General features: G+C 32.4%; 2 protein-coding genes and 1 pseudogene across 3 annotated transcripts; 2 read left to right on the top strand and 1 right to left on the bottom strand.

Moving 5' to 3' along the window:
- The first annotated feature begins 34,330 nt into the window (after nt 1–34,330).
- LOC120118457 (MYB-like transcription factor EOBII) lies at nt 34,331–35,567 on the top strand. 2 transcript variants are annotated; one of them, XM_039138491.1, is made up of 3 exons: nt 34,331–34,550; nt 34,685–34,802; nt 34,915–35,567. In XM_039138491.1, exons 1-3 carry the CDS (start codon nt 34,397–34,399, stop codon nt 35,435–35,437), a joined length of 795 nt encoding a protein of 264 aa, XP_038994422.1. In that variant the 5' UTR covers nt 34,331–34,396; the 3' UTR covers nt 35,438–35,567. The 2 variants fall into 2 exon arrangements, with proteins under 2 accessions (XP_038994422.1, XP_038994416.1); XM_039138485.1 differs by having other exon boundaries at nt 34,685–34,814; nt 34,915–35,507.
- Nucleotides 35,568–37,934: 2,367 nt separating this feature from the next.
- On the top strand, nt 37,935–38,345 carry LOC120118470 (protein FAR1-RELATED SEQUENCE 5-like). Its single transcript, XM_039138501.1, has one exon. The coding sequence runs from the start codon at nt 37,935–37,937 to the stop codon at nt 38,343–38,345; it is 411 nt and encodes a 136-aa protein (XP_038994432.1).
- A 16,285-nt stretch (nt 38,346–54,630) lies between these two features.
- On the bottom strand, nt 54,631–55,987 carry LOC120118447 (annotated as a pseudogene).
- Between the last annotated feature and the right edge of the window lie 16,102 nt (nt 55,988–72,089).

Genomic DNA, 72,089 nt, shown 5'->3' with positions numbered 1-72,089 from the left:
AGTATAATGAGTGAAATAGAAAAGAGAGTAAAATTCAATTAGCAAACTTATAATTTACCCTACATTTAATATAAAATATGAGATGTATACACGAATTATTGTGGTCGGGAAAGGCCAAAAAGACCACACTCGTGGGACATTAGAAAAGGAAAAAAGTAATTTGGCTATGAAAGCAATACTAATAGTTGGGAAGTCAAAGTACAGCTTCGAACCCAGCACTTACATTAATTTTTAATTAAATTATTAATCAAAGATTAGGACGAACGAGAATGTTAATCCAAAATATTTTATTAATTTATCTTTAAATTTTAAAACTTGGATAATTTTTTGTTAATCATTGATATTTATTTTACTAATCAATTAATTTAAGTGGAATATTATAGATATATACTATAAAGAACTTTTCTAATCTAATTTATTTAATTTGTAACAATAAGATCTAAATTTAAAATTTTATTTAAAAAAACTAATACTCGGATAGAGTTTTAGTGATTTTTTTATGTCAATTTGTCTAAAATAAAGGAAACACTGTTAGGATTTTAGTACGTAGTGCCCAACAGCCCAAAAGTGCGATTTTAAGATCAAGATTAATGATTTCGCCTTCTTGACGGATATTTTTATCTGAATTAATTATTTAATACACTGATAATATGATACAAAAGGGTAAAAAGTGCACACTCATATAAAATTTAGTTTATATCATAAATTTGGTATATTATTCAAACTATTCTAAAATCTTTGTAAATTTTATTTCTCAAGCATAGATATAACAAGGGTTATTTTTTTATGATAATTCTATCTCATAGTTATAAAAACTAAAACATGATTTATATTTATAGAATATAATATTTAATCATCAATAAATCATATTTCATAAGAATTCTTAATTAAATAAATTTTAATCATCGAATAATCTTCGATCGATAGAATTGTATTAAAATTAACTTAATTGTTAATTAAAATTATATTCAATACATAATATTAAATTAAAATTATATGTACTATAACGAAATAAGGACCATCAACAACCCAAAGTCTAAATGTAAAAAAAACATGTTTAGATATTTCAAAGTTTATTTATAAATTTTTTTATTAAGCTGAAGTATAAATGTAAAAAAACATGTTTAGATATTTCAAAGTTTATTTATAAATTTTTTTATTTTTTATTTTTTTATTAAGCTGAAGTAATTACAAAGTAATATATGTTCTAAATACTATCAATCTTTTGACAGTGAATACCCAATCGTCCTATTGTAACCGTTGGTACTCGAACCATGATGAACGCTTGAAATTAGTTTTGGATTATAAATAACGTAATAAAGACCATCAACAACCCAAAGTCTAAATGCCAAAAAAAAATGGTTAGATATTTCAAACTTTTTTTATAATTTTTCTTTTAAAATTTTAGCTCCACCTTAATAGTAACTACTGATAGTAAAAAAACCGTACTTGATAAGTTTTAATATGATAGAGTTGAGTTTTTATTATAAAATTTAAATTTTGGATCGATTTTTTTATGTAATCAAGTCAAGATAAATTTTGATTTAGGAAAAATTAGTTCTAAGATAATTATGAAAATACATTTTATGTATTTATATTTTATTAGATATGTTTTGAAAATATATAAGCAACAAATAGCTTATAAGATATTTAAATTATGATATTAGATTAAAATTTATTTTATTTTCTATAATTAAATATGTAAAAATTAAAATTTATGTTAAATCAACTTGATTCTGAACTGTTTGTAATTAGATTTAAGTTAAATTTAGGACAAGTGAATTCTTTTTAAAACAATAAGAGTCAAAGTCAAATTTTCTCATTACAATGTCATATCGAGCTCGAGTTGACAAAAAAAAATAGAGATGTCTAAAGAAATGCATCATAATATAAGGCTAAAAAAATATGCTATCGGAAATGTTAATATTTTTTAACATTTCCGGTAGAGCGCTTCCTAAAATGTTATTTTTCTACTGAAAATATTAATATCAGACGCTACCTAAAATGTTATTTTTTCTACCGAAAATGTTAATATTGGAAATATTCATTTTAGGTTGTGAAATTAATATTTCTGGTAGAAAAAACAACATTTTAAGTAGCATTCTACTGAAAATGTTAAAAAATATTTACATTTCTGATAGCGTATTTCTTTAGTCTTATATTAGGCTGCAGTATAGTAAAACTAAAAAAAAAAGTAACTAAGAAATATGAAGCAATTCATTTTATCAAAAAAGGGTTAAAAAGTATTGAAAATGAAATGCAGAAAACATGTTTAGCATCAAAGTTAGGTCCAAAAATCCAAATGATTCCCCCACACAAAAGCACCATTGGGGCATTAGGGAGTGCAAAAGATAGGTATGGTCAAAATGAAAAAGAGAGATTTAAATTTGACTAATTTACTCATTGGTTTTAAGACCGGTGATGATTAGTGTTTTGTTTAAAATGTTGTAATTTCATTTAAAATCCAAGTTAATTGGCCTCTATCAATTACCTTTTACCAGCCTATGAAATCACAGGCTATAGGGTCAATGCCCTACTAAACACCCTTTATTTGCAAGTCAAATTGGTAGTTCATTTTGTTCATAGTTTGCCCTACTAATACAACCGTGGATAAATCACCAACCCAAATATATTAGTTTACGTATCTAATTTATATCTCTACTTGGTTTATATATATAATAAATGGGTTAGGATCAACATTTAGTTAAAAAAATAAATGATTGAGATTAATTCATTGTTTCTGTTTTCATTAAATATCTTCTAATTTCCTAATGTTAATCTAAACCATTTAGGTTCACTCATTTAATGTTACTAAATTTGGGTAAAATTAAAAGAGTTTTATATTGTGTAATATATCATGTAATATATTTAATCATGGGTAAAATGAAGGGTAAATTACACTTTTAATTACTTAATTATGGAGAGATTTAAGTTTGACTTCTTTTAATTTTGTTAATCAGACTACTTAATCATTCAAATGATGTCAATTAAGTCATCTGTCGTTAACATTTGACGAAGGTGTTAACTGATAATTGACAAAATTAGTATAGTTATACATTTGTTCCTTATAACTTACACATTCTATCAATTTGGTCCTAATTTAAATTTAATTCAAAAAAATGTGACTTATCTCAATTTTTTTTCTCAGACAATAAAACAAAGGATATACAATGTTATTTTAAAGAATAAATCAGAAAAAAGGAAAAATAAACAAAAGTTAAATAATGTAAAGCGAAAAAGTAAAAAAGGCAATTTAAAATTTGGCATAAAATCTATGTATCTATCATGCTTGTTGTAATTCACCATTAACGATCCATAATATATACTCTTATAATGGGAATCATTCTACTTTCAGTATGTTTCCATTTTTGGTTATAAGTGAAAAAGATTTGATAATATTATATATCGTATTAAGAGTAGAGTTAGAAAATTTAAATTATTATGATAATACACATATACATATACATATACATATACATATACATATACATATACATATACATATACATATACATATACATATACATATACATATACATATACATATACATATACATATACATATACATATACATATACATATACATATACATATACATATACATATACATATACATATACATATACATATACATATACATATACATACATATACATATACATATACATATACATATACATATACATATACATATACATATACATATACATATACATATACATATACATATACATATACATATACATATACATATACATATACATATACATATACATATACATATACATATACATATACATATACATATACATATACATATACATATACATATACATATACATATACATATACATATACATATACATATACATATACATATACATATACATATACATATACATATACATATACATATACATATACATATACATATACATATACATATACATAGACATATACATATACATATACATATACATATACATATACATATACATATACATATACATATACATATACATATACATATACATATACATATACAAACAGTACGTGACATAAATATCATTTTAAATAAAATTAATTTTATTTAAAGTATTTTTATATAAATTTATTTATAAAAAATCATTTTTTGAGATATCAATTAACACCTATACCACTAAGGAGGCTCGGTTCCTGTATGGAACGTAAAAAATAATTAAAATATGATATTATTTATTATAAGAAATTTTTTATGTGTTATTAACTATTGATTTATTTAGAATTATATATATATAAAATATTTTTTCGAAAAAAGTTGCTAGTTTTATTAGAAAGATTAAATATCCAAAATTTCAATGAATGTTTAAGGCATAAACATAAAATAACAACATAACAAGGAAAATTTCCTTTAACATTAATACAAACTACTCACTTATGATCATACAAGACTGTGCAAGAAAGAGGTTAAAATCTAACAAAAAAAACTCAAAAGAAAAATAAATACGAACATATTTGATCACTTCGACAACGAACCAGAAAAGTGAAAAAGCTACTGAAAGACTATCAACTAATCCTAAATCATAATCGAGCAAAGTGAAAAAAAAAAACTATTCACATATCTAAATTTAATATGAAGGTCCAAAGTAAGGAAAATCAGCATAATAACAAATAAATATGATCTTGATCAGTCGTAACGATATCAAATCTAACTATGAGAAGAAAAAAACTAAAAGAATGGTGAAACAACCGAAAACGTGTCATAAAGGTGGAGTAAAACGTGCCATAAATACAAAAAAATGTGCCCAAAATACATAATTATTGGAAAGAAAAAATTAAATATATGATATGAAAAAATAAAAATAAAAACTAAAATATTAATGGCGACAGCCAACGCAAAGATTGATGTTTCATCAATTAATAATAAACAAAGATAAACTGTTTTAAAATTTTTTAGAGAAAAATGACTAAGTTTTTTAGGCCATATAAATATGAAATATTTTAGATACAAGATAAAATAAATGAATATAATATGAATATATGTGCCGATAATAAAATTAATGCAAGATGAAAGTAGTTTTTCTTTGAAAAACTCCAAAGTAAAGTTGGCGCAGGATATTACTTTGAAAGGGGAGAGTGTTAACCACGTTAATATAATAATATTTAGTGGAGTAAAGTATCTTAGAGTTCCCTGTGTTAAAATATTTTTTATCGTTCAACTTTCAAAATTTTAAAAACAATCATTAGATTCATGAAATTATTATAAAATTGTCTGTTTTTATGATTATAAATTTTGATAAATTTAATGACCATGTTGTAAAAGATAAATTAATCTAATGATTATTTTGTAAGGTCATGATAATATTTTGTAACAATGTAATAATTAAATGATCACTTTGCAACTTTTGAAGGTTAAGTTATCAAAAATAATATTTGACATAGATTATTAATAGGGAAAACCACATTCCAGATTGCTCAATTATTAGATAGATTACAAACATGTAAACTTTTCTATGATCAACAGTTTAGTCATTCGATTAAAATATTGTTACAAACATGTCATTCTACTATTAAAATGAAAATGAAATGGTCTTGTATAATATAGGTTTAGTCTTTAAAAATTAGACATTCAATCGATTTATTTTTTGTCAGAATGGTCCTTAAGTTTTTTGGGGCTATGGCGGGGATCGATCCAACTTAATCTTGGAAAATGTTGGGTTTTAAAATAAAGTACAAATTAAGTAGTTTTGGAGTCGCCATCGACCTTTGGGTTAGGTAGGTCGAATACCTAAAAATACTTTTCAAAATAATTTTAAAAAAATAATTTTAAAAGATAAAATGATCTACATTTCAACCAGAAATTCATTTTGAAAAAGGGTTCAGGAGTCGATTACGCGTGGAGAAGTATTAGAACCCCCACAGCCCTAAATCGGTACCTAAGTGATTATACGTCATCTGAATGTTGAAATTGAAAAACTTGAATATACATTTAAATTGTGATCCTTTTTAGAAAAATTAAAAGGAATATTATTTTGTACGAACAATCCTCAAAAATACCTTCCTAGTTAGTTAAGGGGGTATTTTTTATGGATTCCTCGTATAAAATAATATTGCCCTAAAATTTTTTAAATACAACAAATAGATACAATAGATAAAAATAAAAAAAAGGATAAAAGAAAATCATTTAAAAAATAAAAGGTATTATTTGATTCGAGCAATTCTTAGAATCGCACTCCTTGTCAGCTAAGGGGCGTTTCCTTAAACTCCTCGTATAAAATAATATATGAAAGTATTCGATTAGCAATAAATTTATAAACATGTAAGTGAAGGATTAAAACAATAAATATGACAACTTTAGGGATTAAACTATAAAGCTAACAAGAAATCAAGAAAACCAATGCAAATGTTTCATATGTTAGGCACTTCAATCATAAATAAACCAATAGCATTATTCAGAATTAAAAATTTTAAACTTAAGGATTAAACTGTAAAACAATTGAAAGGCATGGCCATAAACGAGAATAACACTTAAAATATGTACTGGAAAAGTAATTTAACCACTACCAAATTTCAGGATTAAAATGGAAATCATTAAGATCTAAGGTTTGAATTAAATATTTACCTAAAATACGTATAACTAAGGACAATGATTAAAATGGAAACAAATTAAACTTAAGATACAAATTAAAATAAACGGAAAGTCATTACAGTGACTAAATCGAAAAGTTACAACACACGAGGGCTTCGAGACATATTTTACCATGCGCCCAAAACACATAACACCTCCCCCTAAACGACGTCATATGGGGGACAGTATAAATCCCTATAAACCGGCCTAAAATGGCCTCAATCCCCCATTTCTCATTTTTTTGCTTCTCTCTCTAAAAGAAAGAAAATATTCTCTCTCTCCTTTCTCTTCTTTCTTTCGCCGAGGTGAGGCCTGCAGCCTCCGTCCACCGTCCGTCGGAGCCCTTTGTCGCCGCACACGGCGACCAGTGACCTAAAAAGCTACCCAAAATGACCCTCGGCCTTCCTTTAACCCGAATCCAAACACCAATCAACCTAATACTAAATTGATCGTCCTAGATCTAAGAAAAACGAAGGGGTTACCTTCGGTTTCCGGTAATTTCTTCTTTCTCCAGTGGCGAGATGCGTGACTTCGAGTGGTAAGCTCTTTTTTTCTCTATCTATTTTTTTCCTATTTTCCTATTTAAAAAGATCCCCTATTTTTGTGGTTATTCTCTCCATCTTTTTGGTTTATTTTTAGATCATATATGAGGCTTGTGGCATGTTGGGGATGAGTGTGGTCTTGTCCACCGCCTCCCACTTACTCTGGACCGGCCATGCCATTATTTTCCCTCTTTTATGTTCTGATTTTTTTTGTATGAATCACTGATGGAATCTGACATCTACTACGGTTGAGAGACAATGGTGGTGGACACGTGTATCACACGTGCAAAGATCGAATGGAGGGTCTGATCGGAGCGATTTGGATCATTGGATCTCCAGATCTGATCTGTTGGTGAGCTTATTACAGCGGGGGTGTGTGATTAGGGTTTCAATAAACCATAATTATCTTTTTGTTGGGCTTCAATTTTTTGGGCTAGAACCGGGTCACTTGGGGCTTGTTAGTTTGGGTTGAATCAGTTAGATCAGTTTAATGATGTAATTGGGCCTGGTGTTGTAATTTGGACCCATGTTTGTTGGGCTAATTTTTGTAGCTGTAAATAATTATAATAATAAAATTATAATAATAATAATTTCGGGATGAAAATGAGTGTCTACAACTGCCCCTCTTTACCCATTATTGTGTTAACAAGAAAAGGGCAAAGATAAAAAGACAACACATTTTTTTCCAGATTCATCTTTATGCTTTGAAATATGATAAGGGATCTGCTCCACTGTTTCTCTAGGGTAGATCAGATCGAGAAACGTTGATTTAGTCAATAGCTCTTCAGGGAAAACTGAATCAGAATTGATTTGCTTTACTGCTCTTCAGGAAGACCAAATCTGAAAGAAGAAGAATTTTCTCCTCTACTCTTTATGGGAGATCAGACTCGAGAAACATTTTGATCAACTTCGTTGCTCATTAGGGAAGATTGAATAGAACTTGATTTTCTTTTCTTCTCTTCAGGAAGAGCAAATATGAAAGAAAAAGAATCTGCTCCGCTACTCTTTAGGGGAGATTATACTCGAGAAAAATCTTGATCCACTTCGCTGCTCTTCAGGGAAGATGGAATCAAACTTGATTTGCTTCGTTGCTCTTCAGGAAGACCAAATCTGAAAGAAGAAGAATCTACTCCGCTACTTTTTAGGGGAGATCATGTAACATCCCAAATACTAGGCTAATGACCAAAATGTAAGATTTTGAAACTTTGTGGTCAATTCTAAAAAAATTGGAAATTTATTTGTGTAGGATTGAATAGTAAAGATCAAATAATGAAAGAGCAACAAGGTGTTTTAGCAGATTATGAATATAAAATTCATATTGAGATATTTAATGATGTGGAGGTTAAAAAGGAATTTTTGGACACTTGGTTCATCTTTCTTCTTCTTCTCTTCCAGTGACTCAATTAGTAAGGTGAGTTGGTCTTAAGTTGATTTTTCTTTCAATTTTCAATTGGTTTTAATTCTTGGAGTGTTAGGAAAGATTGAGAAAGCTTAAAGATAAGTATAAACTAAAAGATTTACAAGTTTTGAGTGATTGAATAAAAATGGTTTTTGAATGAATTGATGAGAAATAGTTATTAAATTGATTTTTGAAGTCATATTTGTCTTGTCATAAACTGGAATAAGAAATCTAAAGTGTTAGAAATGGATTTGGGAGATGTTGATAATTGGTATGATTTTTAGTTTCAAGTTATTATTTGGGATTTTGGATATTTAAGTGTGTTAAAGTGATATAAGTTAGTCTTAATAAGTATATTGAAAGGAGTTAAAAGTGAGGGTTTTAGCTGAGTTTTGGTAAATTTTTTAAATGAAATAGGTAATTTCTAGGCAAAGGTATCGATATTAGATGATCAATATCGATACTTCAAAGCAAAAATGGGGGAAATATGGGTTTGGGTATCGATACTGGAAGAACAGTATTGATACCATAAGGTAAAATAGTTCAGTATCGATACCATAAGGTAAAATAGTATGAATCCTTTAAACAGTATCGATACCGAAGGAGTAGCATCGATACCAAGGGTATTGGTACTAATGGACAAGTATCAATACCATTTTTAGAAGCCAAATTCTAGAATGTCGAATGGGTATCGATACTGAAGTATAATATCGATACAATAGTAAGGAAGTATCGGTACTGGCCTGGGGTACCGATACTATGCAGAATGAAATTTGTGAATTAAGTGTTTCTTTTAGTTTAAGTTATTTATGATTGGTTAAAAGTGATTCAAATTTTGATATTCATATCGATCATATATTTGTGTAGATATCGAATAAAAGCAAGTTACAGATGAATCGATGATATAAGATTAACCAAGAGAGAGATAAGAGTTTTGCTTTGACTAAGTGAGGCTAAGGTGAGTGTATACTATTATATATATTATCTTATAGAAAGAAGACTTACGTTGATTCTATTTCCAATGTTTTGATTACATGATTACATGAATCTAAGCATATTTTTTATTCTGTTATTATGTGAACATGCATTGTTTATAAGTTAAGCTATATGAAATTGACCTATGTGATTATATGAAAATTTGATATAAGCTATATGATATTGAACTAATTGATTATATGAAAATGTAATATAAGTTATGTGACATGATATATGTGATTATTTGTATATGTGAAATGGTATAAATGATAAAGCCCAAAAGTATGTGATATGAGAGCTAAAGGTATAATTGGCATGCCAAGAGTCGAGGGTTCTATGCGATCCTTTGGGACAATTCTACGTGGTCGTTCAAGACATTTCTATGCGGTCCTTCGGGACATATCTATGTGGTCCTTTGGGACATATCTATGTGGTCCTTCGGGACATTTATATATGGCACTTTGGTGCAATTTATACGAGCTGTGGTGACAGCATTTATGCATAACCTCAATGCACTCACATACCTTAAGTTCTTAATGATGTAACATGGGCTATTAAAAAGAAATGATATAAATGAACAGTGCATGATGATGATATATATACACATGTATACTTTTGTTCTATGATGTGTTAGATGGTTTCTTATATATGAGTTCATGAAATGCTTAGTATATGATTAAATGTTTTAATGTTTTATTTATGCATTATATGTCCCACTAAGTCAAAGACTTAGCGTGTGAGTGTTTCACACATAGGTACAAAGAATTAAGAAGATCAAAGCTAGTCAAGTTAGAATAACATATCATTCCTAAGATCATATCAGAAACGAATTGAACCATATGCATTTTGTTATACTGAATTTGGTTAGCATGTAATTAAATGTTTGAATCGTATATGCTCTAATCAGTTTTGTAAAAATACTTTATTGTAATCATGTAAATTATTGAGTTTATATTTTCAAATTAAGTTTGAACTTTCTTTATATACTTTGATCAAAGGTTCCACCATTTTTATACAAATAAAAGTTTAATTTTTTAACTATCTTTTAAAAGTAAATGATTTGAAAAGTCAATGTGACACCTCGGATTTGTATTCGGGTTGTATATGGGTTGGGGTGTTACATTTAATGGTGTTAGAGCTATGGTTAGCCGATTCTAGGCTTAAACTGAAGTCAAGTGTGTTTTAAAAAGTATACATGCTAACAAAAAGTGAAAATTTCTGATCTGATAGTGTAAGGAGTGTGATGTCCTGCTAATAGAGTCGAATTGTTATATTTTATTAGATTTCTGACCACGAGGCCTCTTGAAGTGAAGCTGGAGATGAAGGTCATGAATGTAGTAGTAATTCACCTACCCTGGTCAAGCAAGGTGAATAACATGCACCTCAGGGAGTGCATGTGCAAGATCGGGGAGCTTTTTTCATGACGTCGGACGCTATTCTGACACGTTTCCAACCTCCTGCCCCCTCAACTTCTAGAATGAATATAGCGAAATAGTTTAAAAGATTTGGAGTTCTTGAATTCAAGGGTAAAGCTGAGGAAGGTCCTGTTGCTCTGGACCTTTGGTTAAATGATATCAAGATCATGTTGGAGGGTCTCCACTATTCTGAAGTGGAGAAGTTAGATGGAGTGGTCTCTTTACTACGAGGGCGAGCTAGGGTATGGTGGACTAATATAACCATGAGAATGTCAAGTGACATGGTATTTGTTCCTAGAAAAGTTCAAGAATAAGTATATCGGGGACCAGTTTATTAGTCAAATTCAATAAGTTGAGTAGATTTACTACTGAGTTAGTTCCGATTGAAAATGATGCATGCAACTGGTTTGTGGAAGGCTTGCATCCTAGACTGAAATATATGTTTATAGTTTTGAATCTGTCCTCGTTTCAAGAAGTGGTTAATCATGCTAAAGCTCTAGAGAGAGCTCAGAATGAGAGGTATAGAGAAAAAAAAAGCTTAGATGACTACGAAAACTAGTGCTTCATCGAGTTTAGCACATCAAAAAGAGGTAGAGGTTCTAGTTTTCAACCTCATACCAGATCTGAGTCAGCTGCATCCTCTGCCAGAGGATTAAATCCAATAAGAGCTAGATAGACTCAATCAGTATGGTATAGAGCGGGTAGATCTAATCAAATTCAATTGAGGTAGTGTCACCATTGTGGAAAGAATCATTCTGGGGTATGTCGAGTGGTATGCGAAGCCTGCTTTAGATGTGGGGACACCAGACATTTTACCCGGGAATATCCACTGATGACTGATGAGGTTATACAAACCGAGGGATCTGCTATGGTATCTCAGAGAGGTAGAGGCTAAGGTCGAGGAATGAATCAATCTGAGTCGTCCACTCAACATGAGACACGTTTAAATACGCTGGTTACAACTTAAAGACTAATGAAGAATGCGATGATCCGTAGATCATTACAGGTACTTTTCAATTATTTGGTAAATTAGTTTTGGTTTTGATAGATCTGGGATTAATCTATTCATATATTAGTAGTATATTAGTGAGATAATTGAAAATCCAATTAGAAGCAGTAAGTAACGAGGTAATAGTGACTAACCCATTAGAGCATAGTGCTCGGGTGAATAAGTTGTGTCAAGTTCGTTCGAGGTATGAGAAACTTATTCCGAAAAAACATATAAGGAGCTAAGAATGGTTAGTTGATAAGAAGTTAGGTTTAAATATAAATTTTGAGAATTGGATTAGAAGATCCGTTAAAAATTGTGCAAATTGAAGTAAAAGAATTATTTTAAATGGATTAGGTAAGTATTTGAATCAACTCCTTGATGAATCAAGCGGAGAAAATGCAAGTATAAGAAATGATAAAGAATAAGGTTCTCTGTAAGTAGTGTTGAGTATCAAGGTTCTAAAGATGTGATAAAAATTTGTAATGAGATATGAATATAAGTAATATGATGATGCTTATCATATCGATATGAGAAGAGTAATGGAGCATGAAGAAAAAGAGATAACATATGTTGCAAGGAGGTTTCGATTTGTGAAGGAATAAAGAGATAAGGAATTTAAGTAATTGAGTTTAAAGGATCAAGTATGACAAGAGTTATAATCAGGTGTAGATTATAATTTTGGTATGGAAGTAAGCAATTTTCAATTCTCACTGGAAACGAGAAAGAGTTGTTATGAACTTTGTATCAGGATTTCTTTGGAGACTAATTTTGGACGTTTATGAAAAAAATTGATTAAGTTAGCACCTTTTATTTTAATGAGGTGAATATTCTATGGATATGTACGTGTATTTATATGAAAAGATTGTTTGATTTTATGAAGTATTTGTCTAAATTATATCTGATGAAGATTTAAGGTTACCTCAAAGTTGTGGAAATCTTTGAACAAAGTCTCGAGAATTCAACTTAACTGTAGCATTTCTATCCATGCATTGACAGATAGTTAGTTTAAGTAGATTATTCAAGTTTTAAAAAGGTTATGTAAGGGTGAGTGTAATAGAGTTTAAAAGATTGGAAGAAAAATGTCAGGCTAAGTTAACCAAGTGTGATATGGATTTGTTTAAGGTTGGGTTTCTTGGCCATGTAGACGTAGTCAAAGATATAAGGATTTATATATATATTAAGGAAGATTGAGATATATTCGAATGATTATATTCCCTCTGCTCAAGTTGTTAAAGATAAGCATGCTCCTTTTGGACAATATAGTACCAAGAAAAAAATTAGTGAGATGATAAAAAGAATATTGCATTAACTTCAAGATTAGTATAAGTAGAATTTGGAAAAGATTATGTGCATCATAATTCAGATAAGTATTGAACAAGAGTAAAGGTTTGGTTTATGTTGCAAAGCAATTAGAGAATGATGAAAGAAATCAACTGACTCATGATCTTGAGTTGGCATTGATTGGGGTTACCTTGTTGATAGAACACTATTATTAACATGGTGAATGACATTATATCTATACGGATTTCTAAAGGACAAAAGTATGTGTAGAATTGAAGGAGTGAAAAGACATGAAATAGATTGAATTCCTTAGAGATTGAAGACAAGTTTATTAACTGCAACCACGAAAGGTTAAAGTAGTGACTGATATAGCAAAAATGAAAAACATTTCTATTTTAATAGTTCTAAATACGTAACTGTCTTTTAAGATAGATAATGTTTTGGATTGTATAGTTAAATTAAAGCCTTTGTTGCTAGATTGATTTAAGGATCTTAAGTGAAAGTTGAAAATTTCATATGGGTCAAGTATAGAATAGGTAGGAAAAGGGAGAGCTAAAGATTTAAAGTCTGATGAATGTTAATATGCCACGGAAAAAGTTATCATTGAGTTTGTTTTTTTAATGAGTGGTATGTCAGCAAGTTAAGAAAGGTATCAAGATAGCTTTAAGTGAAGTTTTGCATAAAAGAAATATTAGAAACTATTAAGTAGGTTCGAATTGAAAGATTGAGACTTGGTGTGGACAGATTAGATCAAAGAAGTTGAAGAAAGAGTGAAGCCTAGTTAAGATAATCTTATGATAGCTGATGATTAACAAAAGTTCTACACAGATTTGAAGAGAAAGAAAATTGAATTCCAAGTAGGTGATAAAGTGCTTCTAAAAGTCTCATTTCGGAAGAAGATTCTTTGTCTTGTATATAAAAAAATAACTTAGTCCTAGATTCATTGGACCTTATGAGATCTTAAAAAGAGGTGGACAAATAGTCTATTAGGGAGAGTTACCGCCAGAATGGAAAAGATTAACAATATTTTTCATGTTTCGATATTTGAGAGATATTGATTAGATCCTTTTTCACATCATAGCACCAGAAGAAATAGAAATTTAATATGACCTGACCTACGAGGAAGAACCGGTATAAATTTTGGCATATGAAATTAGACAGCTCAGGAATAACACAATTCCATTGATCAAAGTTTTGTGGAGGAATCATAAATTAGAGGAAACAACATGTGAACATGAAGATGTTATGCGTAGATAATTTCCCCATCTTTTTGTGCAGTGAAAATTTGAGGATAAATTTTCTTTAGGGGGAGATTTGTAAGATCTCAAATATCGGCCTAGTGACCAAAATATAAGATTTTGAAACTTTATGGTCAATTTTTTTAAAAAAATTGAAAAGTTCATGGAGTTAATTGAAAATTTATTTGTGTAGGATTGAATAGCAAAGATTGAATAATGAAAGGGCAACAAGGTGTTTTAGCAGATTATGAATATAAAATTATATTAAGAGTTATTTAAAGATTAGAGGATAAAAAAGGGAAAATAAATTTCTGGAGACTTGGTTCATCTTTCTTCTTCTTCTCTTCTCGTGACTCCATTATTAAGGTGAGTTGGTCTTAAGTTGAAATTTTCTTTCAATTTTAAGTTGGTTTTGATTCTTGGAGTGTTAGGAAATATTGAGAAAGCTTAAAGATAAGTAGAAAGTAAAAGATATACAAGTTATGAGTGATTGAATAAAAAAGGTTTTTAAGTTAATTGATGAGAAATAGTTATTAAATGGATTTTGAAGTCATGTTTCACTTGTCATAAGCTGGAATAAGAAATCTAAAGTGTTAGAAATGGATTTGGGATATGTTGATAATTGGTATGATTTTTAGTTCCAAGTGATTATGTGGGATTTTGGATATTTAAGTGTGTTAAAGTGATATAAGTTAGTCTTAATAAGTATATTAGAGTTTAAAGGCCTGAAATGAGTTAAAAGTGAGGGTTTTAGCTAAGTTTTGGTAAATTTTCAAAATGAAATAGGTAATTTCTGGGTAAGGATATCGGTACTGGATAATCAATATCGATACATCAAAGCAAAAATGGGTGAAATCTGGGTTTGGGTATCAATACTGGAAGAACAATATCGATACCATAAGGTAAAATAGTATAAATCCTTTAAGAAGTATCGATACCGAAGGAGTAGCATCAATACCAAGGGTATCGGTACTAATGGACAAGTATCGGTACTAATGGACAAGTATCGGTACCCATTTTAGAAGCCAAATTCTAGAAAGTTGAATGGGCATCGATACTGAAGTATAGTATCGATACCATAGTAAGAAAGTATCAGTACTGGGCATGGGGTACCGATACTATGCAGAATGAAATTTTTGAATTAAGTGTTTCTTTTAGCTTAAGTTATTGATGATTGGTTAATAGTGATTCAAATTTTGATATTCATATCGATCGTATATTTGTGTAGATATCGAGCAAAAGAAAGTTCTGGACGAATCGACGATATAAGATTGACTAAGAGAGAGATAAGAGCTTTGCTTTGACTATGTGAGGATAAGGTGAGTGCATATTATTATATATATTGTCTTATAGAAAGAAGACTTGTGATGAGTCTATTTCCAATGTTTTGATTACATGATTACATGAATCTAAGCATAGTTTTGATTTCATTTCTATGTGAAAATGCATTGTTTATAAGTTAAGCTATATGATATTGACCTTTGTGATTATATGAAAATGTGATATAAGCTATGTGATAATAAACTAAATGATTATATGAAAATGTGAATAAGTTATATGACATGATTTATGTGATTATTTGTCTATGTGAAATGGTATAATTGAAAAAGCCCAAAAGTATGTGATATGAGAACTAAATGTATAATTGGCATGCCAAGAGTCGAGGGTTCTACGTAATCCTTCAGGACAATTCTACGTGGTCCTTCAGGACATTTCTACGTAGTCCTTCAGGATATATCTATGTGGTCCTTCGGGACATATTTATGTGGTCCTTCGGGATATTTCTACGTGGCACTTCCGTGTAATTTATACGAGTTGTGGGGAAAACATTTGTGCACAACCTCAATGCACTCACATACCTTAAGTTCTCAATGATATACCATGGGCTATTAAAAGAAATGATATAAATGAAAAGTGTATGATGATAATATATATACATATGTATGCTTTTGTTCTATGATGTGTTCTATGGTTTCTTATATATGATTTTATGAAATGCTTAGTATATGATTAAATGTTTTAATGTTTTATTTATGCATTATATGCCTCACTAAGTCAAAGACTTAGCGTGTGAGTGTTTCATACGTAGGTACAAAGAATCAAGAAGATCAAAGCTAGGCAAGTCATGACATCATATCCTTCTTGAAGATAAGATCAGAAACGAATTGACCCATATGTATTTTGTTATACTAAAATTGGTTGCCATGTAATTAATTGTTTGAACCGTATAAGCTCTGATTAGTTTTGTAAAAATACTTTATTGTAATCATGTAAATTATTGAGTTTATATTTTTAAATTGAGTTTGAACTTTCTTTATATACTTTAATAAAGGGTTCCATATTTTTATACAAATAAAAGTTTAAAATTTTAACTATCTTTTAAAAGTAACTGATTTCAAAAGTCAATGTGACACCTCGGATTCACTTCATGTTAAACTACATGTGTTTAATTTTCAAAGTAAAATGCTTGCAAAAGGGGAGTTACCAAGAAAAAAAACCTCTTTTTTTTATATAAATGTAAAGAGTTTTTAAGGGACTACATGGAAAACTTTTTACTGGAAAAAAATGTAAAAGGAAATGATGTAGGCATCCTCAAATATCAATAGTACAAATGTGTTTGAACTAGCACGTTGTAGAGTGACTCAAGTGTAGCTTATGTTAAAAGGACCTCGAGAGTCGTGATAATGCGTAAGGGTGTGAAGTTCTTTCTAGACTGCCAAATCTCCAAATGTTGGATGTCATCAACCAGTATTAACCCTTATATACACTCAATTTCTATCCTGTTGTTATAATCGAGACTCTTTAATCTTCAGTCCTAACATTGATCACCACTTGATGTTGTTACCCAACCCAGGAACCTTTTAATCTTTATAATGCATCCAGGAACTCCACCAGGAACGAATCCTAAATTTGAAATGACACTCAAGCCGCCCTTTGCGGGTTTTCAACTTAAGACCTCCTTTGGTTTCAAGACATCCTTTTCGGATTTTCATCTTGAACCCTCCTTTTATATATTATTTTTTTCTTTACTTTTTTTCTTTTTAATTCTTTTTTTCTTTTACTTTTTTTCTTCAAGAAAAATATCTCTTAAACGCATCAAAGTTCACTAGGTATGTAATTCCGATCTATCCATCTAAGTAAGGACAAGGGCTCCTCCAGAAAAGGCTTTCTTCACAATATAAAGTCCTTCCCAGTTTGACATCCATTTTCCTTGAAAGTCCTTTTGAATAAGTAGGATCCTTCTAAGCACCAGATCTCTTTCATGGAACTCTCAGAGGTAAACTTTCTTATCGTGTGCTCGTATCATGCGCTTCTAGTACATCTGACCGTGACAAAAAGCTTTCAATCTCTTTTTTCAATCAAATTCAATTGGTCATATCTAGCTTGTATCCAATCTGCCTCATCTAGCTTCACCTTTGAAAAAACTCGAAGTGAGGGAATTTATATCTCAATGGGTAGGATAGCTTTCATCCCATAGGCTAAAGAAAACAGAGTTGCTCCAGCCGATGTCCGCACTGAAGTTCGATAAGCCAACAGAACAAATGACAATTTCTTATGCCAGTTCTTATAAGTCCCAGTCATCTTCTCTATAAGCCTCTTGATGTTCTTATTAGCTGCCTCTACTGCCCCATTCATCTTCGGGCAGTAAGTGGTGGAATTATGATGCTTTATTTTGAACTGCTCATAGACTGACTTCATCATCTTATTGTTTAGATTCAATGCATTATCGGAAATAATCCTCTCTAGTAGGCCATATCGACAGATATTTTCCTTTTTTAAGAATTTACATACTTTTGAATAAGTGATGTTTGCATAGGAAGTCGCTTCTACCCATTTGGTAATGTAGTGTATTGCTACCAAAATGAAACGATGGGCATTTGAAGCCTTGGGCAAAATTTGTCCAATAACATCCATGCCCCACATAGGGAATGGCAACGAAACTATCATCACGTGCAATGGATGAGAAGGGTTATGTATCATGTCTCCATAAATTTAACATTTGTGACATTTTCGGGCATAATTGATACCGTCAGTTTTAATTGTTGACCAATAATACCCAAATCTCATAATTTGTCTAGCCATTGCATGTCCATTGTCATGGGTACCACATACTCCTTTATGCACTTTCTCGAGAATTGTTTGAGCTTCTTTGGTGTCCACACACCTTAATAAAATCTGATCCGGGCTTTTCTTGTATATGATCTCACCATAGAGCACATACTCTATGCCATTATTCTAATAGTTCTCTTGTCATTCTCGGTCACCTGTTTGGGATAACTCTGATATATGATGTATTACAAGATATCATAATATCAGGGGCTTCCATCTTCTTCTTTTCAATGTTAAAGCAATGGATTGGATATTAATAAGCTTGTATTTCGATGGGCATCATATTCGAGTTCTCGTCTACCTTAAATGTTACTACCAAAGTGGCCAAGGCATCCGCCATTTGATTTTCTTCTTTGGGGAGGTAATTAAAGGTTACTTCTTCAAATTTTTAGATAAGTTCCATGACCAATTTACATTATTCTGCAAGCTTGGGATCTTTTATCTCCCATTCTTCCCTGAGTTGATAAATTACCAGAGCTGAATCCTTATATACCTTGAGCATTTTTACCTTACGTTCGATGGCATTTCTAAGACCCAGAACACAAGCCTCATACTCATCCATGTTGTTTGTGCAATCAAAATTGAGCTGACTGGTGAAAGGAAAATGATCTCCATTTGGTGATACCAAGATTTCCCCGATCCCATGCCCCGAGGCATTTGAAGCACCATCAAAGTTCAACTTCCAATATTTATTGGTGGACGTAATTACTTCTTCCACTAAAATAACCATTAGACCTTCGTCTGGGAAATCAAAGCTCAACGACTCATATTCTTCAGAATCCCTACTTGCAATAAATTTTGTTATGGCGCTCCCTTTAATCGCTTTCTGGCTTACATAATGGATATCAAACTTTGACAACAGGATCTTCCAACGAGCTAATCTTCCAGATAATACAGGTACACCGATCAGATACTTCAAAGGATCGAGTCTGGATATAATCCAAGTAGTATGATATAGCATATACTGTTTGAGCCTTCGGGCGGCCCATACCAAAGCACAACACAATTTTTCGATTGGTGAGTATCTGACATCACACTCAGTGACTTCTTACTGAGATAGTAAATATCCCTCTCTTTCTTTTCAAATTGGTCATGTTGACCTAATACACACCCCATTGAGTTTTCATAAATTGACAAGTAAATAATTAAGGGTTTACCCGAGATGGGTGGTACCAAGACTGGGGTACTTGACAAATATCGCTTAACTGCTTCGAAAGCTTTTTGGCAATCATTATTCCATGCTCCTGAGTTATTCTGGTAGAGGAGGCAGAAAATGGAATCACATTTCTCAATCAACTGTGAGATAAATCGATCTATATAATTTAGTCTCCCCAAGAATTATCGAACCTCTTTTTGTGTTCGTGGGGGTGGTAAATCTTGAATAGCTTTGAATTTATCTAGATCTATTTCAATTTATTTTTTGCTCATTACAAACCCCAATAGCTTCCCTGATGTCACCCCAAAGGTACACTTACTTGGGTGAAGCTTCAGCTGGTATTTCCTTAGCCTTTGGAAAAGACTTATTAAATTCTCGATGTGTTCTTCCTCTTTCTTGGCTTTGATAATAATATCATCGACATAAACTTCTATTTCTTTATGTGTCATGTCATGAAACAATGTTACCATGACCCTTTGATATGTCTCGCCCCTGCGTTTTTTTTAGCCGAAATGACATCACTTTATAGCAAAACGTTCTCCATATAGTGAAAAACGTTATTTTTTCCATATATTCAGGGTACATTTTAATTTGATTGGAGCCGAAGAAACCATCCATGAATGAGAATAAGGAATTTCCAGTATTGTTATCCACAAGGTTTCTATGTGTGGCAAAGGAAGATTATCCTTCATACTTGCTCTATTGAGATCTCTATAGTCAACACACATACGGACTTTCCCATCCTTATTTGGTATTGGGACAATATTTACCACCCACTCAAGGTATTTGACCACTTTAAGAAACCCGACATTGAATTGTTTCTTCACTTCTTCTTTAACTTTTAGCAGCATCTCAGGTCTCATCCTTCTCAGGTTTTGTTGCACAGGCTTACATTCAGGCTTTATCGGCAATCTATATACCACCAAATCTGTATCCAAACCTGGCATGTCTTCATATCACCAAGCAAATATGTCTTTGTATTTTTGAAGCAATTCAAACAAACTCTGTCGCCCTTCATCAGACAGAGTAGTGTCAATCTTTACTTCTTTCTTATCCTCATCCGACCCCAAATTTAAGATCTTAGTAGACTCCTCATGAGGCAAAATCTGCTTATCCTCTCTTTCCACCATTTTTTGCATCTCAGAAGGTAAGTCACATCCCTTACCATCATTATAATCCTTGACTTTCCCTTGACATATAGGAAACTCAAAATCAATTTCTGGGTCAGTGTCATCATCGTTCATGTTATTGATATCCAAGGTCCTGAAAGACTAACGAACGAGAGTATATATACATATAGTCATACGGGAGAATCTTATCCCATATCAAGATAAATATAAAGAAATAATACATACATATAACAAAGAATGAAAAGAATGCATGGGAGAATGTTTTCCATTTTGAATTAATTGGAATGCATCTTTTATTGAAAGTAAGAAAAACATATAGTTTAACCTTTTACACAAAATCACCTATTGCCCCATGGTATAAGCAATAGGGAAATTTCTCGTGTATTACTCTGAAAAAGACTTGAAAACTACAGGTAATTAATCCGTAATCCAATTATTTAACATAAAGCCCAGTGGTGCGGGTAGATGCCTATAGTTCCCCCTTTTTCAAATTTATCGTCCAATATGACATTAATGCCAACTCTCTCAAGGAACTCTCAACAATTAGCTCATTGTCTTGCTGACTCCCTTAGAACATATGTCCTCCGGACACAAAAGTGTTATGCAACAGAGGGAAGGTCATTGGCTCCCAGCTGAGGTCTTTTCCAGCTAGCCTTGCTCTTCTCATTTCTTGGTTCTTCGTGATGCCTCTCAGTTTCTCCCTTAGAGTCAGCTAATATCCTAAGCTGAATCGATCTCTCTTAGTGATGGGGAAAACTGGATTAATTGATCCCTCCATCTTTCGGCCTTTGCTCCTCTCCCCAATGTCAGTTTGAGCTCCATTCTAGTGCAATTTGATATACTGGGCCTAGTTATCTTCTTGCCTTCGACCGCAAATGTGGCAATAATAAACTCCAATGATCTAAAAGAGCATTCAATAGCTTTCTCGTCCACTCCAACATACGGAGCAGTGGTGGAGACAGAAGCGATGATCTCTTCTTCAGCGTTAACACATATTAGTCTTCCATCAATTACAAATTTTAACTTTTGGTGCAGTGTGGATGGAATCACCCATGCCTGGTGAATCCAAGGCCTCCCTAGTAAGCAATTGTAAGTGGACATAATATCCATCACAAGGAATTCCACCTCATATGTAGTTGGGCCAATAGTTAAAGGAATGTCGATATTTCTTAGGACCTTCCTTTTGGTTCCATCAAAAGCTCAGACAATAGTCTGGCTATTTCTCATGCGTGTACTATCGACTTGCAGTTTCTTCAAGGTCACTAATAGCATAACGTTTAAAGCATAGCAATTATCATCTAACACTCAAGACAGAATATGTCATTTTTCACTTAACCGTGATGTGTAGGGCTTTATGGCTACCGATCATCCCAGAGGGGATCTCATCCTCAGAAAAATAAAGGAAGTTTTCGGGCTGTATATTTGCAACCAACCTATCCAGTTTGTCTAAGGGCAACTCCTGCGGCAAAAAAAGTTTGGTTCAAAACTATTAGCAAGGCATTTCGATGTGCCTCAGAGCTCAATAGAAGTGCCAAGATCGAGATACGGGCGGGAAACTTGTGCAACTGCTCAACAATACTATATTTGTTGTGTTTAGGAAATTTCAGGAATTCCACATCTTCACTCTCAGTCACTGGCTTGTTGATGACAAGTTCATATTCTCTTAATTGCATGTCAACCTTCTTTCCTTTACCAACAGTAGCCTGCTTCTCAGGTTCTTTACAGTAACATCTTCCACGTCTAGTAAGATGTCCAACCTCATCTACTTCTTCATTTTCTTTTACTATCTCTTCCATCTTGCAGACATATTTCCATGGTACTTGCTTGTTATCTTTATACAGGAACGGGGATGGAGGTGTGATGACCACATTCATAGTTATTTTCTCAAATACGTAAGTCCTTAGCATAATGATTAGAGGACAATTAGTATTGTAAACCCCTCTAAATGAACCCTCAAAGACACAAATTTCCACTTCCTCTTCTTTTGCTCATTCTTTGAAAAACTCCATCTCTTTATCATCCATCATTTGTTGTACCAGAGCTCGAAATTTGGGCACTATTGTATATTATGTCCTTTGTAGTTGTTGTAATGGCATGTATTTCCACTGTTGGTTGTTCAGCTGACAGAATGGGCATCAATAAACCAACCTTGATCATTTGACCCCACACCCAATGCATAGGTGATTCCACCTTGCTAACTTTCGTTATAATTTTCTTTCCCTTCCCCTCAATAACTGCATTGATTCATGTACCTGCGTGGTTCGACAGTGGGTTTTGGGCCACATTTGGCTGCTCACTATCACCAAAATTGATGACGTTCTTTATTCTAAGGCTCTGAATAACTTTTTGAATGCAGTGTAATTCTTAATAGAATGCGTGGGAACCCCTGCATGGTACTCACATTGAACGCTAGCATTGTACCACTTAGGGTAGGGAGGTTACAGAGGTGACACATGATACGGTGACACTACATTTTTGTCATACAATATCTGTAACAACTCTTTGTAGGTCATAGGAATTGGATCGAACTATGGCTTCTCTCTTTCTTGCCTCGGCTCCCTTGCCCCTTGCTTGGTAGGGTATTGTGTAGATGATCTTGTGGCTTGAGGTCGAGACATAGTGATGTTATTAGATTCGTATTTCCTCATGTTGTTAACCTTATTCTCTTTATTTTTCATTGGTGGTTTCTTGCTAGATTCGCCTCCATCGATTTTTCCACTTCTAATTGTCATTTCAATCATCTCACCAACTGTGACAATGTCAGTAAAACTCTTATAGGAATTCCCTATGAGGTGGGTAATGAAAGGAGCTCTTAAAGTGTTTACGAAGAGCATAATTATCTCTTCTTCTTCAAGGGGCGGATGCACTTTTACATCTACGTCTCTCCATCTTTGGGCATACTATCTGAAGCTCTCATTAGATCTTTTTTCCATGCTCTGTAGTATAAGCCGATTGGGCCTTACATCCTTCACATGCTTTATTGTTCAACAAAAACTTTTGTAAAATCTTTCCATGACTAGATATGAACCCTGCTCAATTGGTTGTACCATCGAATGGCAGAGCCTGCTAAGCTTTCTTAGAAGCAATGAATCAACAGTTGATCATCCCCTATATAGCTAGTCATGTTTTTGCAGAACATTGTGATGTGAGCATAGGGGCATCTCGTGCTATCAAATTTTTCAAACTCTGGAACTTTGAACTTAAGTGGTAACACCAAATCAAGAACCAAACTCAGTAATTTAGTATCAATTCCATACATGCTAGTGTCCTCATTTATAGCCCTAATTTCTTCTTCTAATTATTTCCATTTTTCTTAAAATTGTTTGCTTGACTCTTTCATGCCTTCTTGGTCAAGATCTGGGACATCTTCAGCTTGTTGCTGGTTTACGGAGGTGATAGGTAAATTTATGTGCACTCTTTCTAGCAGTATAGTTGCTCCTTGTCGTGCTCTAACATGAGGTGGTGTAAAGCCTGGGGGTATAGGGGTTCTTCAGTGGTAACTCCAATAGTTGGAGCTTTTCCATAATTCGCTCGTAGTGCGAAACATGGGGGTACAAAGGTTCTTCGGTAGTAGCACTGACGGTTGGGCTATTTTCTCAACCTATACTTCTTCCTTGTAACATGCTTACAAGTTTCTCCATCAGATCATTCTGGGATTTCAGCATTTGTTTGCGCATCTCATCTTGAGCTTTCTTGAAGCTCTCCTACATTTTAAGTTGAGTCTTTTTTATTTGGGCAATTCTCTCATCCATTGGCCTTTTTCGGGTATGGTATGGATGCTTAAAGGTATCCAATATTATATAATGTACCCTTTATTATTAATTTCGATGTTTTGAAGATGAATGCAAATTATGTGGAAATAAGATGATGAACAAATAATTGTAAAAGTGCGTATAAAATACAGAACACAAAACTTGAATTGTAAATAAAGTGCAAATGAATGTAGAAAGGCATTGATTCATAAAACATGATCAGTCTTAGAACAACTTTCATTTAGGACAAAAGTATCATCATTACAAGATGAATCCATTACAGAAAAGGCCTAGCTCTAGTATTCAACTCCATTATCTGATTGACAAGCCAAGTGACATTTTTTCCCAAATCTGATGTTGGATTTGTATAGCTCTAGATGACTATTGCTTGGATATACATCTGTCCTAACTGTCTTGCAATACCACTTAATTGATTCATGGTTTCAATGATTACACGATTCACATTTGTTTTCCAGTCCTCAAAGTGATCACATGCATTATGCCACTGCCATCTGGTGCTCCGGATAATACGCTCAAGACTAGTAATATGTACTTGACAACTTCGTAAGGCATCCTCTAAATCTTGAACCTTTCTTCGCAAAGTGTTATTCTCTTCGAGGCTAACCCTTTATATATGTCGGCTTGCACTGACCATTCTCTGTAAATAAGGAATTTTTGAGCTGCAAAATGAAAGCATTATACTCTTCATTCTTTGCCTGAGCCTGAGCTAACTATCTCTCATGTTTTGCTTCCATCTCTTGCATCTCTTGATTGAGTACCTCTATTCGCTCATTGTTTGTCCCACATCGTTGTATCCAAAGGAAAACTTCATCCTGCTTGCCTTGGATCACATAATGTTGATGTTGTCTTTCTAATTTTAGTTCTTCACTACTTCGCCTCTTTTCAGCTTCAAGCTCATCTATTCTTCGTCCTCTAATCTCAAGTTCACTTAGCATGCTATTCACCTCCATTCTAAACCCTTTAAACATATTACTTTTCTCAACTTCTAATTGTTCTACTCTTAGCTTCCCCTCCTCTATCTCGCTTAATATGCTCTGATTTTTAACTTTGAGCTCCTCAATATTCGCTTGCAACCCTTGCACTTCGAAAGTGAGCTCCTCTTCTCACTTCTTGCTCAGGGTGTGCCTTTATCTCAATTCTTTAGCTTCTTTTCTTTCACCACTTAGTACACGAGCCCAGGGCTTCTTCTCTATCTGGAGCTCCTGATCTCTTTTCTTCGTCTATGCCTCTAGTTCTCTAACCCAACATTCTCTTTCAACTCTGACGTCCTTAACTCGATGATCCTTTTTAGCCTTGAGTTCCAACTTCTACTACTCTGATGTTTTTCCTAGTCCAATAATTTTCCAGGGCCGATTTTTTTTTATGTAATCTTTCTTTAAGTCCGTGAAATCGGCCTGAACCTCATCCTTCCTCTTTTTCATGAGCTCAAATTGTTTACTATAGAATCTCATATCGATGCCTAAAATGAATCTCTTGCCTAATACCTTCACACTCTTTTACCTTTCTGGTAATTTCAGCTTCATATTCACTCCTACGTATTTCCAACTCAGATGGAACATATCTGAAATGCTCTTCTAAAGGAATAACTCGATCATAGTCGGTTAAGGGAATGATGTCATTCTTCCTTACAGCTCTCCAAACGACATAATCTGGTGTTAACATTACCTCGGCTGCTACCACATTGGTTCGAAAGGTTAACTTCCATGTATCTGACATTAAACGAGTAATTTTCTTATAGTAATCTCTGTGGTACACAAATTCAAACTTACTTAGGCTTGCGGTGGCTGGGACGAATTGGTGTGCCCCATATTGTCTTAACACCATTAATGGAGCATAACCTACTCCACCCCATAACCCTAACAAAGTTAACCAATTAGAACCCCCACATTTGTACAATATATCGACAAAGGCTAACCAAGGGACGTTCCAGACTATATCGTGATCTTGTACATTCCTAAAAAGTGAAAACCAATCTTTTCTTGTGAAATGCTCTGGTCATTATTTGGTGAGGAAATCTTTCAAGGGTGAATAGGCACTTGGAAATTGACGACTGTATTCTCGATCAATCTTCCAAAAGTGGATACAAATCCACACAGTAAGCAACTAAACACATCCAGTGAAACGGCTACTCTCTGCTCTTTTACAATTGTTAAATGACCTGAATGTCTCCGCTAAGACTGCATGAACAGGATTCACCTTCCTTTCCAAATGCTCAAATAAATCAACAAAGACAGATTCTATATGGCAAAGAACTTTTAGGAAAATCACTAATCCATAAATTCCCAAAGCGAACATTTCCATGCTCTTCTCAATAACACTTTGTTTGACAATAAGTTCTTTAAGGCACGACCAAGGAAAATAATCAAACTCTCATTTCTTTTGGATTCGGTCGGCTACCCATTTCTCCCCCATTCCGGTAATCTTTACGAGCTTGCTTTTGAAGGGTTGCACTCTTGTCGCTTTTGAGTAGATTCTATCCAAGTGTATCATTTCGAAATGAAAAAGAGAGGTGTACTCTTCCAGCGTGGGAGTCATGTCCTCCTTGTTGAAAATAAAACAACTATATGCTGGATTCCAAAACTAGATCAGAGCTTTGATCAAGGGTTCATTTACTTTCACATACAACAAAAGAGCTATGTCACCATACTTTTGCCAGAATGCATGCCTCATATCATATTTCCAACTCTCCCAGATTTCACTTAGACCTTGTAGATCATTTTTCTTCAAACTAAATGGAAGGACCTCTGGTAGCACTGATATATAGTCTTCAGTCAGACTATCCCCCTTCTTCCTCTGAGTTTCTTCAGACCATGACCTCACTTCTGCATTCTTTATTTCCTTGTTGTGAAAACTATTGTCCATTTTATGATTGCCTTCTACTCTAATAACCACTTCGTGAACCAACACCTTTCTTAATAAATGATCATGCAATGCAACAAAGAAAAAAATAAACAAAAATAAAATTGTGTTAGTATATGCAATGAATAATCAGAATATAAGAAAATATATCATAAACCTTACTCACGTGTAATCTACCCAACATTTTACCCTCATGCTTTTATTTGGCAACTAAATCCTAATCACATTTTTTAGTTCACAAGCTTCGTACGAAAATATAAAACCTAAACGCATACTTTTCTAGTTCTCATACTTCTTACAAAAATAAATAATTAGATTCGAGGAAAAGGTTAGAATGAGTTTCTCCTTTGTAACTTTTGAAGAACCGCAGACAGAGATTCAATATAAAACGGGCAGAAATTCGGTACTACTAACAGGGTCCTCGAATTATCCTTTGTTGGTGCCCTCTAGAGCTTGCCAGACCCTCAATCCCCACCCATTATAGGCTTAAACGGATCGAGATGAATTAGAGAGGATGCATTTCCCCATGTCCATGCAAGGAAACTCAATGTTTCACTCGTAAACATGAGGCATATGTACCCCAGAGGTTACTTTCTAAAGCCATGCGGAGAAAAATAATTTTTCTCACGTAAGCATAGCGTTCACCCTTACCTAATGGGATAGAGCACAGTTAGAAGGCTCTAAATATCAAACGTTTATGACATGTATGAGGGGAAACTCACAATCCTTTACCTCAATCTAAGAACAATTAAACCAAAAAGATCATAAATCTGAAACACGTAAACCAATCACATTAGTACGACTAATAAAAAAAATGCGATGTGATGCAAACAAAACTTAAGGATAAAAATTTAAATATCATTCCTATTTTCCATTTTTAACTGAAATTATGACGTATAATCGATTACGGCTAACTCTCTAACGTCCCCAGTAGAGTCGCCAAGTTGTCAGAACGGTCCTTAAGCTTTCTAGGGCTATGGGGGGATCGATCCAGCTTAATCTTGGAAAATGTTGGGTTTTAAAATAAAGTACAAATAAGTAGTTTTGGAGTCTCCATCGACCTTTGGGTTAGGTAGGTCGAATACCTAAAATACCTTTTAAAATAATTTTAAGAAAAATAATTTTAAAAGATAAAAAAATGATCTACGTTCAACCATAAATTCATTTTGAAAAAGGGTTCGAGAGTCGATTACGCGTGGGGAAGGATTAGCACCCCCATAGCTCCCTAAATCGATACCTAAGCGATTATACGTCATCTGAATGTTGAAATTGACAAACTTGAATATACATTTAAATTGTGATCCTTTTTAGAAAAATTAAAAGGGATATTATTTTGTACGAACAATCCTAAAAAATACCTTCCTAGTTAGTTAAGGGGATATTTTTTATAGATTCCTCATACAAAATAACATTGCCCTAAATTTTTGTTTAAAAACAACAAATAGATAAAATAGATAAAAAAAAGATAAAAGAAAATCATTTAAACAATAAAAGGTATTATTTGATTCGAGCAATTCTTAGAAACACACTCATTGTCAGTTAAGAGATGTTTCCTTAAACTCGTATAAAATAATATATGGAAGTATCTCGATTAGCAAGAAATTTATAAACATGTAAGTGAAGCATTAAAATAATAAATATTACAACTTTAGGGATTAAACTATAAAACTAACAAGAAATCAAGGCAACCAATGCAAATATTTCATATTTTAGGCACTTCAAATCATAAATAAACCAATAGCATTATTCATAATTAAAAATTTTAAACTTAAGGATAAAACTGTAAAACAATCGAAAGTCATGGCCATAAACGAGAATAACACGCAAAATAGGTACTGGAAAAGTAATTTAACCACTACCAAATTTCAGGATTAAAATCGAAATCATTAAGATCTAAGGTATGAATTAGATATTTACCCAAAATACGTATGACTAAAGACAGTGATTAAAATGGAAACAAATGAAACTTAAGATACAAATTAAAATAAACGGAAAATCATTACAATGACTAAATCAAAAAGTTACAACACACGAGGGCTTCAGGAAAAATTTTCCCATGCACCTAAAACACAGAACACCTCCCCTAAATGGCGTCATATGGGGAGAGTATAAATCCCTATAAATCGGCCTAAAATGGCCTCAATCCCCCATTTTTCATTTTTTTGCTTCTATCTCTAAAAGAGAGAAAATATTTCTCTCTTGTCCCTCTCTACTTTCTCTTACCTCCAGCCACAGTCCGCCGGAGCCCTCCGCCGCTACACACGGCGGCCGACAACCTAAAAAGCTCCCCAAAATGATCATCGGCCTTCCCTTAACCCGAATCCGAACACCAATCCACCTAATACTAAACCGATCATCCTAGATCTAAGAAAAGCAAAGAGGTTTCAGTTTTTGATAATTTCTCCTTTCTCTGGTGGGGAGATGTGTGACTTTGAGTGGTAAGCTCCTCTTTTCTCTCTCTGATTTCCTTTCTTATTTTTCTTTTCGAAAAGATCCCCAATTTTTTATGGTTGTTTTCTTCCACTTTTTTGTTTGTTTTTAGATCATATACGAGGCTTGTGGCGTGTCGGGGACGAGTGTGGTCTTGTCCACCGCCTCCCACTTGCTCTGGACCGACCATGCTATCATTTTCCCTATTTTATGTTCTGATTTTTTTGGTATGAATCATTGATGGAATTTGAAATCAACTGCGGCTGAAGAGACAAGGTCGGTGGGTGCGTGGATCACACGTGTAAAGATCGAACGGTAGATCTGTTCAGAGCAATTTGGATCGTTGGATCTCTAGATCTGATCTAATGGTGGGTTGATTGTGGCGGCAGTGGGTGATTAGGGTTTCAACAAACCCTAATTATATTTCTGTTAGGCTTCAGTTTGTTGAGCTAGTACTGGGTCACTTGAGGCTTGTTAGTTTGGGCCAAACCGGTTGGACCAGTTTAATGTTGTAATCGGGCATGGTGATGTAATTTGGGCCCAAGTCTGTTGGGTTAATTTTTGTAGCCTGTAAATAATGATAATAATAATAATAATATTAAAGTCGGGACGAAAACGAAAGTCTACATTCTTAATTCAAAATAATTCAATAAATTTAATTCTTTATATGTAATAATTTTATCAATTTAGAACTTTATCTTTTCCCAAATTGTTTATTCTTCAACGTTCGTCATCAACCCAACTTAGGTACCCCATTAATACTATAATACTTCATTTTAAATTATTAACACAAATTTATAAATATAAAAGTATTTTTTAAATAATTTTGCTTAATGTTAGATCTTTTATTAGTATCTATAGTAAGAGTAAGTACTCGTTGAAACCTACCTAAAATTATTTATGAAAACCTTCAAGTTTTAGTTGCTATTATCATGTAAGTTTCTAAAAATAAACTCAAAATTTCAGATCATTATACAATTCACTTAATAGTTTTTAATGGTTTCATATTTATATTTCATATGTGTATATGATTTACTAAATTTACATGTTATAAGTATTTGATTTAAATAACATGTTATAACCAATATGTGTGTGTATTTTTTTTATACACAAAAGTTTAGGTCAAGAGTGGTTCCTTCAGTCTAAGGTCGGGGTATACATAAGACCCAGTTGAGATTTACATAGAAATTTATAGCTTGCTCACCAAGAATGACAGTAGTAAGATTCGAACTTTACCTTACAAACTCAAATTCTTGATTCTCAACTACTTGTATATGATTTTAACTTATGTGTTACATGCATAGGACAAAAGTGCTTCAATATTTGCAACGAATCTTTAATTTAGATAGCATCATATAATGAAGATGTGGGGAATCGTACTAATTCAAGTATGTGTTGTTTTTTTAATCCAAAGAAGGACAAAACTAAATGTATCTTATCAAAATCAGGAGGTTTAAATCTTAGGAATATTTAATAATTAGATCCACTTGTAGTGAACTTAGGACTCAACCGAAAGTTTTGCATTAAAAATTGTTCACTGACATCACACTCATATCTTAACCAAAATCAATGTTGGAATAAAAAAATTTTGAACATAAAGCATATAAATGTGTATATATATTGGAGAATTTGCACGTTTAGCCATTTTTATTGAATTTTAGGTTAAATGAAATTCCAAACGTTAGGGTTTCTAGAAAAATATTAGTTGGGAAAAAAAATATTTCCTTTCAATTAGGGGAGAATTATGGTTGGACTGAAATAAGTTTTTTATTAAGTTGATTTTACCTAAAATATATCTTCTTCGTCGGAAATTTGATCTAGCATGGATTCAGAAAGGTTTCATTCGACCTTAAGTTTGGTCTTAGTTTTGATGTAAAAACTAATATCTGACTCGACTTAATATAAATATTTTTCTCATTATTATTCAATAAAATATAAACCTAATAGGAAAAAAACATGAAGAAAATGATATTATAAAAATTATCTCTAAATATATATAAAATTATACTATTATCACGAGACAGGTCGATCCATGAATCTTCACATCAAATTCAATCCTAATTTTCTTTTTTTTTTTAAATTGACCATATTAGGTTGGGTCGAAACTTAACGAATTCAGGTAAAATGACAATCTCTACTTCTAATTAAAAAAATAAAAGAGGATTAACCCAATTATCATATGATACTTAGTTAAAAAATAATTCTATAAGAACTATCTAGACAAGGCGAATTGTCATATTATTTACTTTTTTTTACTTTTAAATATACTTAAAACGAGGCTAGACATTACATGAATACTAATTATAAAATTATTTTTTTCAATGATAATAGGTTAAATAATCCTTAGTTTAATTATTGATTTTATTAATTTAGAATCCCACAAATCTAATCTTTGAGTAATCTACTTTGAAAAGGCATTTTACAAATAAAACCAAAGAAATAGAGAACCGCAATAATATTACACTTTTACCCCAAGTTTGTAAACACGCATTAATTAAAGCTAAAATGCTTAGCTGTTGAACGATGTTTGAGCAGTAAAAGCTTAAATTTTTAGGCTGCTTTTCAGCTTCATTCCCCCTTTTCAAAAATAAACCAAGAGATAAAATCCGTACTAATCACGGATTATTAGTGGTACAGTGACAAGTATGGTACACTTTCTTTTTGCCGCTGCGTTGTTTGATGTTCTAGAAATTTGGTTACATCACAACCTTCATTTTCATTTGGTTAAATAATATATTGATCATAAAATTATTTTTTATTATTATTTATTTCTTAATTTAATCTTTTATCCGATACATATTGTATTATTCAACTATTTTAGACAATAATTTAATCGAATAGAATTGAAAACCTATATCCAAATCTCAAACCACTCGTATGAATTAACTTATTTTAGTGATTAAAAAATTATTATTATTCTTAGATTTCACGAGTTTGAGCACATACGATTACAGTAGGATGATTAAACGTTTATTATCAAATGATTAACATGATTTTAAACAGATTATACTTTATAATCTCATTTAATTAATAAAAAAATCTCAAACCACTCTACTACAACTACTCATAATTAAGTGGGTTTTGCCAACCTTTTTACACGTCAATTGTGTAAGCATGAACAAAAAATTTAGATATTTGTGTGATTATCTAATTAATTATATTTGTTTGAGTGGTCTATCCCAAGACTGAATTACAAGAGGGACACATAAGATTTTCAATGTATCATACGGCTCAAAATCAATCATCTTTTTAGGCAACCTATCTAGAACACAACACCTGTCCATGGTGACTATCAAAAACATCAAAAAAAAAGTTTGATTATTTAAATGTAACAAATAGCCAATATGGAATCCACAAATAATATTTAATAAGATTTAATGTGGATTACTTGGATGAATCTACTTAAGAAGTAAGCAAATACAACACCTGGGGAATTTGCATTGGTCATCCTGTCATTTTCATTAAAAAAACTAAGGCACCCACCTTATAATAATCTTTTCATTTGTCCTGTATATAATTACACAATTGTTGCTTAGATTATACTTTTAGGGTAAAATATATAAAATATCACTAAATTATGTTAAAACGATTTTTTGGCAATAAAGTTTCTGAGATTGTAAAATAATTATTAAATTTATTGAACTATTATAAAATATTAATTACATGTTATAAAACAGTGATGAGTTTCTAGAAGTTTAAGATCATTTATAGCAGTTTAATAAGTTTTAATGATCATTTTATGACGAATCAATAGGTTCAATGACTAATTTTGTAATTATTGGAATTTAAGTGGCGAAAAGAATATTTTAACATAGTTTAGTTATATACTTTACCCTTTTCTTTTAAGTCTCCAGAGTCCGTATGCATAAGCCCTAGTTCATACGTGGCATAAAACTATGGGATTTCCGTTCTCTTTTGTCTCTTTTCAAGTCTTTAGCATCAAACAAATATATTAGCTAATTGGATAAAGATCCTCATCTGTACATGTCACCCAATGCCTTTACATTCTTAATTCTCCCTTTGCAACTCAATCTTATTTACTCTAATAAAAATATATATATATATATATATAATTACAACAACAAAAAAAACTTCACAAGTATATTTATTTAAATCTTATTTAATATATTTAAATTATCTTAAGTTCTAAACTCTAAAACTAAGATGTAACATGTAATAGTATTAGAACACTGTTTGTGAAATAATTTTTTTTACTGATAGTATATAAAATTAGTTTATATATTTAATTGCCATTTGATAATTGATGTGGTATCTTAAAGATCAGCTGTACATAAACAAGAGAAGAGAAAAAGGGGATACTGAAAATGACTCATGGGAAGGGTTGAAGCAAAAGGTCTCTTGAGCGCATATATAAATATGGGACACACTAACCTTAGATGGCATAGAATTTGCTAGACGAAAAGGGCATTTATTTAAGGTCATAGCCTTTTTCTTCTTGTTAATTTGTCTCTCTGTTTTGTTTTCCTACATGTCTTGGGCATTAATGGCTGGACACTTGGGTTGGGGTACTATGGAAGAAGGTTGGAGGAAAGGTCCTTGGACAGCTGAAGAAGATAAGCTTCTTATTGAATATGTCAGGTTACATGGTGAGGGTAGATGGAACTCTGTTGCTAGGCTTGCTGGTAAGCAAAAATATTTGCTTTTTCTTCTTCTTCTTCGGATAGTGGCCGGGGGGGACGAGTCGGTAGATTCGAATCTTAAACCGATCGGATTAAGTTCCGGATTCGAATATTCATGTAATGTTGTTGTTGGACAGGGCTAAAAAGGAATGGGAAGAGTTGCAGGCTCAGGTGGGTGAATTATTTAAGGCCAGACCTTAAAAGAGGCCAAATAACCCCACATGAAGAGAGTGTAATTCTTGAGCTGCATGCAAGGTGGGGAAACAGGTAAACCAAATGATCCGATTCTTGAAAAGAATCGAACTCCGGGGATTTTTTTTAATTTGTTGTGTTTATTGATTCACAAATCAATGGAAATTTTCATCAGATGGTCAACAATAGCAAGAAGCTTACCCGGAAGGACTGACAACGAGATCAAGAACTACTGGAGGACTCATTTCAAGAAAAAGGCAAAGCATGCACCTGGTAACTCCGATAAGGCAAAAGCTCGAATACTTAAAAGGCAACAATTTCAGCAGCAGCAGCTCCTGCAACAGCAAGAACAAGAGCATCAGCAACGTCTGCTACAGCAGCATCATCAACAGTTACAATCTAACCAACTCGACATGAAACGGATCATGTCGTTGCTCGGCGAAACGGAACACAAGGTCCCGTATGTTCCTATGATGGGTACTAATTCATACCCCGACACGACAGACCAAGGACAAGGCGGCTTGCTCTATCCAACGATGACGATTAATGGAGATGTTTCGAGCAGCGATACCTCGAACGAGGAGATTCTTTGGGATGGATTGTGGAACTTGGATGATGATAATTTCTATGGGAATTTGGGTGCTACGTGTGCAACGAGCAAAACGAACTTGCACAATCTGGCGATCCCTTTCTGCTGATTTCAATAACATAACGTTTCACATCAAATGAGAAAAGGGTCTCAAATAATTGAAGCTATTAATCTAGTTCTAGTTCTAGTTCTAGTTCTAGTTCTAGTTCTAGTTCTAGTTAGTTCTGTTAAGTCATCATCATCAAATGAGGAGGCTCTTGCAAATCCGCAGGGAGCCTTAGATTGATGATCAAAGGTGTGAAATTTTCAAAGGTGTGACTCTAATTAAAACTTAAGCCTAGTTATGATGTAGCCTATCAATAAAATGATCCAATTTTGCATACGGGAAAATCATCCCATGCTTTTGTTATTTTTTTTTCTAAAAAAATCCTTATAAATATTAATTATGATTGAAAACAAGGACAGTTTAATAATTTTAAGTTGAATTGATTAAATGTTTCATGTCAGAAGTACTTGCAATTTCAAAGACTCAAAATTTAAACTAAATAATCCAAAAATATTTCTTGAAAATATTTTTAAAAGCATCTTTCTTTTATGCATATATTAAATTGAACCTATGTACCCGATTGACGTTTCAGACCAAACTTAATTTGAACTTTGATTATTAAATTATATTAACCATGAAATTTTACTTAATTGAAGTGAAGATGAATATATAATTAAAATACAAATTTAAAAATAAATATTACGAATTAATGATGCCGTAAAACCAAAAGTTAAAATTACAAATATTATTATAATCAAAACTAAGAATCTTATGTCTTCTCATTCCCGTGTTGTCTGATACACAATTCTCCAACAACTATGGATTTCCCTTTAAATTATTCCCTCTTTCGGGTTAGGCTTATTTAGAAAAATAACAAAAAAAATAAAGAAATAGGTACATGTTTTAGTATCAAATATATTTAAATTATATCTAATAAAAAAATTATACTTTCTAAATATATTTAAATAATTCTTTTACGCTCGGCGAACAACGATGAGCACTGATAAATTATTTTGTAACACGACAAAATTATAAGGCACTCCATGTATAATTATATATTAGTTAAAAATGTAGTTGTAATTTTAAATAAATCACAATATTAATTACAATGGTTTTTAATCTTTTTTTTATTATAAGTAGATCAAATAGTAACCCCAAATTAGAAAACCCTTATTTTTTTAAAAGCTTTGATTTTCTCATTGTCGTCGCCGCCCACACCGTTGCCGCCGCCGCTGCCGCCGTCTTACTCATTCGATTGAATCGTTGTCGTTCATCCCTCCTGAAGTGAACAACGTTCATCGCCGTTCGCGCAACCAACCCATTAAGGGAAGCTAAATTATTTTTATTTTGATTCGAACTTGGTTTTTCGTCAAAGCCATCATCGGAGGGTGGTGGCTCACCGTCTATCGACACCTTCATCGGTAGTGGTCGTGGTTGCCAATGTGGGACTGCCCCTTCTCATCCTTTTTCCCCAATCATATGTTTCCTACACCCTAACCCTAAGCTTAACCCTAATTTTATAATTTCTCCAGTTGTATAACCCGAATTCCCTAATTGTTTTTCAAAATTCCCTTTTTAGAACCACAACTAGAACAATTACACCTTAATTCCTACATTGAAACAGATTTTTTTTCAATCCAATTCTCGATTCCCAATTTCAAATTGTAAAGGGCATACCAGTACGTTGACAGTGTGTACCGGTACTCGGGCATGCCTATATCGGTATGTATTGTGTATCGGTACCATAATTGTGATATGTTTTATTAGTTCCACTTAGTGTACTGATACACTCATGTAGGGTATCATTACGGTATGCTTGATTCGTACATTTTCCTATTTAGTATGCAAATATGTTGTCATTAACCATTTTAATAATGTTGGTTTTGTTTATGTTTTTGCAGATAAAGATTTTTTTCGAGATGGTTGATAATAAAGAGACCAAAATTTAAATTACAGGGTTGGATGGTGTTAATTAGGATGAAGTTAGCCATAATCACGAAAAAGATGTATGTAACAATTAATAAGACTATAAAACTTATACTGATGAAAGCATATGGGATAAGATTGGAAAATAATTAAAAGATTACAATGATAATGATATAAATTTGTTAAAGTGGAAGACTTAGATGACTACATTGAATTTTATCATACCTATGCAAAGTTAAAATGGTGGTCACATAATTGCAAAGAAAATGGTGTGTCGAAATGAGGGATATAGAGAGAATAGGTGGACTAACCTTCGAAATAGAAAACGTGTACAAAAATCGAGCATCCAAGTTAGGTGTGGAGTAATTATTAGATTCAAATTGGATGAACGTTATCAATATTGGAAAGTTGCTAAATTACACGCTGAACATAACCATGAAATGGTTCAGCCAACACATGTTGCTTACATTATGTATGTAATTCATCAAAAAGTTAATTGTTATATATTAATTGTTATCTTATATATTTAATGTTCTTTAATGCTTTATTTTGTAGGTCATTCTGAAAAATTAGTGGGTTAGACCGAATTCAGATTAAGAGCATACTCAACTCTGAAATTGGATCAAGTAAGATGATGCGAAATTTCGTGAATAAAGCTAGTTCAATTGAAAATGTTGGATTTCTATTGAAGGATTTGTACAACTATCTACATATAATCAAACGAGAGCAATTGCAAGATGGTGATGCAAAAACGGTGATGGCTTACTTATATGGAAAGCAAGAATCTAATCCTTTCTTTTTTGTGAGGCACACGAGGGATGAATTCAGAAACTTAGAGAAGTTATTATGGGCTGATGGTGTATCAAGAGCAGACTACAAAGAATTCAGGCATGTTCTTGCATTTGATACAACATACAAGTCCAACGCATACAACAAGTCGTTTGTTGTTTTAGTTGGTGTTAATCATCATCGAAACACAATGTCATTTGGATGTATATTTCTTGTGGATAATAAAGATGATATGTATGTGTGGGTTTTACAGTAGTTGATTGAAGCAGGAGAATGTCACAAACCTCTTACTGTAATAATTGAAAAAGATAAAGCCATGTCAAATGTCATTTCTGAAGTACTACCTGGGGCAAAACATAGATATTGTTTATGGCATATCGTGAGGAACATGCAATCTTATGTTGATCATAGTTTTCTCAATAGTTTTTTTAGATGCGCCAACAAGTGTAGAACTAAATCTGATTTTGAAACAGCTTGGCAAGAATTAGTAGACAAACACAAAGTTGAAGGAAAGAGATGAGTTCAAGAATTGTATGAAGATAAAGAGAAATGGGCATAAGTAAATATGCAATGATATTTTTATGTAGGTAAAAGCATATACACTTGATTTGTAGCGATTATTATATTTATTTTCTACTTTTAACATATCTATATTTTGGTATGCAACAATGAGAACAACTCAATGGTATGAGTCAATGAATAGAACATTGAAAACTTAGTTGGACAAAAAGGTAATGTTGTATCAATTTGTTGATAATTATCATAAACAACTACAATCTATAAGATGGGAAAAAGGTCATTAAGACTATAAAACAAGTGATGAACAACCGTGTTGTGATGGTGTGGTGTCAACTTTAAAACGTAATGTAGCCCAAGTATATAAGAGAAATGTTTTTTCTACTCCGTGCAAGGAAATGGCATACAAGGGTTATTATTTGGTTAAGAAAAATGAAAATACGGAATGAGTGCATATGTTATTGGTTAGTGCATGTTGAAAAAGAGAAATTGTATCTTGTACTTAAACATACCACTCATGATACCATGTATGCTCTATGAAGTTGGAGTCCGTTGACTTTCCTTGTCGTCATATATTTGTCGTGTTGAAATATGAAAAGGCAAAAGAGATATCTTACGGATGTATAATGAAACGATAAACTATTTATACGAAAAAATATATTGGATTAGAAAATAAGAATGTGGATTTTGAAGATAATAATCTAACAACAGTTCAAGCCAGGTATTCCACTCTAACCTCTTATTGTATGACTATATGTCAACATGCATCAAACATTCAAAACATTCAATGAGGTTAAAGATCAATTAGCAAAATTGAGTCTTAAATTACAAACGATAAAAGTGGGATGTAAAAAGAGAACCAGTACAAGCGAAGAAACTATTGGAATTGGCGACCCTATAGTTCTTGAACCAAAAAGAAGAAAACCCAAGAGAACAAAGCGTCAAGTTTTATTGTCCAAACAAACACATGTTTCATATGATGAAGATGTCAAGTTCAACTTGCATAAAACCCTCTGAACTTTCTCTGAAAAGCCTTTTGACAGTTTACAAGGCATACTGATGCACCTGAAAGATCAAATTTAGCTGGATACATGTCCAATACATATAAAAAAATATTACATATATGAGGTAATTAAACGTAAAATAAAACAGTGATTACTTTTTGTTGTTATGTATGTTGATAATATTTTTTTCGCATGCTGCATATACTAATGAATTGAGAATTATGGAAAAATATCCAACTATTTTAGATTGGTAACCAAATAAGTATTGGTAGTGTGTGGTCTCGTCTAAATATCTGAGATAATTACATATGAAATATAATAGTAATAGTAATTACTCTTTCTTGTTATGTATATTGATAATAGTTAAGAATTAGTTTTATTAGTGAATCATTAACTTAAAAAATGTGTTAGTTTTTTGGTTGTTGTGATTACTAATGTTATTTTCTATAATTTTTCTCTCATGATAAATAAGGCTTGGTCTTACCACATGACGGTTGTGGTTGTCTTTTTCCATGTCCATATGGAGATTCAGTTTAATTATATTATTCTAGATATACAGCAAGACATAGTAGTTATATGCACAAAATTCTTTTAAGTTTAAATCTTTCAGATTGTATGAAGTTGGTTTTCTAGTTACTTAACTTTTATCTTTTTTACAATTTCAATTTATGGTGTTTTGTGTTATTCTATTTACAGATTATGGTGTTTTGTGATTTTCTTCCCCTTGCTTTAACGCAGTGTCAATTACAAATACAAACTTATCTTACACAAATTCAATTTCAAATTCAAATTATATGTTGCTATTGTTGATATTCGGCGAAAGAAAGAGCAAATTAACATAAAGAATAAGAACTTACTGCACGAAGGAATCTAGCTAGTTATAAGCCTAATCAAAAGAGGTGAATATGATGGTGATGTCTTGGCATACTCAGGTTCCTCTTAAATCTGTTTCTAGCAAGCTTTTGAGCAAAAGATTCGTAACAAATATCTTCAGCGGAACCTACTATTAGAAAAATGAACTAAATGATTTCTTCAAATTAAAAAATTGTGTGGGATTCCAGGTGTATCGATACGATATAACTGTATGGAATTCTAGTATGTTTTGACATTATGGATACTTCCGGTGTAACGATACAATGCAACTACATTGAAATTCAAGCAATAAAATTTTGCAATAATCCAGTATAAAATGAGGGTATTGATACGGTTTATGTATCAAACGATGGGACTACCTTGAAAATTCAAAAAACAACTGACTGTACCGATACTCACTGGTATCATTACACTATAATTCGAGTCATAATCTTGTATAAAATGAGGGTATTGATACGTGGTTTATATCAATACAGTGGGACTATCTTGGAAATCCAAGAAACAATCGATAGTACCGATACTCACTAGGTATCGGTACACTATAAATTTTGCAATAATCCAATATAAATTGATGGTATTGATACAGTGGGACTACCTTGAAAATCCAACAAATATCGATACCAAACAATTCTATTCATAATCTAGTATAAAATGAGGGTATCGATAAGTAGGGGTGGGGAAATTCAGGTATCCGGATTTTCGGGTACCCGGAACTTCCGGGTCGGTGATTTCTCGGCCTGTGTCCTGACCCGGATGTTACGGGTACCCGGATTTTGCATGTACCCTGTACCTATTTTTTTTTTTCATTTTTAAATTATTAATTTAAAAAAATATATACACAAATTTAAATGTTCGAAACTTCGAATTACATACTCTAATATCCGAACATAAAATTTAAAAGTTTGAAATATAAAATCTAATAATTCATAATATAAATAATTCATTATATTATAGTCGGTATTAAAAACAATAATATTTTTATTTATAATCCATTTAATTTTCTAAATTCATATAGTATATTTTACATATGTCACATACTGAATTTATGAACTTTGATGTTGAAATTAATATCATTCAATTATGAGTTATGTTTCCAACAAAAACATTACATGCATGGCACAAGATGTAGCCCCACGATTAGCCTCTGCATCAGATACGTGTCTGTAAATTTGTTTTGTAAGAAAAAGGAAAAGCAATGGTTTTGGTCATTCATACCAGAAATGAAGCGACGGAGGAGACGGCTATATATATATATAATAAAATAAAATAAAAATAAAACTAACCGGGTACTGGGGTAATCAGGTACCTAGAAAAACTAGATTTTGTGATCCGGGCCCGATCAGGGAAATATCGGGCCGGGTACCTGAACCGGCCGGATAATTTTTTTTTAGAAATTTACCTGGTTTTTTAGGTCCGGGTCAGCGGGTCGATGGGTCAGGTCAACCGGGTCGGATAGTTTTACACACCCTTATCGATAAGTGTATCGTATCGATACGGTAGGACTACCTTGAAAATCAAACAAACAATCGACAGTACCAATACCGATGGGGTATCGATACCATATAATTCTAGTCATTATCCAATATAAAATGATGGTACTAATGCTTGCTCTGTATTGATACGATGGGTTTATTAGTAATTCCAGTGACATAGAGTGGTATCGATACGCATTGTGTATCGATACGACTTTAATGAGCGTACCGATACAATTATTAACCGTACCGATATTTGTGGGCCTAGGACCTATAAATTGTAACACCCTAAACTAGTACGATACACAATCGACTGATCAGAATGCCCACTGAACCACCGTAGTGGCTAACCAAAATTTTCTTTTAGCGCGATCGTTTGTAACCACTCATGCTAAAATAAATCAACCACAATTTAAATAATATAGTTTACAGTAGAAGCTCACAAAATAATATTTAAATCATACAGACCATAGTTTAAAATGAGTTACGACTCATACTAAAATATACAAATCAGAATTTACAATTATACATGCCCTCTAAAGATGGACTCGAGACGTACTTTGCACTATTTGGGTCTGGATCACTGCTATCAAAAAGTCCTCGGACTGCTCCTTGACTAACCTACATAAGGAAACAAATACCATATTTAGTCCCTATAATTTTAATAATTTTTACTTTAATCCCGAAATAATTAATTAAGGATAAGTTACACTGTTAGCACCTAGATTTTATGATATTTCGACTTACCTTTAATTTATATATTTTACATTTTAATCCCTGATATTTTAATAATTTTTATTTTTAACCATAAGTTTTATTACTTTTTAATTTAATCCTATAGTTTTAGTTTTTTTTTATTTTGGTCAATATTGATTGCAATTTTATTTTATTATTACCCTTTTAATTTTAATATGTTTAATTTATTACTTTAATTATTATTTTATTATTATTTTAGTCATATAAATATATATATATTTGATTAAATAATAATGTTTATTTATTTTTAAAAAGTAAGAAATGACTGTCTTAAAGTAACTAGATGTCTTTTTCTGATATTTTAAATAAATAAATATCCTATTTATAAAACTCTAAAAATATATATATTTACTATAGTTTTATAAAAATTATTTTTCCTTAGAATTATCCGATTAAATCTGAAATAATAGGATCATAAATTAAATTTATATTTGAATTCTTATATTTCCACAAATAGAGACAATTTATAATCGACAGGTACTAATTTTGGGCGTTGTAGGGGTGCTAATCCTTCCCCAAATGTTACCGACCACGAATTCTTTTTTATTACTAAAAAGAATGAATTTTTGGTTATACGCAGACAAGTTTATCTTTTAAAATTGGGTTTTCTTAAAAACTATTTTAAAAGATGATTTTTAGGTATTCGACCTACCTAACCCAAAAGGCCGATGGCGACTCTAAAACATTTCCTTAATAAAAACCATTTATTTATTCATCCACATACTTTTCCGCCAAGGAAATTCGTGACCCGGGTGAAAACCGGTTATGACAGTTTGGCGACTCTGCTAGGGACTACCTTGGTCAAGCCTAAGCTGATTATATATTGTCTCTATAGTTAGAAATTAAGAATTCAGTTTTGTTTAATTTATGGTTATTTTGATTTCTTTCAATTATTTTTATTTTTATTTTTATATATCCTTATATATTAATGTTTATATTTGATTGATTTTTAAATATTAGGATTCAATTTTTGTGATGCTTTGTCAAAGGATTGAGAATTTATCCTCACACACAACACGTGCATTGCATAAACATAAGCTCTATGCTTGAGCTCTTTTCCCTTCTAAGTGGGAGTGAAAGCGAGGTCTTTGTGAGAATTTATTCTTTGTGACAGACCTAGCAAGTAGCTTTCGGGGTTCATATATCCTATATCTTTGTGAATATTTATTCTCCGTGTCAAGCATAGGGAAATGCGTCCACTCGAATTGAACTCGATCCGCTTAAGTCTGTAATGGACTAGGATTGAGGGTTTGACAGCCCAAGGGGGCATCAACAAGGACAATTCGAGTACCTTTACTCTTAGAAATGGAACCCTGCATATAATAAACCCTAGAAATTCACCTAATCTAAGACAATGCTAATACTCTGTCTGTAGGTGTACACAAAGGAGAAAGAAGCTCTAGCTTTTAATTAATTTATTTTTTCTCAATAAATGCATGCGAACTAGTAATCATGCGATTAGGTTTATTTTTCAAACAAATCATGGAACTAGAAATCATGATGTTAGAATTTATATATAGATACCATGATAAATAAAATCTTTTCTTTCCATTAATTGGTACTAACCATTTTATTTTTCTTATTTTTATCTATTTTTTATATGCATTGTATTTTGTTCTATCTTGTTTATATTGATTTCTTTTGTTTGTATTGCATGATCATGACATGATTAGAAGGTATTGATTCGAGAGTGGACATCAAATTGAAAAGTTTTCATATATGGAAAAAGTTTTATGATCAAACAAACTATGACGCAACCAATGAATGACATCCTGAGGGAACTCCGAGGATAGAAGAGAACTATGCACCCAAAGATCGTATGCCCGTTGAAGAACAAAAGGAGATATGAGAAATAAGAGAACAAATGTCCAAGATGATGCGTAAAATATATGTTTTGGCCAAAAAAAAAAGACTCCTGCACAAAAAGATAAGAGAGTTCAATGAATATAATCCTACAATCTCATATATATAAGGGACTTCTGATCCTAACCAATTTGAGAAATTACATACAGTCATCATTTGTATTCTCAAATTGTCTGGAGATACCCAGAAAATGGTGATAACTGTAAAAGCTCCCAGAGAAGCTACTTGAAGCGCGAGAAGTGTCTCCTCATTATGTGAAACTGTTGCAACCTCCGTATCCGAATTGGTATGACATCAACGTTTATTGTGAATATCATGCCGGAGCTCAAGGACATACCATTGAGAATTGCCTTGCCTTTAAACATCGAGTCCAATGTCTTTTAGATCATAGAGTTTATGATAAATGATAGACTTAGTTTGGTAACTGAAGGTCCTGCTAGATCAATACCAAAAGTGGTCAAACGTAAGAATATTAGTAGGGACATCCAGAAGGAATATAACTTGCTGATGTACCACGCTCAAATAAGTCATTTAAAGATTGAAAATGATAAATTGAGCACCGAAATTGAAACCATGCATGAGGATTTCCAAAAGGTCAATCAGACCTTTAAAAATAGTGGTATAGGAAATACCCCATAAGAGTGGATAACAGGGGTCACTAAATTGAAAAAGAGCTGCAAGATACATGAAGGACGAGCCAAGAAGTTTTCTCATGATTTACGAGTTGCAGAAGAAAGACGCAATACAACTGTCATTGAATTGGGAAAATGTCAAGTCAAAAATCAAATGTTGAATAGGGCTATAACCAACATGGAAACATTATATCAAATCCATCAGCATGAGATTGATACTGAATTAAAAGCCACTAGAGCCAAGAACAAGATATTGAAGAAATGTTTAGATGATTATGGAGATCTTGTACGAGAACTTCTTGAACACAAAGATTCCCTTATAAGAAAAAATGAACAACATTGTCTACATCTCTGAGAATTGACATAGAAGATGAAGAAAAAAGACAATGTCATGAAGGAAGATGATGCTCAAGCAAACAATGTGGCTTATAAACTGGTTGATTTAGCTGGCTTTACGAGAGAATTAAAGCAGATTGACAACTCCACACCTGAGCATGAGTGGAAGTTAACTTGACTTTTTAGGGAAATAGAGAAGTTAGGAGTGAAAGCTATCCCTTATATGTAAAGTTTTGTTTCATGTATCGAAACTTTTGTGTTCAATGAAATCTGTTTTAAGATGATTACTCTTGATTAACTCCTTCGTTGTATTTGCATTTTCATTTTGCATTCGTACTTTTATGTTTTCTTTTGCATTGCACAATTTGCATTCTTATTTTTGCATTTCTGCATTTTTTTCATTTTCATGTTACATTCACATCTTTGCATTTGCATTCGCATCTTTGCATTTTTACGTTTGTATTTAGATTTTCATTTTTATTTTTGCATTTGCATCTTTGCATAATTACATATTGTTTCAAACTATTTTACATGCATTTAATCATGAAAATATGGGAATAATTTGTGGAGGATTACATGACAGAATTTCCGAAATCAAATTGGAGCTAACTTGGTCTTCCTAAAGAAGGATAAGAGCCATGAATAAGATTTTAGCAAGGGTTGGTAGAATCGAGAAACTGCAAAAGCAATTTATCAAGATTCAACAAGGAATGACTGATTATGCAAAAAAGTTCCAGGATGATTCAAAAGAACAAATGACCACATTAATGGACCTGGTGAATGTTGTGATCCATGGAGAGAAACCCATAGAGGATCCCGCTGTAAAGGCTGTGAATGAGGTTCTGAATGATAATGATAAGTTCGAAGTGATATTGTCTGATGATCAAGAACCTATTAGGGAGTATGGTAATTCAAGACATCTTTAAGATTTGGATGTGGTCCTAGAGGACATTGTTGAATTGATGGTGAATAAAGAATCAAGGAAAGAAAAAAAGTTCCATTGTGAAAGGTAAGCTTTACTCAAAGAAGAGGGGAATAGAAGAGGGTCGAAGGATGATCAAGAAGAAAAAGAATGTGCAGGGTTTTCAATTTCCTCCCTTTCACTTTTCGAGTGAAAAATTGCATTCAAAAATACTCTCAGCCGGATTAACTACTCCACGATATATTCAGCCACAGTGGCCTCCGAATGAGAAATGGACCTATAAGGTGGTTCCTTGGATAAACCAGACTGGAACTCCAGATTGTTCAGCTAAGGTTCTTAGTAACCTTGAGGGAAAGCTCAAAGATCCTTTAGAGCAAGCAATTCAAAAGTGTAAGGTAGAAGAAGGGGTTAAGGTTCAATGATCAGAAATCATTGCCTCAACAGAGACTAATGTGATCAAATCCTGCGAAGAATATCAGGTGCAAGAAAATGGGAAAGGAAATCTAAGCAAAAAGGCTCCCATGGATGTAATCCGAGATTGGCCCACAGGTTTAAAAATAAACTATGAAGATGCCACCATGAAAACATCTCAAACACCCATATCAGACTTCCTGAGGACAGGTGGGGCTTTGGGCAGTTTAGAGAACATGACGAATACTACGCCCATCACAGCTGCAATATGTGTTCAGAACCAGGACAAAGCTATTGTCACCAATGAGAATTGTTTTGAGCCCAACTTCCAACTGATAAATGAGGAGATGAGATCTAAACAAAAAGTTGCTAAGAAAGAAATAGAGATTGGTGCTTCTGAGGAATCATCCCAAGGAATAAGAGAAATGATCAAAAAATTGGGGGGGGGGAATGAGGACAAAGACTCTGGTCCAATTATAAACCCAACATTCTAGGAGTAATGGGGCATTATAAATAAACAAGTGGAAGTTGTTATCTACCACTATAATACCTTTCATTTTCAGCATCTTGTTTGAACATGTTTTTGTTCATTTCTCCGCCTTTTTGTGATAAATAAATTTGTGTTGATTTTATGGTTATGAACAAGGAATCAAATTTTAATATTGAAGTTTTTTAGTATCAAGTAAATTAAATATTATTTTATTTTCTCAAGAATCGTAGATCTTTGGCTAATGGTAAAATTAGACTTTATACAATGCCAGAAATACAATTATACAATTACTTGATCTATTTTTTACCCTTACCAAAACCAAATCCTGACACTACATTTATTTGAGACTCTGAAGTAATGCCTCTACCTGAATTTGAGACATCAAATCCATATGTTTATCTTCTCGGGTAAAGTTTATTTGTTTATAACACTACCTTCCATTATATACACGATTTCAAAAGTCACACATTGGTCATTCCAGATACAAAACCATCATACTGGTGAAACCAAAAGACCTCAAAAGAACCAAACTTTCAATTATCCGTAAATCTTCCTACAAGAAGAAGCGAGATGGGGCATCATGCATCAACTTGTCGAAGAGAATTTCGAGTAATGGGGGAAGGCTCAAAGTAAGAAGAAAAAAGAAAAAAAAGAAGAAAAAAAAAGAGAGATTGAATAATTATATCATGTATTAATTACATTGTTTTCATGTAAATAAATGTTAATCCTGAATATTCATCCCCCTGGGGATACCTCTTTTCGCAAAAGGAGAAAAATATATCCTTTGTTGTCCCTATTTGAGCCTGAATGATTTTTCTTCTGATTCAACCCTAACCAAGGATTACCCTCCACACTGGGGGGCAAGGTAAAGGATATCTGCTCACAGGAATAAAGATTGTCAATCCAGTTTTATTACAAAGCCAAATCTCCATGAAATAAAGAGAGTTTTTAAACTACAAGGTATGTCAAATACAAATTGCTTAGAGATCAATCTACTCGAGAAAAACGAAAGAATTTCTGAAATGCAAGAGGAAAATGATATGCTCAAAGTAATTGAAGTCATTTATTAAAAAAAGAAAAAGAAAAGAAAAGAAAAAAAAAAAGAGATGAAAAAGAAAAGAAAAAAAAGAAGAAAAGAAATTAAATCAAGATTTGTGACTTATTGAGCCTCAAGTTACAAGGTTGATCAAGTGCAACTAGTTCAAAGATTCATATTCAACAAGAAGTGCAAGAAATACTGGAGATATAAGGAAATGGAAATGAACCCAAAATTTGGCAGTCTAGAGGGATCCAGAAAAAGAAATAATGAAAGACGAGTAGCAAAGCAGATCCAATTCAAGCAATGCAAGATTGAAGGCATCAGAATGAATTGATCATGGGTTCAATTACCCTTAAACACTTGTTTGAGACTTTTTTTATCCCTTTCTTTCATAACCATGAACTGGCCTACATTATGTATATGAAAAGTCCATTCTAATCATACATGGGTTTCTAAGTAAAAGAGACTATCTTCAGATTTCATTCCTCCTCTCAGGATTGATTTTTATTTACAAAAATTGGTTTTTTTTTAAATCTTTAATATATGATATGAAATATGATAAAAGGGGGTTCAAGATATAAATTTTGAATAACCTCTTGAAGCCAAAGGAGGATTCGAGTTGAAATCCTGAAAAAGCGGCTCGAATATTGAATGGTGCAACAATGACATAAGAGACGATCTTAAGCTCTTGATGAAGCATCGCACATCCTAAAGACGTTCCTGAGATTCTGGAATCAAGAAGTATCTCTATGAGATGAGCATAACAACCACTTTTTCAAGATTAATGGACGCTCAAAGGAACATATATGCTGGACTAACCTGAGAGACTTTACCTTACCAGAATCAACCTACACCTTAAATCAGTCAATAATTTTGACACTTTCCATAGGACTATGATTTTTTTATTTAAAAGTGTAGTTGATTTATTTGATATTCATTAAACTCATGTTTTATGATTTGATTCCATTGTGAGCCTAAATTAAGGGGTAATATTTTACAAAATTCTTTTATTCTTCGATAATGAAAGGAGGAAAAACATTTTCAAACACGAAAATCTCAAATGAGAAAGGTCTTTGAAGCAAGTTGACACTTATTCTACCTCTATTGGAGAAAAAGAATAAGTAATGCCAGAATGATGAAGCGTTTCACATTCTTGAAGGCAAATGGTCCGAGAGTCTAGAAAGCCTGGAGAATTGAACTTGTAATACTCTCTTGAGACATTATCAGGTATTCATCAAGAAGGATTACCCTATCCAAAATGGGAACATATCCCAGTGCATAACAAAAAAAAAAGAAAAGAATGCGACCAGTCAAGAAGAAGATGGCCACCGCATTTAGGAGAGGCACATATCTCAGACATTTCTGTCAGAAAGATTAATCACTTATTAAATTTGTGACAACATGAAAAGAATCCCTCAATTTACTTGACAACACTGTTGTTTAGTGACACCAGAATAAGAGTATTCAAGATAAACAGATTTGGGGCATGAATAAAGCCATAAGTACCCATAACGGTACATTGTCAAAATTGAACCTCGTGGGAATCATAATATTCAAATCAAATAGAAATTGAGAGTGAAGCAGAAATAGAATATTGAGGCATCTTGAAGTCCCATTTCAGACAGAAATGACCCATGTGGGGAATTTTGAAGACTCACATCAGTATGAATATTTGGGTATTTTTGAAAGCTCATATCAGCAAGAAGTAAATGTTGGGGTATTTTGAAGACCCATATCATCATTCAAAAAGATCATTGAATTGAGTAAATATTTCCAATGAGATAGAAATATATGAAGAATGAAAATGGTGAAACAGTGACAGTGGAGCTGACTATACATAATTGCTTTGTTCATCATACAGATGCATTATTCTGGTGATTCCATGCTGACAAACCAAAGCATCCCACTTGTATTCCCAACTAAGCTTTATTCTTTAGTGTCCTTGTGACGTCCTACAAAAGCTCTGAACACTATGCAAAGAGCTTCACTGACGAGAAATCTGAGTAGAAGCCACAGGAAAGGATGAATATGTTGTCATATGTTTTATAAACATCTGTGCAGAAGCCACATGAAAGGATGAATGTGTTGTTAAATGTTTTACAAACCAGTATTATAGTGCTGAACCAATGTTAACCATATGGTGTTTCCATTTATTAATCCAAGATGAAGTTTGTCTTTTTCAACCCCAAGGTTAAAAGTGAAAAATGATGAAGATTTCTTTCAATGAGAAAGGGAGCTGAAATTTTAACAACAAGAAACTAGTGGAGCCAACTAAGGTTGAACGATAGGTTGTTGTTAAGACTCTCGACATGATATGGTCTGAATACCTTGTTCAAGATCTGATTAGATGTGGAGACATGAAAGCAATTAGGATAAATCCTCCTTGTGATGTGTTTCAAGAGTCAAATTAGAACAAATGTTGCTTTCCTAATTAATCTCTGCTGAGTTGGGCATATTTACATCTACCTTCTTCAAAGATGATATAGATTCTATTTTCAAAGATGAAAGTTTTATTGGATTTCTACATAAGTCCAAGCAAAGAAAGCTGGTGTTATCCAGGACAAAATGGGGCAACAAGGTCAATTCTGACTGCAGCAAGAGTTCCATGAATAAAACATTTTTTTTGAGAATTTAATGCAAATGAAGAAAAGAAAACACAAAGATTGCTCTTCCAAAGAAGAGAATTCCAGCTTGAAATGATATTTTGACTAAGTGAAGGAAGACGAGTTCGCCACTTTGAAGTCAAATGAACACTGCATCAATAATTTTGCATTCATAAGAACATCATTTGCATAATAGAAAATGCATTACATTGATACATTTGATTGCATTCAAACATGAGGTTTTTACAGATCTTCGTATGAAAAAAAGAAGATTCATGATGACAAATACCTTACAAATGGAAGGTAGAATTCAAACCTCAAATACAGGAATCACGCAAACATCTGAAAAATATATGGTCGCAATCCATAAGTGAAGTATTATTTTGAAGTGGGGCATGTTACCCGACTAACAAGTTATTTCAAAAAATGAGAAAACAATTTCCAAAGTTTTTCATTTAATATTTTCTAAAAATGAAATTATTGAATAGTAAGAAAGCGATTTCCAAAGTTTCTTACTTAGTAAACTATTTCCCGAATTTGTAAATTCTTCGAGTCATCTGTAAGTCTTTCGAGCAAGATGATAAGACCTTCGGGCCATCCATAAGACCTTCGGGCAGGATGTTTTCAAATGAGATTTTAGAAACTAAGCCTAATTTTAAGGGGTTTCCTAATTATCTCAAAAGAATTGTTAAAGGAAGCTAAGCCTAACAAAGGGGTTCCTTGACAATTAAGAAACTAAGCTTTCGAGGGTTTCTTGATTCGTAAGTCCTTCGGGCCATTTGTAAGTCTTTCGAGCATGATGCTTAAATCCTTTGGGTCATCTGTAAATCTTTCGAGCAAGATGATAAGACCTTTGGGCCATCCAAAAGACCTTCGGGCAGGATGTTTTCAAATGAGATTTTAGAAACAAAGCCTAATTTTAAGGGGTTTCCTAATTATCTCAAAAAAGTTGTTAAAGGAAGGTAATCCTAACAAAGGGGTTCCTTGACAATTAAAAAACTAAGCTTTCAAGGGTTTCTTGATTCTTAAATCCTCCAGGTCATCCGTAAGCCTTCCGAGGAAGATGATAAGACCTCCGGGCAGGATGTTTTCAAATAAGATTTTGGAAACTAAGCCTTTCAAGGGTTTCTTAATTATCTCAAAAGAGTTGTTAAAGGAAGCTAAGCCTTTTAAGGGGTTCCTTGACAACCAATAAACTAAGCTTGATTTTCAAGGGTTTCTTGATGTGCAAATCCTCCGGGTCATCTGTAAGTCTTCCGAGCAAGATGATAAGACCTTCAGGCCACTTATAAGATCTACGGGGCAGGATGTTTTCAATATTTCCGTTGTTTGATTCACGACATTTTGAATCAATGACGTCTCTCAAAAAAAAATTATCTCACCTGAGATAGTTCATCTTCAAACAAATTTCTTTGCATTCATTTCACATTTTTATCTAGATGTTGAATATTTGACAGGAATTTCATAGATTAGCAAAGATTTCAGCAAAAAATTACCATACTTTTCAAATCTTTGAAAATATGGATTTCAACAAAGATTTGAATCCATCACTTGAGGGTTCAACAACTCCGTCTTAATCAAGATAAGTCAAATGGACAAAAAATTATTGTCTTTTCGTCTTTGCTTTATTCTTGTTAACACAGGAATGAGCAAAGAGGGGCAGCTGTAGACACTAATTTTCCCTATTTTATTTTAATATTATTATTAATATTATTATTATTATTATTATTATTAAATAATAAATATTTCAAATAAACATTATAGGCCCACTAACAACAAATCCCGGAGGCCCAAACCCAAAGTGAAGCCCATATAACAGACCCGACCCGATCCAGACCCAGATAGTTGATCCAGACCCGGCCCAAGACTAACCCTAATATCTAGGGTTTCCACATATTCATCTAGGGTTTCTAACCCTATCTCCAGTCGCCGCTCCACTACAAGCTTCCAGCTGCCACTGCCGACACCTCAACTACCAAGTGCCTTAGCCAACTGTTGCCACGCCTCGCCAAAAGCACCACAACGCTTGCCGGCCGCACACGTTGCAACTCTATGATGAGTCACCACTATAGTTCGACGACTCACCGAAGAGTACCCTTATGACCAGACCGAAAAAAGCTTTGATGAAGCTTATATAAGACCCATTGAACCTGCAAGCAAACAACCACCAATAAAAAATAGCAACGAAAAACAAGCAAAACCCACATCAGCCAAATAAAGAAAAATAAGAGAGCAACTTACCAAGGAAGAAACACGACCATCAGAGCATCCACGCGCCTCCACGCGCCGCTAGAAATTTAAAATACCGAAGGTATTTTCCTAGATCTAGGAAATACTAGGGATTTTAGGAGAAAAGGAGGCCATATTCAACCTTAGGATCGAAAAAAGTTGATTCAGAATTGTTTTCCCGAATTTTGGCCACCGTTATCGGCGCTGGAGCACAGTCGACGAGGAATTCTAGAGGAAACGAGAGCTTCTCTATGAGAGAAGAGAAGAAAAAATAAAAAAATGAGGGTAATGGACATTTTAGGCCGGTTTGGGGTATTTAAATTTCTCTTCAAACGACGCCGTTTTGGAGAGGGACCCTCTGCGCAATTTCTGGGATGGTCAAATTATGTCCGTAGTCCTTTAGAGTTTGTAATTCTTTTGTTTTAGTCACTGGAATGACATTTCTACGCATTTCAATTTGGTCTTTGAATTTATTTAATTTTTATTTTAATCCCGAAATAATTAATTAAGGATAAATTACACTGTTAGCACCTAGATTTTATGATATTTCGACTTAGGGCCTTTAATTTATATATTTTATATTTTAATCCCTAATATTTTAATAATTTTCATTTTTAACTATAAGTTTTATTATTTTTTAATTTAATCCTATAGTTTTGGTTTTTTTATTTTGGTCAATATTGATTGCAATTTTATTTTATTATTACCCTTTTAATTTTAATATGTTTAATTTATTACTTTTATTATTATTTTAGTCATATATATATATATATATATATATATATATATATATATATATATTTGATAATAATATTTATTTATTTTTAAAAATTAAAAAAGAATTATCTTAGATGTCATTTTCTGCTATTTTTAAATAAATTAATATACTATTTATAAAACCCTAAAATATATATATATATATATATATATATATATATATATATATATATTTGTTTTATAAAAATTATTTTTCCTTAAAATTATCCGATTGAATATGAAATAATAGAATCATAAATTAAATTTATATTCAAATTCTTATATTTCTATAAATAGAGACAATTTATAATCGACGAGTATCAATTTTGGGCGTTGTAGGATGCTAATCATTCCCCAAACGTAACCGACCACGAATTCCTTTTTATTACTAAAAAGAATAAATTTTTGGTTATACGTAAACTATTTTATCTTTTAAAATGTGGTTTTTTTAAAAACTATTTTAAAAGATAATTTTTAAGTACTCAACTTATTTAATCCAAAAGACCGATGACGACTCCAAAATATTTCCTTATTAAAAACCATTTATTTATTCATCCACGTACTTTTCTGCCAAGGGAAATTCGTGATCCGGACAAAAATCGATTACGACACAATACAAATAATTCCATCAATGCCCCCAAACCGTAGAGTTTTTTACATCACGGAACAAGCATTGGGGTTCTCATCACTGAAAATTTGCGGAGGGTATGCGTAGAACTGATCAGTAGCATACCTAAGCGGGTAATAACAGTATTCATTCTTCTTCACTTCCACCGCCACTTTGCTCTCTTCCGTCGCACCTTCCGCCGCTGGTTCTGCTTCGGTGGATGTGGCGGCGTCGGCTTCTTTGTGGTCACCACCTCCTTCTTGTTTCTTGCCTTTGTTATTGTTGTTTTCTTCTCCACCACCACCTTCTTTCTTGTCTTTATCGGCACCACTTTCTTTACTTTTCTTCTCTTCTTTGCTGTCATCTTTGGCTTTTTCTTCTCCTTCCGTCTTAGGAGCTTCTGCCTCTTGTTTCACTATTACCGCCTTCTTACCGGTTCTATTGTAGACATATTCCACCAGTTTTGACGGCTCAAACACTCCTTTCACGGTCACTTCTGAACTCTTTAGATCCGGTTCAGCTGATTCCACCCCTGCAACAACATGGCTTTTCTGTTGAGTTTTGGCCTGGGGTTGGTGAGATTTGATTCGAAAGCAGTACAATTTGGCTGAATTTCAACGGAATCTTTGTGAATTATAAAACAATAAAGAACCTTTCATTCTCTGAATACGTTTCTTAATTCCCAATGCACAAGCTTCGCAATGCATGTAAACTTTCAGAACCACCGTGACCACCGCCGAAGGCTGCAATAACCAGTCCATAAAAACAAAACTTTATCAGACTAAGAAATGTTGGAAAAGAAAACGAAACCTTCAAGTGTTGGAAGAGGCTTAAAAATCAAAACCTCTTCTTTCTTGTCTTCAAGCTTGGAGTTTTCTTTATCCTCTGTTTTAGTCTCCTCCGCTGGCGCCGGTGGTTTTGGGATCGGCGACAGAAGCTCAACTTTTCGATGGCTCTTCCTTTGAAACCTTTCGAGAATTTTCAAGGGATCCGCTTTCTCTCCTTTCACCACCACTTTATTGCTCTTGCAATCCGTCATTACATCTTCAACCCCTACAAAATCCCATTAAAACACACTCAATCATTTCCTTTCATCTTATCAACGAAACCAATGCTGGTATTTACCTGGAAATCTGTTGAGATATCGACGAACTTTACGAGCACAGCCTTCACAAGCATGTAAACTTTCAGGATAATCTCTTGAGGAACAACTGGGGGTTCTTCGCCTTTCTTATCCTCCTCCACTTTTTTCCTTCTTCAACCTGTTTCTCTTCTACTGGTTTCTGTTTCTCTTCCTGTAAATAAAAAGGAGCCGGGAATGAAGCAAACTGCATAGAAAACCAGGAAAAAAAGTACGAGATTCAAAGTGTGGAAGGTGACCTCTCCCATTGGATTGGTGAAACTGGGTTTCTTTTTTTCAACTATGGGAGTTTTGTTCTGAAGAGAGCATATGAGATCTGAAGGTAGTGGAGAAGAGGGAGATTTTATTTATATCTGTTTCATTCATGGGTCATGATGACATGACGTGGCATTTTATAAGGGGGCACGTGGATTGGATGAAGGATGAGGCTCGGTGGTGGAGGGCCTTTATACACGCCTTACCGCTAGAATGGTATAGTTTGGGAATTTCATTTTTCCTATTTTCGACTGGTATTAAATTAATGTTACGGACATTTAAGTTATATTAAATGTTTCAGAAAATAAAATTATTGAAACCCTAAAAATGATGTTATATGTTATATATTCGTATGAATTAAAATATTTTGATGATTAAAGGAATAATTATTATTTTTAGAATTTTTATGTTTAAATATCAATAATTATAAGATATTTTAACATTTATTATTAAATAAGTAAGAATCTTTAGAGCATATACTACCATTTATAATAATCCTAGATTAATCAATAAATGAATATATATTATGAATTTTTATCGTGAAGTGATAATAATAATTAAAATATTTTATATAAAGAAGTACACCTATATAAAATACTACTATTTATTATAAAATTTTAATATGATATTATAAATAAATTTTAACGTTTGAATTAATAAATAATAATAATAATATTTATAAAAATTGAAGTGTTTATTTACGTGGATTATATCAACTCTTTCCAGAAATACAAGCCAATCCTAAGTTTTAATTAGGACTTTCTCATTGTAATAGCCGTTCGATTGGGCTGTTTTTTTCATTACGTGGCATCCATGCATTTTGCCAGATCATATAATACGTTAAGCTAAATGGAATTGAGATTTGGGGGTATTAACTGAGCCTGGAATTGTGATTTGGGGGAAATTGGGTGTATTGTAACTTGTAAGTTAAGCTAAATGGAAAATACTTTATTTGTTTAATATTTGGATAAAATATATATTTAATATAATGTTAGTATGTGATCATAACATTTTAATTATTTAAAACAATAAAGAAAAATATTCGTAATAAAATTAGATAATTTAATTTGTTGAAGTTATTTATATTATATTGAAAACAAGCACTGATATATTAAATTGTATATAAATGTAATGAAAAAATTGTTTAAACATAATAGATACTAGTTTTGTGGACAAAGGTTGTTTTTAAGTTTTGTCAAGTATGGATTTATTTGGGATTTTATTTTTATTTTTATTATGTATAAATTTTGTTTCAATATAATTTTATGGTCAAATTTTTTTATGTTATATAATAATTAAATATAATAATAATAAATATTAATTATTAAATATAATAAATAATTAAAATAGATATTTTATAAAAAAATAATTATAATATATTTTGTAAATTTTGAAATAATGAAAAATTATATGTTTAAAATATTAAATATAATAAATAATTAATAATATTATAATTATAATATATCTTGAAATTTAAAACATAAAATATGGTAGCAATCTCGAGTCTTGCAAATCGCAAGGTATTGGGAACTGAATAAATTCTACGTGTTTTTAACGTAACTCGCATCTTGCAGGACGCGAGTTGCATTTAAAACCGCGCTTCCCTGGGTGCGAGAAGGGCTGTAAATAGGTCCCTCCACTCATATTCATCACCACACCCATCCCTTTCATATATTCAAAGATTTCATATCATGGCGACGAGTCTATTAAGACGTGATTGAAGTCAATTATTCGATTATTAGAGGTGAAATAACGAGGTAAATTAATTAATATTATTGTGTATTTTTACTATTTATTTATTTATTGATTTAGTTTATCTGTTTTGGTATTTAAACAATTTTTTAATATTTATATTTCGTAGGGATATGAACATGTATTAGAGTGTCATATAAATCGTGTGACACTGCCCGATGCATATATTATTGACTATTTTATTTAACGGGTTTCAGATATATCAGTAGTATAACTGGTGACTGTGTGAAGTTCCATCCTCCACTTATAAATGTGTTGGTCGAAAGATGGAGACCGGAGACGTACACATTTCATTTACCGTGTGGGGAGGCAACTATTTCCCTGCAAGATGTTGCATTTCATCTGGGATTACCTATTGATGGAGCTATTACTAGTGTTGTCGGTGCGTCTAGAAACGTATATGAGGTATTGCTCGAAATTGATCCGCCTAATGATGTACGCGATGGTGGAAAAATAAAAATTAAATTTTTGGATGAAAATTTTACGAAACTACCCCAAATTATGGAGCATGAAGCAAGGGAGGTAAATATAAATGTTTTTATCTATGAATATTTATTAATATTTCAATTTTTTTTGGAATATAAGTAGTTATATTATTTTATTAATTTTTAAGCGATTTTCTCGTGCGCATATACTACGAGTTATTGGGAGATTTTAATTCCATACAAATCCCGAAGTAAGGTGCATCTGATGTGGTTGAATCATTTGCAAAATTTGAGTGATTCAAGAAATATAAGTTGGGAATCGGCAATTTTGAAATTTTTGTTCTGGCAGCTTTGTAGAGCCGTAGATCTTACGAAAAATGTCGTTAGAGGGTGTTTATTGTTGTTGTAGTCATGGGCCTGGATCCGAATACCATTTTTATGCTCGATCCTTAAAACACATGTCTCATATGAATTTCCGTTACTTAAGAGGTAAAAACTATTTTTATATATTTTTTATAATATTACTAACAAATAATAAAATTCTATTGTATTAATGATAGGTGGAATGATGAAACCTCTCACACTCACTTACCAACAAATCAATGAAACTTTAGACTCTTGATCGATAAGTTTGGACATCAGGTAATAAAATATTTTCCTTCGACTTTTATCTTATAATTTTAGAATAATTTAATTTATTTGAGGTTTTAGCCAACAAAGTTATGTAATTTTAATTTTACATTTCCTGTGGACGCCTTACTACGATGCTGCTATTGCCGACTGTATACCACATGAGATTCAGGTGACTAATAAGCTCGTGTACATCGTGTCAGTCTCGCTGATCTTGTATGATATAGTCGAGTGGCATCCTACGGAGCGCGTCCTTCGACTATTTAACCGTGTCCAATCGATTCTGCCACATCCACCTTGTTTGGATGAGTTGCATCGATTGATGCGACAAGGGAAGACGAAAATTAATTGGGTGGATCATAATGAAGTGTACTTGAATGGGTGGTTCCGAAGATTTGAGAGGACACCCATGACTCAACCCATCTTCGACCACAGCGTGACATACGATTATATACGATGGTACCAAGAATATGGGATGCCACATATATTGACCAATAAGGAGCGAGCGTAAGAATTATATGTTCCTCTACAGAGTCGACCACGAACGGGGAGGCAATGTGGGGGAGTCAAGGAAGAGAAGAAGAAGACAACAAGGTGCATCCTCCTCATCGGTAACAACACAGGACCTCCTCAGACACCGCTAACACACCCTGACCATGTCTTCACCCACTGGACTCAATCAACATTTCAGTAAATGTGGCAGTTCTCATAAGGTTTCCTCACCGACGTCTTTGACCGGTTTAATTCACCACCGAAACAATTGGTGGCTAACTTTGGATCCAGTATTGTTGAGTAGACGCCGCGTAGAGCATACTCTACACCGGTCCTAGTTCCAGTGTTAGTCGTGGATTTGATTCCATATACAATTATCGGTCCTAATGATGATATTGCTGAAGAGAAAGAGGAGCCACAATTACGTCCGCATCGAACTCGTCGTCTACCACAATGTGGAACTGCTAGACAGAGGCATTATTATATATTATTTATTTCATTCTTCAAAATTGAAATATTTGTACTAAACTAAAAACTGAAATATTTGTACTAAACCATTTTATTTTGAGTTAATCAAAATATTTTCAGTGAAAATCGCACCCTGCATCCCATGATATCTATAGTACGTTAGCAGAACCACACATTTTACAAAACGCGAGATACAAAGATCTCGCACCCTGCAACCCATGTTATTTGGATATCATGTCTTCCAACCCGTGAGGTTTTTGAAATAAAGCAACTGCAATTCAGTATTATCGGGCAATAACTCAGCTAAAATGTCGATAAGAGAAAGCCTTACTGCTTTGGTATATTACGATGGAAAAATGATTAGTGATGCATCTCTTAGTGTCGTGTTTCAGTCAGCACACACTGTGACAATAACACTACCAACTAAGTTAACATTTAACAAGTTGATAAACGAAGTGAAGAAAAATGTCCCACATGCTCGCAGTACAAAATTATTACCCTTGAAGTATCGACTACAGACGTCGTTAGAACCATTAACGTACACGATATACACCGTTGAGGATAATGGTGATGTGTATATGATAGTCGACCCTCACTTGCAATAATCATTTGAAGGGTCGATGGAGTTGTATGCATTGTTTTCTGATTCTGATGATGGTACCAGTGTACCAAGTTGAAGATGAGCGGAGTTCGACTTTGATCTAACTGTTGAAACTCCGACGGCAAATTTGAGAAATGACTTTAATTTGTTAAGAACATACGGTACACTGAACGATTTGGGTGCAGCATCGTCTTTGATTCCAAGACATTCTTGCGTTGCTAGATTCGAGTTTGACTTGAACATGCCACCCACGCAATAATACTCGTTTAACTCGTTCAATGATTTCTCATATGGACGATATTCAATGTATATCCCTTATGCAGATAACGTCTCAACACATATGGGGAGACATTCTTTTACTAGTGTACGTGACGTTGATATTGGGGAATTGATTCGTGAGCAGTCTCGTGATCGACGAACACTGCACTAGCGGCTAACTTTGATTTAAACGAGGCTAAATTATTCCTTTTTAAGGGGGATCATTCCGACGAAGAACCAATAAGGGAGCCCGACCCTAATAGTGACGAGTTAGGTCCTTTCTATGAAGAACTATAAGACCTTGACATGCCACTAGAAGCATAAAAGAAAAAAGAATATGACACGGTGATACATACACCAGGGTTCATAATACATGCTTCTTTGGATTAATGTTTCTACTCGAACCTATAAGCTTTCTAGGTTTGATTCTTCAACAAGAGCAACGTTCATTAACCCGCCACCGCTTCCCTATCAATTGATAACAGATTTGGACCGACTCTTGGAAAGAAGCAAGCAATCTTGTTTGTTCTTGCACACAAAACCGTCAAGGTACCCCAACGGAGCTAGTTCACAAAAGATTCATCGTTTCAGGTTCTTGTTACATGGCTAAAACAATTCCATATGCTGCAATGGCTATTTCTTATTACCAGCCATCATCGTACTTTACAACAATTGATATGGAAGCATTCAAAGCTCCAGAATTTTCCCAATTCCCACATATTGAGAAATACAATAAACGTAGTTGTAACATCCCCGACCCGTATACGACTTTGAAATGTCACATTGACTTTTCAACTCTTTGACTCTTTGAAAATTTGACTAAAATTTAACTTTTATTGGAAAAATGAAAATACATTTTTAAAATATATCAAAGCATCTACAATTTAAACATTTATAGTACACTAACCAAATTTACCATAACAAAAACACATACAATTCAAATTTTCTAATCTGATAGTCTTCACCAGTATGTTTCCCTTTCCTTGCTTACTCGGCTTACACCTCGAATCTCTTTAAACCTACGTGTAAAATAATCACACGCTAAGTCTATGACTTAGTGAGGCATAATGAGTATATTAAAGAAATAACATTTATGTTATTTTCAAAATAACATTAATTACAAAAACACTATATTCTTCATAACTTATAACATATATTACTAAACATTGATTACTTTATAATTATTTGATACTTGATTTTACATTTCCTTAAAAACATTTCATATCATAAAATATCAAACTACGAATCTAATCGTATAAATAATAGTAATACATAAAACCAACTTGGTAAACCAATTTCTTTCACATAACCTGCGAAACAATATTTAGTATGCCCATCATACCTATAAATCAATATTTTTCCAAAGTATCCATTTATTTTCCCAATGTATGTCGAATGAGAATGTAAGGTACATGAGTTGCACCTAAGTGCTAAATGAAAGCACATGTTATGTGATGACAACAACACTATACTAAGGTAACGAAATGGTAATTCACAAACTCAATATGAATACCATGGATGCACACATAGTACCGAAATGGTAATTCACAAATTCATTATGAATACCATGGATGCACACATAGTGCCGAAATGGTAATTCACAAACTCATTATGAATACCATGGATGCACACATATTGCCAAAATGGTAATTTACAAACTCATTATGAATACCATGGATGCACACATAGTGTCGAAAGTACACATAATATGATACAAAAATGCAACATATGCATTAAACAAAATCGATCGATAACCATCATACACGAAGTATATCGAAATGCATCAATGACTCTTAATACACATGCAATAGACCTATAAATCAATTTCGAAAATTAAATTTATTCAGAAACATCGATAGCTGTTAAAATAATATAGAAGTTCATCCATCTATTTTAGAGCAGTTCATACTCTAGTAAAATCATTTTCATAAACTTTATGAAAATGTTTCAAAATACGATAAAACATGTTTTTATAAAAACATTCGAGGTTGACTCATCGCAAGTCATCCTCATATCATATAAGTATATAATAAATGCACTCACCTTTGCCTCACTTAAGCCTTAAGCAACTCATTTTCACTTTCACCTTATCCTTATATGTCAATTCGTTCCACACTTGCTTTCAATAGAACCTACACATTAACATGATCAATATGAATATCGAGCTCAATTCACATCTAACCAATTAACATTTACTTAAGCGAAATGAAACACCAAATTTAACATTTCAATTTGAATAGTATCGACACCCTTCCTGTAGTACCGATACTTATTTTCTATGGTACCGATACCTATTTCAATATCGATACCATTTCAACATTCTAGAATTTCATCTTTACTTACAGTATCGATACCTTACCCTTGGTATTGATACCTTCACATCAGTATCGATACTTCTCAACTAGTATCGATGCTGTTCATCCGGTTCATACTATTTCCTTCAATTTAACCTTATGGAACAGTACCGATACCCTTACCCAGAAATCACCTATTTCACTTCAAAATTAACTCAAACTTCACTTAAATATCTTATCATTAACTCTATTCAAGCCCTTAAACTCATTTACACTTATTACCACTAACTTATATCAATTAAAACCCCTTTAACATCTAAAATCTTCCTTAGAACTCTTGAAACTAAAAATCATACTATTGACACCATTTTTCGCCCGGGTGGGAAAAAACTTAGTACGACTTGGGGGTTTTTCTTTGAAAAGGTTTTGAAATGAGAGGAGTAGCATCGACCTTTTGAGTTAGGTAAGTCGAATACCCATAAACTACATTTTAAAAGAGTTTTTAAGAAAACATCATTTTAAAAGATGCACCGATCTAGGTGTAACAAAAAATTCATTATTTTTTTGTAATAAAAAAGGGTTCGGGGGTCGATTACGTGTGGGAAAGGATAAGCACCCTACAACGCCCAAAATTGGTACCCCATCAATTATAAATTGTCTCTAATAGTGGAAATCTGAGAATTCGAATATAAATTTAAGTTACGATCCTATTCTTCCAAATTCGACCATACAGTTTTATTTAACGGAAAATTATAAGGAAAAATAGAAAATATTAAAATATTTCCAATCAAAAAGAAAATAATCCCTAAAATACTTTAGGATGAATATTTCTCTTTCCAACTGAAATAAAAGAAATATAATAATTTCTCCCAAGAATTCAAGATTAAAATAATTTTATTCGACCAAAGAAAGAAATTAAGCCAATCTATCCAAATTATATATGATTAGAAAAGATAAGGGATGTTCAATTATTTAAAAAATATCAAGACTAAATCCATAATATAAATTAGACGAATTATCTCGACAAGTTTAAATAAAAGAACATTTCATTTTCCCATTAATCTTGATTAATTTAAGCATACTCTATTTTTTAGGTTATTCTAGTAGGGTATTTATTTATTTTAAAATATCAAAATAGGACATCTAGTTACTTTAAGATGTCCATTTCTTAATATTTTAAAATAAATAAATATTACCTTTAATCCAATTAGGCTTATGAGGCTTTCATATATATATATATATATTCGAAATGTCTAGATCTATATGCACAAACAAATTTACAAGGAAAAAGCTAAAAGATTAAAAATGCCGATTAGGAACAAATAAATGGAAATCAAGGTAAAGATGAAAATTAAATGCTATTCAATGCTGGAAATAAAATTTGACTAAATTAACAAGTGCATACTTTAAAGTATAAATATCAACTTAAATAAACAAACAAAGAAAAATATATACTAATTGGTCATGACAAAACTTAAAAGCGAAAATAATAAATCTTAAATAATAAAGGGCTATAAGTAAATTGCAATAAATGAAAAGTATTCAAACATAAATAAAAAATTAAAGTTCCCAAATTAAAAATGGAAGAAAATAAAAGTCATCAATTCATTTAAAAAATAAAAAAAATAAATTAATGACCAAACTAAAATAAACGAAACAAAGTATCCAAATTCCAAACAAAATAAAATAAAAGAACTTCACTGACCAATATGTTAAAACAAGCTAAACATATAGGGATTATTTCATTATTTTCCATCTTTTAAGTGTAATACCCCAAATATCAAGTCAGAGATTTTAGTGAAAAGTTTTAAAATTTGAGGATGTATTTGATTAAATGATAAAGTATAAGAAAATAATTGAGGAATTTGGTTAAGACTAATTTCTAAGAGTGAAAGAATGAAAAGGGTATTTTGGTCATTTATAGAGAAAATGAATTATGGTATTAAAGTAAAGAAAAAGGGGAGAGTGTTAATATTTTTGGCTATCTTCTCTTCTTCATTCCCGTGTTCAGTTGGCCTTCTCTATAGATAAGGTAAACTTCATCTAATTAGTTTTTCCTTTCGATTATGGTTTGTTTTTACAACCTTAAGTGATTGTAAGCTTAAGGAAGGGTTAAATAAGATTTAAACAAAGAGATGGATGATTTATTAGAGATTAGAGAAAATGGATTTTTGAAGGATATGTAGGAATATGAGTTTTTACTGATGTTTATTAGTATTTTTAACTTGTCAAAGAAGTAAATAAGAGATTAAAAGATTTAGATATGAGTAAAAACATGCTAGAAAAAGTGATAGGATTCATGAGTTGAGATGTTCTATGGAGATTTTAGATGTTATAAGAGGTTAAATGAAGTAACGTTAATTGAGTTATGTAAAGAAGAGTTTAATTCTATTGTTGGAGGTAAAAATAAGAGATTAGAGAGGAAAATTTAGTAAAAAATGGCATGAAAAATGGTAAATCTAGGTAAGGGTATTGGTACTGATAGAACAATATCGATACTATAGGCTTAAATGGGTAGAATTGTGATGAACAGTATCAGTACCGATACAAGTGGTATCGATACTGATGGGGTATCGATACTAAAAGGGAAAGTATCAATACCATGGATAATAGAATGCAAAAAATGATATCGATACCGAAAGGGAGTATCGATACCATAGTGTAGTAGTATCAATACTGAGAGAAAGGTATCGGTACCATGGTATAGAAGTATCGATATCATGGTAGGGGTATCGATACTATGGAGCCTGAAACTATAAGATAGGTTGAATTGTTATCGAAACGTAAATAATAGTACTTGTGAATATTATTAAAGTATAAATGTTAGGAAATATACTAACAATTGATATTGTGCGTGTCTTTAATGGATGCTTGAGTAGATCGAAATCAAGCTCCCGAGTCAAGCAAAACGAAAGGCAAAGGAAAAGTAGATAAGTAATCAGAATTTGCGTTTTGGATATAATAGAGGGGCAAGCCAAGCGAGTTCATTTAGTATGTACCTATATGTTATATTAGTCATAGATGTATGATTTCTTCATATTTGTATGGTGATTTCCAAATAGGCACTAAGTGTTCAATTCATGGAATTCATCATATGTTGATGAACAACCGTTTCAACACTAAGTGTGCAATTCGCGGAATTCGTCATATGTTGATGAACAACCGTTTTGACATTAAGTGTACAATTCATAGAATTCATCATATGTTGATGAACAACTGTTTCGGCACTCAGTGTGCAATTCACATAATTCATCATATGTTGATGAACAACCGTTTCGACACTTAGTGTGCAATTCACGAAATTTATCATATATTGATGAACAACCGTTTCGGCTCTAAGTGTGTAATTCACGGAATTCATCATATGTTGATGAACAATCATTTTGGTACTAAGTGTATAATTCACGGAATTCATCATACGTTGGTGAACAACTGTTTCGGCACTATGTGTGCAACCCACGAAATTTATAATAAGTTTATGAATTTTTGTATTGGTAGTGGGTGTGCAACTCACGTAAATTATAATAAGTTTGTGAATTACCATATTGGCCCTATGTGTGCGAAGTATAGAGTTTATAATGAATTGAAAGAGTTAATTGATATTATGAATAATTATTAGAGTAGAAACTGATCTAAAATAAAAGACTAATGCCTAACTGTGCTTTTGGCAGAAAGGTGCCAATGAGGCAAGTTAAAAGAAAGGTTTAATGCCTTTAGGATAAAATACTAATGCCTAATTGTGCATTTGGCAGAAATGTGCCACAAAGACAAGTTAGATGAAGAATAATGCATAAATGGCATAAAAGGATGTCATAAATGAAAATGTATAATAGTGCATGATTGGCATGAAAGTATGCCACAATGAAAATACATAGCGGTATATTAATGGTATATAAGGTGTCACTCATGATAATTATAAAAGATAAAGGGCTATTTGACACTTTAGTGCAATACATGTACAATACTTTCTCATTTAACGTACATAGGGCAAATAAATAATAATTGGGAAAATGTACAGAAGGATAGGTATGCTGGGGCTACTATGAATGATTTCGAGGATTGTATGAAAGAAAAATCTGGTTTAACTGAGAAGGATTTATCTGATCCTTAGGGTGTATGTGATTTAGTTCGTCATTAAATAGTCATGAGATACTTATGTATAAATTACAGATTCTTTACAATATTATGTCTCACTAAGTATATACTTAACGTGTGTTGATTTCACGCGTAGGTAACAACAAAGACTAGTTGGGTACTGGGAGCATGAACAACTATCATCAATCTAAGATTGACTCTCATATATAACAGTAGGACATTCATGTTATTAAAAAAAATTACTGGCATGTAATTGAAATTAAGAAGAATTGCTCTAGAATGTATTTAAAGTGATAACTTTGGTAATAGGTTTCAACGACTGTTTTCTTGTTGTATAAAAATGTTTTCGGTTTTAAATTTCAAGACAAAATTTTAAGGGTTTTCAAGTGAAAATTTATTTTAAAAGTGATGTGACATCTATATCTTGTGTATAAAAAGGTATATGTGAGATGAATGTTATATTTATTGGTATCAGAGCTATAGAGTTAGTTGATTTTTGGCCGAAATCAAGTTTAATTGAATTGAGAAAAGGGATTACATGCCATTAATATTGTCAAAGTTACTGATATGGTGTCAATTAGAGTGTGATTGATGTCACTCCTTATTAACTTGAGTGTTATTATTATGTATGTATTAATAGATGTCGGAATCTAAAGACAACGGTAATAAAGTAGATGATATTGAAAATAAGGTTGAGATAAAAATCGACCCAAGAGAAGTTGAATCAGATGAGAATCTAGAGGAGATTTATGAATCTAAAGATGATTCTAAGGTTTCTTCATGTAAGCTTAAATAATTGATAAAATGAGTAAGTGGTAAATACATTGATTGCTAAAAGTTTATAGAAAGAGGAGTTATTAGTGAATCAACTGATTATAAGTTAATTGTAGAAGGTAATTTGTGAAAATGATTTTCTACCCATTTCTTACTTCAATAAATTATTATTTAAAATTGAGAATTAATTCTCGAGAACTTGGAAAATTGTCAAGTTTGTAATGATAGGAAAAAGAGTAAATTTGTTTACTAGTGTAATTTTTAGCATTAAACTATGAATTTATTGCTACAAAGTTGTCAAGTCTTCTTATTAAATGAAGTAGATAATTAGACTTTCATAGTTGAGATAGAAAATGTTTCAACTGCACAAGAATATTTTAAATGGATCCGGAAAAGTTATACGGATTACTATAAGAAGAAATGAAAGATTTTAAAATAAAAGTATTCTATTCAACTTAATCTCAAGTGAGATAATAACAATAAACCCTAGAGGGTCATGGTACATGTGTGAGATGGACAATTAGTAAATATTTAATAAAGATTCACGGGGCTATATTTCTGGTGGATTTGATGGAATTTTCATTTGATGAGTTAAAATCATATTGAGTATAAGTTGTTTGTCTCCGGAGACGATTAGTTCAGAAAGATGTAGAGGCTATAGAAATTATAGTTTTTGGAGAGAAAGTAAAATCACCGCTCAAGGTGATATCGATAATGATGGTGAAGAAAATGATGTCAAAAAGATATATATATATATATAATATATATATATATATATATATATATATAACTTTTATGGTTAACATGATAGATGCTCAATTAATTAAAGTAGAATTGTGAGACAATTTCATAAAATTGGGAATTTATAGATGTTTTTTTTCAGATTATTTCTGGGGTTACCTCCAGATTGAGAGGTGGAATTCAAAGTTGATGGTTATTAAGGTTTTGAACATGTTTCTCTGATTTCATATCAAATGACTTATATAACCCAAGAGAATTAGGGGCTCAATTATAAGAGTTGATTGATCAAAATTTTATCAGTCCGAGTATTTCATCTTGGAAAATATTTGTGTTATTAGCAAAAAGAAAGATAAAGCTATGTCATTACGCATAGATTTTGACAGTTAAATAAGACTCTTCGAAAGAAGAACTTGTATGCCAAACTATACCAATGTGAAATTTTGGTTAGCAGGGATGGCTTTCTTTGGCCAGGTTGTTTTAGTATACAATATAAGAAGAGATCCTAAGAAAACTCATGCTGTAGTAATTGTAAACTCCCAAAGAATGATTATGAAGATTAGATTTCTTTGAGGGCTTGTTGGTTACTATCAAGGTTAGTGAAAAAAATTTCGACGTTAGCCTTGCTGCTAACCAAGTTTTTAAAGAAATATATGTCTTTTGTAGAATGACAAAGGGTCAAGAGAGTTTTGAAATGCTAAAGAGGATTTTAATAGAGACACCAGTGTTTATACAGTTTGAGTTGGGTAAGGATTATGTTAGTTTACTGATGCATCTATCAATGGTTTAGAAGTGTGCTTATGCACAAAGGTAAGGTTATGGCATATGCCTCAATAAAGTTAAGGACTCACAAGAGGAATTATCTATGCATGATATAGAGTCGAGAGTAGTCGAGTTGCCTTAAAAGATTTGACGTCATTATCTGTATAGTGAGAGGTAGTATAGTGATGCTAATTACAAAAGCCTAAAATACTAGTGGAATTGAAGAGAGTGAACCTGAGATAGAAAAGATGGAAAGAACCTTTAAAGATGTATGAAGTGATCATTGATTATCTTTCAGGAAAGGCTAATGTTGTTGTGGAGGTACTTGCTCAGAACCTTCTAAAGTTTTGGGAGTTATGGATGTGCAATTAACGTTGAATGGAAATGGCACTATGGAAGAATTAAAGATGACATCGATGTTTTATTAGAGCTAATAATATAATTACAAATGAAAGATGAAAAAAATTAATAAGAATTTTATAAGTAGAAAAGGAAGAGATTAAGGACTTTTGAGGCCAGGTTCGACGTATGTTCATATTATCGTGGGAGACTTTGTATTCCTGACGATTAAGAATTTAGAAAGATATTCTTGTTGAGGCGTTAAGTCCGTGGACTATGCATTCATGTGGAAACAAGAGGTACCAAGATTTAAAGAGTCGGCTGGGTGGCCTGGTTTGAAAAGAGCCATCACAAAAATTTTAGCAAAATGTCTGGCGTACTATAGAGAAAAAGCTGAACATCAAGTATCTTCTAAATTGTTTCAACAATCTCGATTCATAAATAAAAGAAATTGATTATAAAATGAAAGTTACCCAAGTTAATTTTTAAGATCGCTTCCGATTGACAAAAGTCTTATGCTGATCTAAAGAGAAAAGTGATTGAATAGTAAGAAGGTGATAAAGTTTTTCTGAAAGTATCGCTTTAGAATGAAGTATTGCGGTTTGAATTGAGTCTGAGAATTATTGAACCTTATGAGATTTTATCAGTTAGCTTTTGTCTACCGAAATGGACAAGACCTATAATGTTTTTCATGTGTCATTGCTTATTAATTACCGATCAGATCCATCACATGTTCTTACATTGGGGAAAATAGAGATTCGATCAAATATGATTTATGAAAAAAAACCAATATGGATTTAGATTCGAGAAATCAAGAAACTACGTAACAAAAATATTACTCTAGTTGAAGTGTTGTGGTAAAAACATAAAGTCTTTAAATTCAAGGATGAATTTTCTTAAAGGGGAGAATTGTAATACCCGAAATATCAGGTCAAGGACTTTAGTGAAAAGTTTTAAAATTTGAGGATTTATTTGATTAAATGATAAAGTATAAGAAAATAATTTAGGAATTTGGTTAAGACTAATTTCTAAGAGTGAAAGAATGAAAGGGGTATTTTGGTCATTTATAGAGAAAATGAATTATGGTATTAAAGTAAAGAAAAAGGGGAGAGTGTTAATATTTTTGGCTATCTTCTCTTCTTCTTTTCTGTGTTCACTTGGCCTTCTCCATAGATAAGATAAAGTTCATGTAATTAGTTTTTCCTTTCGATTATGGATTTTTTTACAACCTTAAGTGATATGTAAGCTTAAGGAAGGGTTAAATAAGATTTAAACTAAGAGATGGATGAGTTATTGATGATTAGAGAAAATGGGGTTTTGAAAAATATGTTGGAATATGATTTTTTACTGATGTTTATTAGTATTTTTTGACTTGTCAAAGAAGTAAATAAGAGATTAGAAACTTTAGATATGAGTAAAAACATGCTATAAAAAGTGATACGATTCTTGATTTGAGATGTTCTATGGAGATTTTAGATGTCATAAAAGGTTAAATGAAGTAAAGTTAATTGAGTTATGTAAAGAAAAGTTTAATTGTATTTTTGGAGGTAAAAGTAAGAGATTAGAGTGGAAAATTTAGTAAAATTCAGGCTAAAAAATGGTAAATCTGGGTAAGGGTATCGGTACTGATAGAACAATACCGATACTATAGGTCTTAAATGGGTAGAATTGTGATGAACATATCAGTATTGATGAAAGTGGTATCGATACTGATGGGGTATCGATACTAAAAGGGAAAGTATCGATACCATGGATAACAAAAGGCCAAAATGATATCGATACCAAAAGGGAGTATCGGTACCATAGTGTAGTAATATCGATACTGAGAGAAAGGTATCGGTACCATAGTATAGAGGTATCGATACCATGGTAGGGGTATCGATACTATGGGGCCTGAAACTATAAGATAGGTTGACATTGTTATAGAAATGTAAATAATAATACTAGTGAATATTATTAAAGTATAAATGTTAGGAAATATACTAACAATTGATATTGTACGTGTCTTTAATGGATTCTGAGTAAATCGAAATCAAACTCTCGAGTCAAGAAAAATGAAAGCCAAAGGCAAAGTAGCTGAGTAATCAAAATTTGCGTTTTGGATATAATAGCAAGGCAAGCCAAGTGAGTGCATTTAGTATGTACTTATATGTTATACTAGTTATAGATGTATGATTGCTTAATATTTGTATGGTGATTTCCAAATAGGCACTAAGCGTGTAATTCACGGAATCCATCATATGTCGATGAACAACCGTTTCGGCACTAAGTGTGCAATTCATGGAATTCATCATATGTTAATGAACAACCGTTTCAGCACTACATGTGCAATTCACAGAATTCATCATATGTTGATGAACAACCATCTCGACACTCAATGTGCAATTCATGGAATTCATTATATGTTGATGAACAATCATTTCAGCACTCAGTGTGCAATTCACGAATTCATCATATGTTGATGAAC

The sequence above is a fragment of the Hibiscus syriacus genome, unplaced genomic scaffold, assembly GCF_006381635.1.
Source record: "Hibiscus syriacus cultivar Baekdansim isolate YM2019G1 unplaced genomic scaffold, ASM638163v2 tig00000950_pilon, whole genome shotgun sequence".
Lineage (NCBI taxonomy): Eukaryota > Viridiplantae > Streptophyta > Magnoliopsida > Malvales > Malvaceae > Hibiscus > Hibiscus syriacus.
This window is presented reverse-complemented; position numbering and strand designations above follow the sequence as displayed.

Excerpts from the sequence above, each read along its gene's own strand:
- LOC120118457 (XM_039138485.1), top strand. The coding sequence starts at position 34,397 with ATGTCTTGGGCATTAATGGCTGGACACTTGGGTTGGGGTACTATGGAA. Across the intron at positions 34,551-34,684 it reads CTCTGTTGCTAGGCTTGCTG|GGCTAAAAAGGAATGGGAAG; the intron begins GTAAGCAAAAAT and ends GTTGTTGGACAG. Across the intron at positions 34,815-34,914 it reads CATGCAAGGTGGGGAAACAG|ATGGTCAACAATAGCAAGAA; the intron begins GTAAACCAAATG and ends AATTTTCATCAG.
- LOC120118470 (XM_039138501.1), top strand. The coding sequence starts at position 37,935 with ATGCGAAATTTCGTGAATAAAGCTAGTTCAATTGAAAATGTTGGATTT.